This window comes from Labrus bergylta, chromosome 21 (assembly GCF_963930695.1).
Source record: "Labrus bergylta chromosome 21, fLabBer1.1, whole genome shotgun sequence".
NCBI lineage: Eukaryota > Metazoa > Chordata > Actinopteri > Labriformes > Labridae > Labrus > Labrus bergylta.
This window is the reverse complement of record NC_089215.1, coordinates 5086721-5152745: the sequence shown is the minus strand read 5'-3', so window position 1 is coordinate 5152745 and position 66025 is coordinate 5086721. Positions and strand designations below refer to the sequence as shown.

The window sequence follows — 66025 nt, the reverse complement described above, 5'->3', positions numbered from 1 at the left end:
TAAAATCTGTAAATTGAAAGTTGATTTTAGTTGTGGAAGACATGATCTTACTTATATTGGATTTTTATTTTAAGCCTTGATCAATTCAAAAAAGATAAAGCACATGAAGATCTTGCAGCAAGTTTGCAGACCCCCTCAGACTGTCCCTTGTTTTTTATGATGTACGTAACAAAACATAGGCTAATGACATCATCAACAAACACATTCTCAAACACACACAAAAGACAGCAGCTTTGGCTTTCCATAGAAATACATTATTTAGGTGTTTGCTCGTAGATTTAACTGAAGATCCATTTAAACAGGATTATGAAAACTATGATTTTAAAAGGGTGAACATGGGTGGTCCAATTTCATAGGATTAAACAGAATTCCACCAAGCTTTTAAATACCATGCAAAAAAACAAATTGACAAAGGCCCCACTGTGGCTCCTGCCTCAGTTCTCACACTATCCCATCAGAGACTGAGAAGGTCAGTGTTGAAACAAAAAGTTAAAACATCGCCAGGCTTTCATGTTGACACATCAGAAAAATGTTTGGTAGGATATTAATGCCAAAGAGGAACAACTGCCTTGGTTTTAATTGTGTTTAACCAGGTCTCTCATAGACAACAGTGTGTTTGGGAGGCTGTTAATCATGTGTCAGAAGCAGCTACCAGCAGCCCCCGTCCCAGTTCCAACCCTTGTTCCCATGCTACCAATGTCCAGCTGTGCAGTCTCCCATCACGACCGACAGTCCCCTCTTTGTACGAGAGGACATGGACTACAAGTGGCTATTAAAAGGGTACTGAGAGAGCTGCGGCAAATGGAACATTTAACAAGTGATTAAAGGGAATGGTGGGGGAGGAACATGCGAAGGGGATAAGAAACTGTAGAGAAATTAAACAACAGACACTGACTTCCTCCTTATCCTCCCTTTCTTCATTTAACTCTTCAGCTCTGTTGCTCAATGCAGTGTGCACATCAGCTGGCCGCATGTTAAGCATAAATTAGCTCACACCCTGACGCCTGAGTGACACCAACATGAGGAATTCAAGGTCCTTTCCACATGATTAAAGCTCCAGATATCCCTCTGACAATTACTTGCATGATTATGAGTCACTGTTCAACCATCTGAGGTTTATATCATTCATGTTTCCTTCCTGTCATGCCTAGATGACAAGCACAAGCTACATTTTCCCTAATTTGGGGTGTAGGTCTGCGTGTGACAGCGCACACATACACACGCCCAGGGTGAATAATTCAACTCCTGAGTCAGCATGGAAACATTAGACCTCTCGCCTCTTTATAAACTTTTGGCTGAAAATAGCTAGAATTACAAGCACCAGGCCAGTTGTAACCTCAAAGCATGTGCGTAACTACATTTACAGATACTTGGACAACTTTACAAACCATGTATTGCTCAAAACAACGCATTAGGACCTTCCAAGGCTTTTGAGAGACAAATACATTGACATATCTAACACGGAGAGGGCAAGCACTCCAAAGGATGTGGTAATGGAAAGCAATTATTTTGCATTCAGTTACCTTGTTGCCAGAAGGATTTCTGTCAGAAGCAAGGGCTTTCGCCAATCCCTGATGACTCATGCCTTCCAACACTAGTAGGAAGAAATCATGACTTCATAAAGTGAAGTTCCCACTGAGTTTTGCGGTAGTGTGCTACCCAGCAGATGTAGTGTAACACCCGGGACTGCCCGCCAGAGGTGCTCTACACACTGAAAAAACATCTCAAGGTGTTTCAAGCGAGAAACTTGGGCTTTGTCTTTAGTTTGAGCTGATGTGGTTGGAATTACACGACAAGCTACGGCATTGAAAAATGAAGCAAATTCAGAAGTGCAAAAAGATTGCAGATGAATTCCTATTAGAATTCCATATTACGATGCTAAATGTACAGCAGAAAGCATCTGTTTTGTTTATATCAAGGCTAACAGTTATACATACACTTACATAGTTAGGGGCGTGTCTAAGTTGATTGGTGGTTGGGTGCATTGTGCATTTAAGACCCACCTCAGCTCATTCCTTTTGCCTGTTTCTACATTGAATGAAACTTTGTTGGGTAGCATTTCCAATATGGCCACCACCATCGCTGTGCTTAATAATGCTTCTTCAGAAACCAATGGACCTAACTTAGCTTATGTCCATGTCTCATACAGGCTGTAGTTGGAATAGATGGAAAAAATGTACCATGTACAGTATACAACACACATCAGCTAAGATCTTTCTCTACAATAATGCATGTTGCACCAAACCCGTGCATCTTTGGTATAATCTTGCTTTGGGTGACAGTTTAACTGGCAGAGATTCTGGTCACTGTTGCCCCTCCTGTCCTGCCCTGGTCTGCCCTCTCCTCCGCTCTGCTGCCCGCCACACAGTGACTCCAGTGGAATGTGATGACCATGGACTGGACAAAGCCCTGCATTCATAGCCCCTCGTCCCACTCTGGAAGTTTGCGACTGGGAGCCTTGATCACAGAGTGGGGGGGGGGTGGTGACGGCCAGAGTCCATCCACCCCTTGCTTGTCCTGTCAGACATCCTGCCATCCATCATTGCCCACCCCTGCGCCACCACTACATGACCGCCATATCATCCGCACACCTCTGTCTGCCGCATTTCGTTTGTGTTTCTCCTGCAATATAAATGCACTTAACATGTAACAAAATGATAAAAACAATGCTGTCATTGAATTTTTATTTTATCTTTCTATGAGTCTCAATTAAAAGCAACGCCATGTGTTTCCTGTGTCTGTGGATGATCTGAAAATGAAATGCATTTGGTGCGATGTCACTGGACGAAAGAGAATAATGTTATCTGAGCTTTGAAAATAAAACAGGAGGTGGGAGCTGCATCTCTTAACCACTAGCACCGTCCATTTGGCATCATAGCGTGAGAGATTTCAAACAAGGGCTAAGTAGAGGTTGATTGCTGTAGTTGAAGAACCACATTAAGGAATGCAAGATCTGCTTCAAGAAAGCTTCAACTGCATTGCTGGTTCATAGATGACACTTAAGACCAGAACAAGAACTAACATAAACAAAGCCATACACAACCATTATCATGCTGCCTGCATGATGGTCTGTCTGTCTCCACTTTCTGTCTAAGTACCACATACAGGATCCATTTTCTTCCTTTGTGTAGGTTATATAATAGAGCCCATACAGTACTCAGGGCCTCTGAGGCTTTTCCACTAAACATCGAAACATCAAACTGAAAAGCACAGCAGTTACTATGCAACCAAACACAAACATGCACAAGGCCTGCAAACATTTTAATGGGCTCTTATTGCTATGCAACATGTTTATCTTTGACAGACATAAGTGACAACTGTACACAGTGTATGTAGAGACATGTTTACAAAGATGTCATCTAAGCCCTTGGAAAGACCTTTTAACAACTATAACCGGTGTATCTAAAGCCCTATTCTTCTGTACCACTGGGCGCCAATGTTTTCCAACACCATTGTTTTGGTGAAAAGTTCCTTTAATTACCCTAATCATCTGTTTTTTGTATTCGAGCTGTTAACACCTACTCCACATTCGGTATAAGTCACATGTGCTTGAAACAAGATTGCTGAATAGGTCAATTTTAGTTGGCATTGTATTTTTTATTTTTTGTGTTAATATAAATCAACAGTCTATAGAACTGATCTGGAAGTGAAACCATTTTACATATACTCACTGTTTGTTGTTTTTATGGGATTTCCACTGAAGTTACCAAAAACAATTCAAATGTCACTCCCCTCACCCCTCAAAAAGTAATTATTTAATTGAAATAAATGGCGGAAACCAAGAAACCACAAATTTCAAGTAAACCCTGAGAGATTAATTAAGCCATTGGTTACCAATCAACACAAAAGTTCCCCTTTTTACTTAAGAAGTTCTGAATCTTAATATTAGCTTCTGTTATAGAGTCCTAATGGAGTCTACCTAACTCTGGAACAAAATTCAATTGTCTTAAAAAGGGAATTGCTGTGTGTATCAAAGGACAGAACCCGCCTATGCCTTCACAATTGTTGTATTGCTTCTGCATTTTTGCTCCACCTCTGCAAGTAATTGCTTAGATTTTATCATGTGCCCATTTAGTCAAGTTTGGTCAGGACCACACTTCCTTTTCTTTGAAAATAAGACAGTTTCATTGAAACTGCAGACTTCCAGTCAGCTGCGTTTCCAGAGGGGTGGCGAGGGTTGGCGGCGTAGGTGCTATGTCCCTTGACAGAGGATGGTCTTGTGTGAAACTCAGATATATGGGTGTGCTGCAACATGTTGCTAGTAGTTTGAAAATGCATCTCTTTTCATTCCTTGAAGTATCAAGCAAATAAAATGTCTCCTCTATGTTGTGAAAAGTTAAAAAGTCATACAAAGTTAAATATCAGCACCCCGGGGCACTGGTGGGACTGTGGTATCATGTATGAAGGATATAGTCCTCCAGGCGGGAGGGCTACCCGGTTTGAGTCCCACCTGTGGTTCCTTTCCCAAATGTAGTTCCCCATTCTCACTCTCCCTTATTTCCCACTCCGTCCACTGTCCTGTCTCTCCAATTAAGGCACAAAAAAGCCTGCCAAAAAAATCCAAAAATATATATATATATCAGCACCCCAGTTGCCTACCACCTCCCATCCCCAGAGTCTAAAAAGTGTGGACACGCCCCTGCTTACATCATATAAAGGATACTATGCATGATGGGGAGAAGGGCATCATGGCTTCAGGAGTACACAGTCAGACCACACACAAGGCCCCTCTTAATGACCTGACAAGAGCCCAGGAGGCTCCTGTGATTTTCCCATCTGGATGCATCATTACCTCGGTGGGGGATCTCTAATACTGTCATCAGATTTAATGGCTGATTTCCTCTTCTGTGTTCCTCTTCAGGTGTGGCCACCCTCCTCACAGCCTGCGCCATCCACTATTCATGAGAGGAAACTGATGCCTTGATAATGACCCCTCTGCACGGACAAAGAGAGAAGGGGTCTGGTTTGCACATTGAACTGTACAGTTAGAGAGCAAGCAAAGCTCTGAGCCACTTCTGATAGCAGGGCTTTAAAAAAAAAAGAGGAAGCTGTGGTGTGACCAGAAAGCTGGATCAAGCAGGAAGCTTGCCAGGTTGACATAGAAAGGAGGGGGTGGGAGTTGGGCTGGTGGGGGGGTTTGAAGAAGTGAAAACATCGGTGGCCGGAGAGGGAACAGACAAGGACTTGTTTTCACTGGGTGTGACTGTTTTGAAAACACTCCGACCTCCTCTGCTTGTCTATTCTTAAACCTGATAAACTGAAGGTCATCGGTGAAAAGTGAAGGCCGTGTCAAGACCCAAAAGGAACTCTTCCCTGTGTGTCTCGCTTTAGAGCTACAGCAAGAAATGACAGAACTGTTGTCATTGTAGTGAGGATAACATGGTTATAATCTCCCTGAAGAGACAGATAACCTTAGGTTGTGATGACTTAACTTATGTCAACAGACAAGATGAAGATGCTGAATGTTTGAACAGGCGAGTCCTTGTTTTGCTGCTGGGTTGCATTTTTGACCAACATTTTTTCAGAGCAGTTCATATCTTTAGGTTGCACGGCATCAGTCGACCGTTTTTTTTGCTTCCTGGAGGCTTAGTTATGGCTGCAGACAGCTTGTGTTTATTCTCCAAAGTCAGTGGAAGGTCTGGATATTGATAAGAGTTTGCATGTGAAATATTTGCAAAGGTAAAAGCCTGAACTCCGTACTTAGTGTATGTAGTCACTTGCAGTCGCCTTATTAGAGGACAGCACTGCTACTTGGTCAAAATATATTTGTTTTGGAGTGATGAAATATTTAAATGCCAGTTTGTGTAAGTATTCATTTTGGAAATAAAAGGCATATGATCCAAATGTGAAACATTTAAAGTAATTTGTCTTACTTTCTCCTCAATAAATCCATGACAGCAGCTACAGTGCATCATTTATTTCTTCTCTTCTGTCCAAATGTGAGCGCCTTCCACAACTGTAACTGCGCTGAACACCTCTGCCAAACCACATGACATAAATTACAGACTCTGTGATACTTTTCGCTTCCTGCTTGGGTTACTTTTCATCCCTTAAACTATGTAATTTAACTGCTAAGTGGCTACAAAACTGAATAATTTCTTGGATTTTCTGCATTTTAGGAACTAAAAAGTTCTTATTTATTGTGTTTTCATTCCTACGAGCATTACAGCCTTCACTTCAATGTCACTGTGCTCTAAGTGGAGTGGACAGCATGCTTGCTCCTTCAGACATTTCCACTATGCAGTAATTCACAACATACTCCCATGAGCCACAAGGCAGGAGTATATTTAGGCCCCATCTTACATTTCCCTCACGTTCTGGGGGCCAGAGGGGAGATGGACCGAGGGGAGCGTCTCCAGCAGACGCTCTCAGCTCAATCCATGAGATGAGTTTCATACGAGGGTTGGCTTTTCATGCTTTTTTTTGGGGGGTGGGGGTGGGGGTGCGTATTTATAGCGGCTGAGGTCAGGGAGGCAGAGGCATGCGGGGTGGCCTTCTTCAACCGAGCCATGTTAAGTGATGCTGAGGCTGCAGGGGTGGAGCAATGGCATGTCATTCCATTCTAAATCTAAACCTCCATGTTCATGACAATAACAGTCCGACCATGAGCGGTGAAAAAGTGCGCAGAGCCGACCTTTTGAAGTCTCTGCCAGACGGTGCTCTTGTGAAAAGTGGATACAGAGCCTGTTTCAGGGCAAACATCATGAACCTGTGAGCCAATCATATGGCTGTCATTATTGACTTTTGGATATTATGGAAGAGAAGATTTGGCAAGTCTTTCATGGGCGCAACTCACATACTCAGCTCTGCAGCTTATCCCACAAATGCATGTTCCTGACAAATGTGGCACCATTTAAAAGTGAATAAACAGGATTCCCAACGGTATAAGATTTATTGCCAAGAAGCATTGTTACCACAAAGAAAGAATCTACCAAACACAAATTTCCTTACTTTTTGTGCAATGTTTATATGGTGTGGCCAAATGTTTGGTTCCTGCCTTTTAGTGTTATATCAAGAGATGCAGCACTTTCATTTATACTAATGTAAATTTAGTTCATTATTGGTCGATTCTTGTTCCTGTGTTAGCAAAGTCTGTAGGAACATTTCTTAAGTTTTCAGGGTGATAAGGATGATCCGACTAAAGAGATTGTTGCTGAATCATTGTGTAACACAGCCCTGACCACTTAAGCATGGACCTCACTCACACAAAGTGATACTTCAGTGGGAATTGAAGTATTATAGAGAGCTGGTCCGACTATAGCTCACTGGTGCGAAGTTTGATAAACAGCCAAAGAGGAAATTATTAGATGTTTATTAAGCTCTGCTCAGCTGTCATAATGACAAAAGACATAGCACTGTAACTGATGTAGCCACCAAACTGTTTAAATTCATAGGATTAACAGCAAGTAAACAGTGCAAGCAAGCTGCACAAGCAACAATTTGTGTATGTTTAGTTTACTCAGAACTATGTGATGGATACACACCAGCTGAGTAACCCTTGGCTACCGCTTGGCTTGTGTCCGTAGTGGAAACCAGGCTATCATCTGTCCAGCCCTACCCTCTCTCGGACAGATCAGTGTAAAGGATCCTCATTTAGAATGGTTGGTAACACAACACAGATTATTATTCTGTGCTGCAGGGGTTTGTGTGGACTCTTCCTGGGGCATGAATCATTAAACAGGTGAGTGTAATCCATACAGACACACACTTCTCAGGGTTAAGGGGAGCTACCTGATGCTGCCTCTGCTTTGAAGACAAAGCTCAGATTGCTCAACTTTCAACAAGGAATCTGAACTGAAGATGAACTTTTTTTTACTGACGTAATAATGTTCTCAAGTAACTTCCTAGTTTCCTTTTGAACTGTGATAGAGGAGTAAAGTAGAGAACAAGACAAATCTGCAGAGTTTACATTCCAGAAATATATAAAAAGTGAACATTACAAGGGAATGTCATGTGACCTGCATTAAAATGTTACCTAAACTCTAGTGACATTCTTTACTGTATTCATTTCTCACACAAAGTTGAAGCACCTGGTCACCGTTAATCTGAAATCCCAGTGGGTGTCTCAGTAACCCATGGCAACTGCTTCTGTGTCAACAGAAATCTTGGACTGGCCAGCTCCTGTGGTCTCGCTCTTTGTTCAGCCATTGGCTGGCTGAATGAATGACTTGCAAATGCATTATGCATGCTGGTTTACCTTTTGAGCATTCTTGAGCTCATTTCCAGGTAAGCACAGCTGAGAGGTTGCCTGCCTGCTTCGGTACTCTGGGCATCCAAAGAAAAGCTCTGAACATCTTGGTAAGGTTAGGACTAGAAAAGCAGCAAGGGGGAGTAAGATTTTAAAACAATGTATACAAACCTTTTCTAAGCTTTGCAGCTTCTGTTATCGTTGTTATTATGTTTGGTTAATAGACTGTTTTCTAAAGTTATTTCATGCATTGTCCAGGGACACCCTGACTGGAATCAAAATGGAGCTGATCGGATCTACTTTGACAGCTACATATGCTCGTCCGAAAACCAGCCACTTCCTCCCGGCCATCTCCACCATGGCATCCAGCTATCGCAACACCCAGCCTGCCTTGGCCATGAACCCCAGTGCCAACCTGTGGAGGACCAGCGGCTATTACAAGAACAGCAACACGATCCAATCTCCGTCTTCTTCCATGCAGCGAGAGAATTTAGATTTGGTTCGAGCCAAGACCATGTTCTACCCTTCCAACAGGACAGTGCTTTCAACTCGCTACACTCCGGACGACTGGTACAGGTCCAACCAGAGCAACTACAGGGAGTCCGAGTCATCCAGGAATAGCGCGGAAAGACTACGTAGAGACACAATCAGGCTGATGCAGGATAAGGAGCAGCAGACCAGACGGACTCAGGAGAGTACCAGCAAAAACATTGGGGAGCGGCTCAATGACATTGTCTTCTGGAAGTCGGAGCTGAGTCATGAGATTGACAACATGGTGACAGAGATAGCAGCCCTTGCCGAGGTCAAGAGGAGGCTGGAGAGAGCTTTGGCAGAGACACAGGGGCCCCTACAGGTAAGGAAAAAGGAATATGTTTAAATTAGTATGTGCTAACTTGAAGTTTTCCCTCTCTGGTTATATGAATTCAAAATCATGTTAACGGACCAATCAGCAGGAAATATTTACTATTCTCCAAGGACAAGCTGCCTTGAAATCTGAACACCCTTGTCAAGCCTTTGTTCAGTGCACTCACATTATCATTCATGCATATCGTGTCTCAGAGTGCATCAGTATCTGTGGTGAAACAATTTTGACGAATGTCAGTTTGGTTATAGCAACAGTATCCATCTATTAATTAGGTCACATCAGTGTCTTGTTAAAGTGCCACTGATCGTTTGTGTCACCTAGAAAGAGTCAACTTGATATGGCTTGAGATCTGATGACTCCTTGTTAGGCTAAGATCATGTGGCAACAGGTTTCTCAGAGACTCCTAAAGGTAACTGAAACTGGAGAACGCAGCGATACATTACTGTGACCATACAGGAACCCTTTTACCTAGGCACTGTACTTACAAAACTGTGTGTGGACTATACTCAGAGAAGTTAAATGTGTGAACGCTAAAATCAACTGACCTAAACCAGTGACTGTATTTAATTATGGATTAAATACCATCGTACAACATTAAATCCAAGATACCCCACTGACAGGCATTGATATATTGCGCTGGAGACATCATTTTGAGCCAAGACATAGGCCCATATTCAGAGGCGGTCAGCGGAATTGAGGCCCCGCTCCCTTTGCTGACAAAAGCACACATATGACTTACCAATAAACCATCAAAGACCCCTCAGGGCGGTACATTCCACAGCAGAATAGATTATTTTTTCTAAAGTTATTTCTTGGACAATTTTGCCTTCAGTGGACAGGACAGATGAAGAGAGGGGGAAATGTTTGGAGGAGGGAATGGGGGATGACATGCAGAATAGGGCTACAGATTTGAACCCCCCATAATGTATGAACACTTTGACATAAATCAGCACTATAAGAACCAACTATGATGACAGAAAAAATATTTATAACAAATGTATTTTACATGTATTTCAATTTAAAGATTTGCCCCATGTCCCATCTGTTAACATGGAAGAGGCAGGTTATGACCTATACTGCAGCCAGTCAGCAGGGAGGGCTCTAAATCTTTTGGCTTCACACCTCAGGGGCTATTGTGCTGTCCATTCTCTATACAGTTTATGACACCTGTCCTTTAGCCTGCAAGTCCCCTAATACAAAGTCAGTTCAATGTACAAATGTGCCAGTGTGTTATGCATTAGGTCATTTTACAGATCTTTTAAAACCATCAGGTGGATGGTGGCACCTCTGTAGTAGCCATAGTACTGTTGATGTTGATGTTACCAAAGTGTCTGTAACAGACTATATCTCGCTGTGTGTTTCATTTGCGAAAGGCCAAGTCCTGACAATGTGAAATGTGAAAAACTGCTCCAAATACTGTACCACAAGCATTTGAATGCCATGTTGAAGTAATGCAGAAATGAAAATGTTTCAGGTAACCTCAATGATGCTCATGATAGACTCGCCTTTAACTTGTTCTAATGTTGATCCTACTGTCAACAGGTGTCTCAAGAGTGTTTGTACCACAGAGAGAAGCGGATGTCCATCGATCTGGTGCATGACGATGTGGAGAAGGACCTCATAAAGGTAATATAAAAGCAGCGGTGACAGCATATGCAAAAGTGACTTCCAGGGAAAAATAAATGATCCCACTGTATCTCTATTTACACATGCTGCAACAAGGAAGTGGAAGTCATCAAGTCCTGTCAGGAGAGGATGAGACGGCACCTGGACAGAGCCATCGCTCAGCTGGCGTGAGTCAGAAAAGCAATCAATAAAATATTCCTTAAGAGGTATTCTATAACTTGATTACTTCTTAAGTGGTGTCTATTGGATAAATTGCCTTTTGGCATTGCTTTGTTGGGTTATGCAGGTCAAACCGAGCTGCCCAGCATGAATTGGAAAGAGACATAAGCGACAAAGTGACAGCTCAGAGGATTGATGGCAGGTGCCACCATCTGAGGAACACATCAGACGGAATCGGCTACTACAGAGGGATTGAAAGACTTGACCCTTCGTGAGTTCAATTTCTCACTGCTCTGTCTCACACCATCGTACAGCTGTTAACAATTTCTCCCATGTGTTTGAACCGCTTGGTATACACGACTGGGATGTTCAGTGTAATTGTCAGACTTTCAATAGTCTTTGAGTGTCAACATGGCTACCTGCTGCCCTACTTTGACCCTAAACTAGGTCTTAACATATCAAATTAGTTGGCTGCCATGCGAACATCGCTGATAGATCCAATAGAAAAATACCATTAAAGGTATTACAATTCATCTTGAAAGGGGACATGAGTTTCTGTACTAAATGTTGTAGCCTCTAGTTAAATAGATGTTTAGACATTTTCCCTCAGAACAACAAATGTGAACCCTTGCATGAAGCTAGAGGTATGTCAGGGGATTGCCAAAGTCATTCGGGTTCATCCTCGGGGAGCCATGAATGCTCCATGGGAATCCCTTCAAGAAATGTCAATTTTATTTTAAACATGTCCCTTTGGAACAAAATGGACCAACTGATAGAATTGATAGACTGACACTACCTCCCAAAGAGGCTGCTAGAATGGTAAGAAGCTATTGGTGCCACAATGGGGGTCATGCCCTCTTAAGATAGTTGTAGTTGTACAGAAAATAACTTATCCCAGTGCATGTAAGCTAGTGATAACAACAATAAAACAGCCCAGACTTGATTGAAGATAATGCCAACCAATAGTTTAACCCATATCAGCACCAATGATAAAAAGCAATTTTTTGTGTCTGCCATACAGCTTGTAGAAACACCGATGTAGAATCTACTTCCAAAAACCTCAAGTTTCTGCAATCCATCATACCAACTGCTGTTCTTGTCCCCTTTGTCAGACTCTCTCTGCCAGACTCGTGGTCCAAATTCACTGATGACAACATCCTGCACTCCCAGAGCGAGCGAGCCTCCTCCCACAAGCTCAGGGACGAGATAGAAATCCTCCTGAACACCACGTCCAACGAAATGTGGAACCAGTTCAACAACGTCAACGTGGCCTTCACAAACCGCATGTCAGAAACTGCAGATGCTAAGAACAGCCTGCAGACACACCTCGCAAAGGTCATTCATTGCCAATTAATACTTTTGACTCATTTCACAAGTCTCATAAGTAATGAATGTTCACTGTCTTCCATCAAATTGCTACTAAACCTTCTATTAGAGAGAAACCAGTTCAAACGGCTCTCGCCTTTTATACAAACAGTACAAATGTGCAATTTTTCAACACAATCTGACAACATTGTTAGGAATGTAGGGTAAGATAAATCTTTATTGTCTACCAAAGGGTCTGTAGGGGACATTTGAGTTGTCCATTGTGGATTATGTGCATATTAACTGTACAACATTCCTGTCAAAAGAAAAGAATAGTAATAGATTCCTCCTTTATTGCTTGTGCCATATTCTACACTGGATCCCATTGTTCTTGGGTTAACTGTAAGGGGGTTAGACTCTGGATTCACATCAGCTGTTGGATAGGTTTGAACACTGACAGCAGCTGTGATAAAAGGCACACAGTCCTTAATAAACCACAGGCGCTGTCCATTTCAAGGGGTCTTGATTCGCAGGAATTAAATTACATCAAATGAGTTTGGACAGAGCACGCCACTGTGCTGCACAGTCTTCATTTGATTCCAAGCTTGAAATGTGCATTTTTTTTTTTACATTTTCTGCACTTCTTTCTTTAAGAGCCCAATGGTTTATCCCCCTCTCTTGTCATTTGTCTCTCTCACCTTTATTTCCTCCATGGTAGCTAAGCTGCTGAAACACTCAGCTTGTACTTCAATGAGTTGACAACATGAGTTGTTTTTGTTCTGTACCCATCTCCTCACCCAGACCCTGCAGGAGATCTTCCAGACTGAGATGTTGATTGAGACCCTGAAGAAGGCCCTAAGAGACAAAGAGTGTCCATTGAAAGTGGCCCAAACCAGGCTTGAGGAGAGGACCCGCAGGCCCAATGTGGAGCTCTGCAGAGACAACCCTCACCACAGGTACTAAAGCTTGTCAACAAGTGTTACCGTTGGACAATTCATACATCAATAACTGTCCTTTACAAAATGATTCAGTTAAATAGATTACGTCTTAATGGTCACTGTGCAAGATAACGAATCAGCCACTCATCTCCTAGAAGCATCTCCTCCACATTTGGACTATTACTCGACAGTTTTCCATTTCACTGATTTATGCTTAAAAAAGCTGACTTGTGGAAAGAGAAATTTTTTACAGTGTTTTAGTTTAAGGTGGCTTGAAGTACAACAATATTTCCCCAAATATAACCCGTATCCTTCTATGTTTAGACTTGTGAGTGAGGTGAGAGAGATCGAGGATACCATCCAGAAGCTCCAGGAGAGGCTGATGGAGGCTGAAAACACTCTGCAGAATCTGGTCAAAACCAAAGTCACCCTGGAGCATGACCTGTCCATCAAGGCCAACTCGCTCTTCTTAGACCAGGAGAAGTGCATGAGCACGCGCAAGAGCTTTCCTAGCATGCCCCGTCTGGTTGGCTACACGTAAAAGAGTCTTCACCAAGGGAGCCTTGGAGAACCGAAATGGACATTTTGACTTTTTTTCATGTATTTGAAGTGATGAAGCGGGTGATGTGGGTTATTTGAATGTGTGGAAAATAACATGACTTTGCAGGCAATGATAACAGAGTCTGACAATAAATGGTGCATTATTCCAATACTGAGAATTGTGCCTTTGGTGCGTCCAGTTCCTTGAAAAATAAATAGAATTTGCCATGGATCAAACTTTTCGCCTTTATTGGACAGGACAGCTGAGAAGAGACAGGGCATGCATCATGACCTCTGCATATAGGCCCAACTGGGTCCAAAAAGTGCCAGATATAACTTAATTTTGACATGTTCCAGGAACCCGACTATACATCTAACGATTGTATGCGAATGTTTTAGGAAACTTGTGTAAACATGCTTGACAGAAATATTTTAAAAGTCTTAATTATCATCAAATGTATTACTGCATAAATAAACCTCAGGGCCAACTGTGATATACGGGGGGGGGGGGGGGGGGGGTATTGCTATACAAATAAACAATGACTTATATATGACAGCATTTACGGAAATGAAAATATACCACATATTTTCACCCTTTCAAACAGTGTGTTGGGACTCAGTAAGTAAATCCTTGTTTTTGCACTACACTGGCAAAATCCCCTTTAGCTCATGTGACTGTAATCACCAAACAAACAGCCGGCATAAGCCGGTTCTCTACAGGCTCAAGAAGAGGACAAACACATAATTTCTTAATAGGTTTATCAGAATGGTCAATGAAGCTGACCTGAATGTTTCACACAATGAGCACACCTTTCTAGGGTGTCTAGATTCAAGACTACGGTCACCAACCCGACTGCACAAAACACAAACCTTACAGTATTTCAGACATGCTCTGTAATCCAATCACATTGTTCCACATCATCTAAAACAGACCGCAAGAGAGTCAACTGCACTTTTCTCACAGTGAGACTAAAAGACAAAGAAGCATAATACGTGTCAAAATATGATAGACAAGATTAAAATGGCTTTACTTGGATTTTTTTTCCAAACCATTTGTCCACTGGAATATGCATTGTATCTGAATGTGACCAGTAGGCAAATATTGGAAAGAGGAGATGAAAATTGTTTGATTTACTCTGACCGATTTTGCTTCTAATGATGCATCAGCAGATAATGTATCTAATTTCTCTTTGCACATGATGTTTTCTGGAGATAATTCCATTTAAACAGTATGTTGATTATTATTATTATCATTAATTCAAACAAAACAAGAAAAGAAAGTAGGCTTTTAACAACTATGTACAATCAATTTTAGCAGTAGAGCATTTCTCACGTTTGGATTACTTTTTTCACAACTTCTATTTTTTCATTGCTCCTGATTTAGGAAAGTGTTTAGAAGAGGAGTTCACTAAAAGAATGATTTTGTGTTGGGAAAATAATAGGGGGGTTCGAATCCCAGTCAGACAGGAGCCTCTCTGTGTGGAGTTTGCATGCTCTCCCTGTACATGGTTTGGTTCTCTCCGGGTACTCCGGCGTCCTCCCCCAGTCCAAAGACAAGCTTGATAGGTCAACTGGCGACTCTAAAAAGATTGCCGGTTGGTGTGAATTTGAGTGTGGCTGGTTGTCTGTCTCTATAAGTCAGCCCTGTGATTGACTGCCGTACAGTCCAGGGTGTACCCAGCCTCTTGCCAAATGACAGCTGGGATCGGCTCCAGCCCCCAAATGGGTACAGCGGTATAGATAATGGATGAATGGAACATAAAAAGCCTCAGAACAGAGTAGCAGACACAACAGAATCGAGGGATTGTGATATGAAAGTTGGCAGTAGTCAGATACATTTAGTGCACACAGAAATATGGATCGTAAAGGAATTTTTGTGGCCCATCACTCATCACCTCACCCATAGGAGGAGCTGGGTAAACAACGTCTAAGTTATGTATAAAGCCCTCACACTGCTCTCCATACTACTCCCTCTATCAGCCTCTTCAACTCTGCCCCTCTGTCTATTGATGCCTTCACGCTCGAGTTCAGGAAAAGTCGGCACCTCAAGAGTTAACATCCAGCTTGATCCAGCCGATGTAAAGAAGTGGAGAGTGGGTCAGTTTCATTCCATTTTGTTTATTCAGAACCTGAGCCAACTTTGAATGCACACTAACACTGGGACACTGTTTTGAACCCAACTCTGTACTACTGCACTTCCTGTGTGACCTTTGGCTGCTCGGAGGAATGTAAACACAACACCTGTAGAAAAACACGCCTCAGAAATGTTTGAGTTCAAAGTCGCCTCTGCAGAAGTCCACACGACTCCCGGAGTTAAACTGATCACAGTTATCACGCAGATAGGGGATTAGATCACACAGTAAAATAAATAAAAATGACTGACTTTAACTTCATCTCCTGTAGCTAAACTTTGCTTCATATCTCTGCTGTCTTATAATAGAAGGAGGAGGAGGTTACATATTCAAATAAAAGAACGGAGATAGATGGTGCAACCTTATACCGCCCTCTTTTATGTTTGAAAAAAACATTTTAGGTCATTTTTTTAAAGTACAGATGTGTATATTTTCCATCATCCATATCTGTTGGGGTCGGCAGTAGCACAGTCTGCAGGGACTTGAGTTGGGAACCGGAGGGTCGCCGGCTCAAGTCCCTGGTCTGGTAGCTGGAGAGGTGCCAGTTCACTTCCTGAGCACTGCCGAGGTACCCTTGAGCAAGGCACCGAACTCCCCCTACCACCAGCTGCAGGAGTGCTCGCTGTGGGCAGCCCCCTCACTCTGACATCTCTCCATTAGTGCATGTCCACAGGATCCTGTTTGTGCATGTGTGTGTATTTTAAACAATCCTTTTAATTTAAATTTTACATTACCACAGTGTTTCCGAGCTCATTAAACCCATGAATAAGCCCATAACTCATGTTTTTTTGTTTTAGTCTTAGCCACATTTTAGCGAAAGAAAAAATCTGCAGTGGTCGCCAAAATCGACACAAAGTCAGGTTCCTCACAGGAGCTTCATTTCAATCAGGAGAGACTTAATTGAGAATGAACAATTATTTATTTACAATAAATGTGCAACAATTTAATTTTGAATGTGCAAAGTCTTGGGAGGATTAGACTCCATCGTGACGGTAATGAAGCCGACAGCAGGTTAGGAGACCACCCCCCCCATGGAGTCTAGACACTGGTGGTGGTGAAGAGGAATGGAGGATATGATGAGCCTGAATCTGGACTCTGCTGAGCTGGAATGGAGTTGACTGGGGCGGTGGTGGATTGCAGCGGTTGCCCTGAAATGACAGAATGACTGTGGAAGAGAGAGAACTGTTTTAGCATTTTGCCGCAGCAGGATGATTGGTACATTATCAGCTGATCACCAGAGAAGGGAGACAGAGGAAGTAGTAGGGGGAGTGGTTTAGGTTGAAGTGAAAGGATGAATGAATGAGTGGAAGAATATAACCAGTCTTCCTGTCTGAACTTACGCTGAGCTCCGTAACACCAACTTAAAAAGGATGTGTGGTACACACAATGAAACTCCCATATTCACAGGTCACGTGGAACCTCACCTTTCATAGAAACCCAGCCCTCTGAAGAAAAGTAATTTAATGCGTCTGTTGTGAGGTTGTGAAATCCTGTAAATCCTTTTAATTGGCCGAAGCATTAAAGTAAAAGCAGGACAACATCTCTTTTATAAATACAGAGTAGTTTCACTATGCAGACTCCTAACAGGAGGGAGGGAACGACCATAAAGATAAACCCACTCTGTGTGTGTGTGTGTGTGTGTGTGTGTGTGTGTGTGTGTGTGTGTGTGTGTGTGTGTGACTTGCACTTTGATTTCAGTGTAATGTTTTACGACTGCATTCTGTGTTACAGTGAGCTGATGAGCCCTCTCTTTGTGTTTAACTGAAACCCTCAGGAGCAAGTCAATAGCAGGCGTTTCTGCCATGGTTTCCCGATACATGTAGTGTGTGCTTAACGTGTTTGTGTATGTGTGGGCCCTTGTAGACCCGCTCCTCTGGCCCGGGCACATTCCTGAGCCCTAGTGTTGCAAAGAAAGGCCTCCTGTTGTCCAGCTAACATCAAACGACTCGCCTGTTCTCATCACTTTGTAATTAAACATAGTGACTGATAGCAAAGATTCCTGTCCCCATTGCTTTCCCCTTCCAACTCCTTCTTTAACGACTCTGGAATACATAATTCACCTTCTTTATGTTCCCCTGAAACTCAGGGTGGGAAACCGTAATGCTGCAGTATAAATGCAGGTATCTGACAATCATCTTCTCACAAAATGAGCCAATGAAAAGAAATAAAAATGTGGAGGGACATCAGGCCATATTTAAAGTAAGACAATGGCTCTGTCTGAAACCCAAAACGCATGTCAGCACTCAAACTATCCAGTGGTGGAGCTTGCTAGCCATCCAGCCATCCAACTGGCAACATGTACCAACAAAAGAAACCTGTTTCATGTTTTACATGTTTTCAAATGATGCATATATATATATTAAAGATTTATTTTGGGGCTTCTTGTGCCTTTACTGTAGAGGCAGGACAATGGATAGAGTCGGAAATCAGGGAGCGAAAGAGTGGGGAGTGACATGCGGGAAAGGAGCCACAGGATGGATCGCGGGCTGCTCTAAGTTAAAGAAATATAGCATGGCCTGTTTCTCTGCCTCTCGTGCTTATTTAGAGTTTATGGGTCCCCTGATGGAGAGGACACAAATAGGCCATCCTATTTGACCTCCTCTAACACCCCTGCACATGGGGAATGTACTCTGGAATTCTCCCCGCAGTCCGAACATATTGGCAGTTTATTTTTAACAGCAGCTCTTGTTATAGATGCCCCTTTGCCCCATGTTATTTTATGGTTCGTACATACCATCATGCCATACTAAGGAGCTGATCGTGGATCACTTCAGGCTGGTGTCAGTCACTGAGGGGTTTTCACTCCTGTGCTGTAATTACAGACATGGACTGAGTGTGCATCAGTGCTGGATGCCGTTTTCTTTCTGCTCGAAGTTTGCGCAAACCGTTTAGTTGGTTTCTTGATTGTTTAAGTGCTGAATTTAACAGTTATGAACATTTTATAGCTCATGTGTTAGCAACAGAGTAATCTTAAAAATCCAGTAAAATCCAGACAAAGTTAACTTCCTACTAAAGTTGTGTTTCCAGACAAGTTCGAGCACTGCCAAGGTCTCTACAAACCTGAACGCAAGCTGGCTGCCTACTCCAACTTTCACTGAGCAGGTGATTCCCAGAGGGTATCTTTGTAAAAAAAAAAAAATGCATTTAAAAATAGTCTTGGAATAGCTAGGGTTTCTACGGTGGCCGTCAAAGGCAACCATCCTGCAATTTCCCTAACGATGTTCATTAAGAAAAATGTGAAGAAAATTCAAAAATGATATTAAAAGCAAATGCTAAAGACCAGTACACATGCATGATTGAAACTTACTACACCTTCAAGAAACAAGCTGCAAAAAGCCCAAAAGAATGCATAAACTTCAAAGGCGCTGCAAATACAAAATTGATACATGAACAAAAAGGAAATGTATAAAACTCTATAACCGACCTGGGACATTGATCGATTGGATTTTTAAGTAGTCAGGCCCGGAGCATGGCAACCTCCGTATATAAGGGCAGTCATTGCATTTGTTTTTGAATTAATATAGGTTCTGAATTTGCTGCCCCTTAATCCTAATGTACGTTGTTTTGGCTGTTGCAGGTCGGTAGCCCTTGTTGGCCACCGTAGTTTTCAGAGAGCTAAATTTCAACCATCAACAAATAAAAACACAAGGCTAAAAAGCTTTGTTAACAGGCAACGTGAAACATAAGTATTGACTGATCATAAAGAATGAACTATCCCATCACATGAGGTTGTATGATCCAATATTAACATATAAATGTAACAACTGTTGGGTTATCTTGAAGTCATACTACTGCTGTGTTAAAATCCTTCAAAACCCATCTATTAAAGCCATTTTACTCTGCTGCTCTAAGTTATTCTTTCCTTATAAGAAGATACTATTTCAGGCTAATGCTCTGCACAGATGATTGATCAAGTTTGTGCTAATTAAATTTTTTGGCCCTTAGTCTAAAAGCCTGGCACAGTTACTATAGCAACCAATAAGTGATAAATCGAATCGTCTTCAAAGCAAAGTGGACCATCTTTCACTTTGGGAATCCCCTAATCTGTGTTCAACTGGAAAGACAATGCAACATTAACTTAGTACATATCAAATAATACAGTTGTTTTAATGTAAATACAAGAAGAATATATTTTATTACATGGAAATATCCATTTAAAATGGGATCTCAATGGAAATGGAATGGGAATGAAAAAAATTTACGGAAGCTCTTGTGTCTCAATCATAGACTTACATTGTAAGCGGTGGGAAAATAAATGTGAACAACATGTAAGATACTATATGTAAGAAACAAATTAATCGTGAAAAAATGTGTCTTTGTCATATCTGTTGGGAAAATGTCCACATAACCTTAAAAAATGTCAGCAGATCGTGACTTTTACAGGAATATCTACTTCAAATCCTACACACTCATATGGAACACTTCACAGTTAGTTTATCAAATTGCAGCAGATCTTTAACTTTCATGGGAACCAGTTCTTCCTGCAGCTTCTGGATCGGATCCAGAACCCTGAGTTTTCTCAAGAGGCTTTTTTGGCCCCCCCATCGTTGGGCTTTTCCAGTGTGTCTATTATTGTAAGCTAGGGTAATGGAGAAAAGAAACTGAGCGGGAATCCGTTGAGTAATCGGTCTCGTAACTGTTATGAGCTACAGAAAGGAAAGCAGGAGACCAGCTGATAAGACACAACATATTCTGTGGTTTTCCATCGCAACTGCCAACCTCGCATAATGTGACCCTGCGATTGTGTGTGACTGTCTGCTGATTGTTGCTCAAATGAGAAATCTTTGTCTCCCTTTACTTTTTAGTCAATACCCTTTAAGTCACCAATATATTCTGTGATAAGCCAGATAAAGCTACCAGCGGACCAAAGTTCGGAGGTCAACCACAGAAAAGGCAGCTTCATCCACTACAATGCAGAGATGACACAAGTCTTGTGGGTCATCCGTGTGATCGAGTGGAATTCTGGCACAATCCATAAAATTGATCCGTGGGTCCAAATTCTTCTCATTCCTGATACAAAGACGGGTGGGCGGATAATGGAGCGACACAGAGGTCAAGATACAGTACTGCAGTCTTTCCTGCTGAATCATAGTGGGCCGAGGATGACTGGGAGTTATGCACTGGAGTCTGAAATGAAGACACTTTTATTAGATTTCTTTGTCTGGAGCCAAGGAGACAAGAAAAAGAACGTCTCAGTCCAACACAAGCTACAGCTGAATAAAGAAAGTGGTCAGGAGAGCAATTTTTCTTCTCACTACTGGCACATTTTCATGGTTATACTCTACATCAGACACATAAAACAAATCCAATGACACAGGATAAAAAGGAAATCACAGACATGTGATTTTAGAAATAATTTGGATTTTTCAAGGTTACATTTTACGTCCAAATGGTTTTATTTTTGGAATGATCAATGACATAATGCAATTGAAAACATTTTCACACATGTTAGGATCAGAATTAAGTGTGTAATTCTTTGATGTGGGTGTTTAATTTTTATAGCCGGGACATAATTTAATGACATGGTGTGGATATGATGGTTAAGGGAGCTTTGTTTTTAATGTGCTGTTCGTTCCAGATTTATGGGAAAACTACAAGCCTCATTTTCATGAAATTTGGTGGAAGGGTGTAGGATTGGCCAAGGAAGAACCCATTTAATTATGGAGCAGATCCAGATAAAAACCCAACAACTGGAAATGAAAGCAGATCTGACTCATTTACGAGCAATAATATTGATCAAATTTATCTCGTTTCTTAAATAAGGACAGACACATAAAGTGGCTGAACTTGCAGCTCTGCAACATTTTGTCAGTATGTTGTTAATCTGACCTTTATTTGAACCTGGACCAGGATTAGAATTACACTTACCTAACTCCTTCAATAGCATAGATTTAATTTGTCTTTTAAAGTAATGAAGCACTTAAGCATCCTTGGGCACATCGGCCAACTCTTAGAAGCTTTTTTGTTTGACCGTCTGCAGATTTACAGAAATAATTGCCCACGTTTCATGAAACTTGGTGGATTGGTGTAGCTTGGACCAAGGAAGAACCAGATACATTTTGGATTTGATCCAGGTCCAACTCGCAAACAAGCAATAAAAAGCACATCAGACTCACGTCCAAGCAATAATATTGGACCAATTCAATTTGAACAGTTTGGTAAATGTATCAGGATATTTCTGAGGTTTGACCTTTTAGACTATTCAGAGTTATACTACATTTTCCACTGGCTACTTCTCATCATAATGTTGTTCATTTAATCCATCCTGTCAAAAAAAGGTTTGCGAAGGTTTACATTTATCAAAGGAGGTTGGAAATTTGGCCAGTAGCTTAAGAGTGAATCCCTTTACTTTTCTCTGTTATCATATCATTATCATATTGTTAATTTGAGCTTTCATTTTAACCTGACCCTTTGACATGGCCCTATATACACTCATTACAGGAAATCAGTTGTGTATTGAACATATTTAAAGGGACAGAGCTCAGTGAACCCCTCTGCTGTCATCACTTTGTATCTCGTCTGATTAAATAGTGATGACAAGACAAGGGTTGTGAGTATCTTATCAACTCAAACAAAACCCATTGAGTTAACCTCTCATCTCTCTAAGCCTTGTTGTCTCCCTTATGAGCTCAACATTCTGTGTGCTCCAAATGTCCCCATCTCCATCCAAAATGTCTGTTTACTTTTACTCTTTACTATTAGATTCAAACCCTGAATAAAGATTACAAACAATATTATTACTTCTATGTCCATCAGGACTGTGTACTGCAGGTCCACCTAGGTTAATAATCATAAATACTTCTAAGAAAATCACATAATGCTCTATCATGTAACAATTTGTGGTTATATATATATATATATATATATATATATATATATATATATATATATATATATATATATATATATATGTACACATATATATATACACATATACATATATATATATATATATATATATATATATATATATACATATACATATATATATCATATTGAAGAGACATTTTTCACATCCTACATTATCTGTTATTCTAAATCTGAATGCACATAGGTCGACTCTGATGTAACATGTATCTCCCACCAGAGGGTCAAAGCTGAACATTTTGGTGATAAATGTGAGTTTCATTGAACATTATTGGCTGTGCTTGTCTATAGATTGTCTTGTCTTGTAGATTGTGTGAAGGGGCGATTAAGGTATGACATGATGTGGTATGATGCGATGCGGTATGATACGATACAATGCTGTATGATACGATACAATGCGGTATGATACGATACAATGCGGTATGATACGATACAATGCTGTATGATACGATACAATGCCGTATGATACGATACAATGCCGTATGATACGATACAATGCGGTATGATACGATACAATGCCGTATGATACGATACAATGCCGTATGATACGATACAATGCTGTATGATACGATACAATGCCGTATGATACGATACAATGCCGTATGATACGATACAATGCCGTATGATACGATACAATGCGGTATGATACGATACAATGCCGTATGATACGATACAATGCCGTATGATACGATACAATGCTGTATGATGCGGTACAATACTATACAATACTATACAATACAATAAAGTATGGAGTGGTATGATATAGTGAAGTTCAGAGATATATGATATTATATGATACAGTACAGCACGGTATGGTTCAGGACAGGACAGGTCAGAGGTTAGTCTGAGGTCAGAAGAATCCAGGTGAGCAGAACACGGGGGGGGGGGGGCGTCTGACTCTGGCGGTGCTGCAGTAAGGAGGGGGAGCTTTTAAACTACTGGCACTCAGCTGACCAGCAGACAGCACCACTTCACATGCTGATGACAGGACACAAGGGCTGAGCCACCTTTGACCGACAGCTGCCACAACCTGACACACAAAGCAGAGGGCCCAGTGAACTCACAGTCAAACAGGGACGCCGACTTAGGCCTTCGATCTGACCTGCAAGGAGCATCAGTATCATAAAATATATCTGCTGTGAGTATGAGGTTTTTGTTTATTACAGTTAATGGATAGTGGTTTGAGCCAAGATAAGTGAACGTGAAAGAAGGCTGTCACATTGTTTTAAAATCAACGGGAATGGAATCTAATTGCATCAAGGACGAGACTCTCTTTTCTTACTTCCCTGCATTATCTCTATTGCCTTTTTTATTTTAAAGATCTCTTCTTCGAGTGGAGAAATCACCACGTATGATCGGCTCATCTGTTTTTACACTCGTCTGTGTTGGTATGTGGATGGAGTTACTGTAACTCAATCACGTCTACTCTCCAGATTCATTCCCCCCCCACTGGCTCGAGTCCTATCTGGGGTTTTGGTATGCACTCTCACTGTCTGCCGAACTATCGTGGAGATAAGTCGTACGGTTTTAACGACCGAGGTGAAATGTTAGACGCTGCTCCAGATGTAACATAATTCTGTATCGGGGGTGGGGTGGGGGGGCTGAATGTTTGTTATGTGTCTCTTTCCCCGGAGAGTTTGGCTTCAGACCTGCAGCTTCACAAATGCAGTAAACGTAACACTCACATGTCCACTCAGCCCGCTGATTGTCAGGCTTTTACAAACATTGACATATAAGGGATGGGAATGGGGAGCGCCTGCACAGCCCTTATTGTAAACCTTAACTGACTTCTTCTCTGCTCATATAATCACAATAAAACAACTGTGGCCAAACCGCACACCATCTATGCTGTCGTAGAAGAGCGGATAGTTGTTTTAAAAAGACTATGGTGAAAGTAGAAGTACGGACTCAGCTTTTTCTAGTGCTAAGCTAACTAAAACACATCTGACCTGAAATCATTTAAGTTCAACATTAAAAACATACATTTGTATAAAAATAAGAGTCATAAAATATGTTGCAATGTGCAAATTCTTTGGATGGTGAATATTTTGGGCTGCTGGCCTGGTAGTTGGAGAGGTGCAAGGTCACTTCCTAAGTACTCCCGAGGTGTCCTTGAGCAAGGCACCGAACCCCCAACAGTAAAGTAACAGAAGAGTCATATCTGACAAAGAGGCACTTCTGCAGGTCAGGTTAAGCACGCCTTAAAGTGATACTTTGAAGCCCTCTGTAAGATCAGCACTTTACTGGCTGTGATCTGAACATGTAACTGCCCCCTCTCCTGTGTGTGTGTGTGTGTGTGTGTGTGTGTGTGTGTGTGTGTGTGTGTGGACATGAGGGCAGTGGAAACACCTCTGTTTTTCATGTGAGTGTGAGAAACACACACAAAAACATCCAGGAAGTGTGAGCTAAGTGGTGAAGAGAATAGAGAGTGGATGTTGACAGGGGTTATCCGAGGTCGGGCGGTTCCTAAAGCTCCTCATGCCGCAGCCGGCTAATGTGGAGAAAGTGTGTGTTTCCCAGTAGCCGATAACATTCAGCGTGCAGGACGTCAAATCAATTTTTGACGATTTTCAGAAATGAAGGAGTAAAGGTTAGAAGAGTTTTCAAAGTGAATATATTCAGTGTTATCAGGGAGATCTTACTGTGTTTGGGAAATTACATTTGAAAGATGAGTTGCTTATGGAATGATCTTTCAAATGATCACTGACAGGAGGTCAATCTGTGTGCAGTAGACGTTCCAGAGGGAGTTCGACATAAAAAAAAAGGCAATTCATGCACATGCTCAAAAGTATTTCCAGTTCAAACCGCTCCCGAAACTGCCTCCATATCTCTCCTGGAATTCCATTCATTGCAACACCCACATTTATGAGAAAAAAAACCCCTCTGTACATCCTTTAACATTGACAACATGGGCTGTGGTCCCTGTTCAGAGTGGAGCTCAGACCCCACTCCCACTGGAAATGAGTCATGTCAAACAGAGGAGAGCCCCCCCTTCCCCCCTCCTCTCCCCCCTCCATGCTCTCTCTCTTTCACTGGTGGTGCACCGGGGCATACCCATCCACACGTTCACACATACTGTGAGTCACGTGGCTGACTACATGACGACCAGAGGGGAACCAACCCACGCCGCACCACAATACGATAATGTTTGTGTTTGCAATCGCCATGGCAACCACAACTTGAGTTTAAAGGGAAGTATGCTATTTTGGGGGGAAAAAAAGTCAAAAAATACCTTACCGTAGTGTAAAAGAAACCCAAAGGTCATCAGTTTATAAAGATAATTAAAGCCTGATTTAGATTGTTTGATTGGTCATTACAGAAAATTAGCTAATATTAGCAAAGAGCTAAGGCAGTATATAACATGAACAAGCTGTATTCTGTCATTTTATCAAATATTCTGCTCAAATTTTTCCATTTTTGATTTCCATATTTACCAGAAAATGAAAAATGCATGATACGTACATTTGCTGACAAATTCCTTCAATTCCTTATATTATCTAAAAAAGCAGCTTTAAAAAATCAAAAAGCAAACCAAAAAGGAGTAAAGTAAAACTGTATGAAATAAATCATAACAGCAAAATAAAAAGATAGAAACATATAGTCAGAGAGAAGAAAGACATCCTCGAAAGCAGATATCTGCTTTTAGTTACCACGACAGCCAAACAATGCTGATCCAGGTCTCCTCAAACACTCCAGAAAGTTAGTAACTAAGGCAACCCGTGCGCTATTACGCATGAACCATCTATATTGAGAAGCCTGGCGCTGGACCAGAGGGTCACTCCATGACGTAGCGACGCACGCAGGGCGTTGTTCTTCCATAATGAGACACTTTATAACAGAACGTCAGCCCCCTGGTATCAATCTAGTCTGAGCGCGACTTTTGGGACTGACGGACTACCGCTGTTTGAATCTCTCTGGGAAACTTGATATTTTGCTTCTTTCAAGCCTGAAACCCCTTTTGTCTTGTGGAAATAACAAGCGCTACGTAAGTAATTGGACTTTGGTTTTTCCTTCTAAACTTCATTCTATCCAGCTGCCTTCCTAGCGGATTAAAGAAGGAAACGCGGTTTGCGCTGGGATACCCGCTGCTCCATTACGCACGCAGATCCAAAGAGCGAGGCGTCATCGCAGAAACATCTGTCAATACGCTTATTTGGTAGTTTAAGAAAAGTCATTTTGTCCGACAAAAAAAAACACCAAAAGTGGTTGGAATTTCAGGTTACTTCTGTCTGAGAAATGTTTAAATCTTTTAAATGTCCGGTAAACATCAACGTCAGGGAATTCAATTATTTCCATTTTGTAGATGATAGAAACCGGATAATTAAAAAACATTTTAAAGGGATCCGAATGAGAGAAGGGATATTCTTAAAGGGAGTATTCACACTTCACGTTTTAAGGTGGAATCGTGTCTAAGACGTGGTGTTTAACGCTCATGAAAGGCGTCTGAAAACAATAGCATAACAACTTCACCTAAGGTTAGATGTACGTGGAAGCTTTATGAACGTAGTCCAGATTTAGATTTTGTAAAAGGCTGTCCATGCTGAACGTGCTGCAGCGACACACCCATGTCCCACCACTCTGACATCTACACACACACACACACACACACACACACACACACACACACACAGACAGTCACACTCACACTCTGACTGACAGAGACTCTCTCCTCTTCTCATTGCTGCTCAGATCGTCAGAAAAGATGCTGCTCCTACTACTTGGAATCGTCCTCCTGCACGTTGCTTCTCTGGTTCTCCTGTTTGTGTCAACGATAGTCAGCGTGAGTAAAACTATTCTTATGTTTTGTCTTTCTTTATCCTCTTTCTGAGGCACAATTCGAGGATGAAATATTCTTGTAAATCAACCAAAAACTCAGTAATGAAGCTTGCAGGCATATTATACCTGCAGTGGGAGATATCATGCTTTTTATGTCTTCATTATTCTAAATATAGTCCTGTTCACATGGAATTAATAGTTTTAACTTGAGAAAAAACGTTCTGATGAATTTGGTGCTACTTTTCACATGTTACTGACAGTCTTGAATTTTGTTGACACCAGGTATGGACGTCAACCGAATTCAGCACCTCAGACCTCTGGTACAACTGCACTACTAGCAATGGAGGATACCACTGTGACTACGCATCATCTGGAGGTCAGACACCTGCTTTATTAACACCCTTTACCTTTAAAACAACAGTAACTGTATATTTAATGTGTATTTTTGTGTTATACATGTAAATCTTAGTCATCGCTATGCTGTTAGGCTCTGATGCATTCTCAGGGTTATTTAGGCTCATTTTCCGCTCTGCTTTGGGAAAGACAGTTTCCATACAAAATATTTGCATTGAAACCATTGTAAATCATGATATAAATGGGGGCATTGGGTTGTTTTTAAATGACTTGCTGAGATCCAGCATTTAACATGTTGATGATGTGGGTGTGTCACGGCTCCTCTGGGACTCTGGTGCCATCTAGGGCAGAGAATGTGGGAGTGCTGTCTTGAGGCGAGAGCTGATAGGCTGCCGCCGTATAAATAGTCGTGGTGTGATGTCCATATTCAGGTCTCATGCTGGGGAGTCCATAGTGACAGGAGTTGTGGAAGTTCTGGGGTGGGGCTGCAGAGAGTATTTAAAGTTTTTTGATCTATATGTGTGTGTGTGTGTGTGTGTGTGTGTGTGTGTGTGTGTGTGTGTGTGTGTGTGTGTGTGGGACAGAGTGTTTGAAAGCAGGGAGACCTTGGACTACCTCATGCAGAACATAGCATGCTGCTGCTGGGTCACGCCCAGTGTCAGATCAGAGTGTCCTGTGTTAGTTTGCAGGGATCATTAGGACAATTTAAGGCAGCAGCTGCAGCCTTAAACAGATTTATTTAGACAGAGTCAGCCACCTCTACATGTTTGAATTAGATCAGAAAACAGGGAGAATAGATAAATATTTCACTGTTTATAATTAAGACCCATACCACATTTCCATTGCTCAAGGACAAATAACTTATAAACAAAATGTGTGATGAATTGCAGTATGTTTTGTTCCTTAAGCTGCGGTCACAGAGTTGCAGGAGCTGCCGGCCGCAGCCGGGGTGATGTCATTTGTCTAGAATGAGCCGTGCTCAGCCAGTGTGTTTTGTCAGGCCAGCAGCGCCTGCATACTCTGCCAGGTAGTTTGATGGCGCAGCCAGTTTGTTTGACTAGCTTTCATTAGCGCACTGACGCACAGTGTTTATTTAAGAAGGCGCGTGTTGCTCTGCGCTTTGGCTTTGGGAGATGGAAGATAGAGGTCTGCTCTCACATGGACGTCAAGCCTGTGTTCCAACAGGGGCTTTTCTGTATCTCCGCTGAGCAATCGAGTTCCTTCTCCAGTGAATCATAATCATTGTAATCAGGGGTTATTTTTAGGAGCTTCCTTGGTTACCAAAACATTGCCTGTGAGTTTGATGATGCCAAAGTGAGAAATATTCATGTCATAATTTATCACAGGCCAAACTTGAGTTAAGCGTCACGTCCTTACAACCAGGAAACTTCCCAGAATTCAATCGCTCTAAATTTAGCTTCTGTAAAAGAATGTTCTTCCCCCGCACAGATATTCAGCGTCTAAATAGTGAAGTAGCAGCTCAGTGCAACCTCAGGATAGAAGTTATTTACTGTTATTTTCCTGTTTTGAGTTACAGAAGAATCCTTGTGTATTTCTGTATGAAAATACCACAATCATAAGATAAGATAAACTTTATTGATCCCCCATGGGGGAATTTTTTTCATTACAACAGCTCAAGAAAACAGGAAACAGGAAATTAATTATTAAAAATAACAAGAAGATAAAAATCAAACATATTTACATCAGTTAAATAAAGGGAGAAAAAATACAATAATAGAATAATAGAAGGTATAAACCACAGTGTTACAAAATGTACATTTTAGACTATGAGTCATACATGCTTATCAGGGATATTCTGAGCCTTATGCGCCTTATGCGCCTCATGCCATAGGAAATGCCCGCTTGTTGCTGTTTCCTACTACTGGTCAGAGGAGGAAGGAAGGGGGACAAGATGTGTGTTTATCAGAAAGCAGTGATGTATTGTCATATTTATAGGGGGGGCACTATTCATAGGACAGGGATGGAACATTTCACCCATTTCTCATCGCATTATCACCATATTATGTAACATCTGAAGACAGGATCATTACAGTAGAATCTAATTGTTGGTCTGGTGCGGTATTGTGCATGGAGATTTGCAGCGTGTCATGTTTCCTTCCATATCTCATCCTGGAGCCAATGATCACGAGGGCATACTGTAGTGCTGTTATTATGGGTAACCTGACCCCCAGACTGTGCCAGCAGTCAGGATGCTAGTTCCCTTCAAATCTGAAAGAGATATTCCAGTGTTGTTCCAGGAAAATGGTGGCAATTCTTTGATCACAGAAAGAAGGAATAAATTACAGGGCTATGACGCCGTTTTCATTTGTGTCCCAAGGTTAAATGTGGCCACTCAAAATCATCAGATCACACAAAGCAGGCCGTTTCATTTTCCCAAATATACTTTCTGTTTTACGAGGGCTAATAAATTATGAATACTACCTTTTTTCTGTTCTTTAAGTGCCCCCCATTAAACCACAACATTTGATTTGCATAATGCAAGAATCAATATTCCAAAGATGCTTGAGGAAGTTGAAAGGAGCACTTCAGACATTTGAATGCCAAAGTTTAGAAGCGGCAAGCATACAAATGGAGCCACAATAAAATCACATTTTTATAGGCTTTACTGGAATATTTGCTGTTTTATGATAGGACAGGAGCACATGGACAGACTTGTAAAATCTCTGGTGACATACAGACAAATCAAGGATGTCCTTTGCGGTCTACACCTTGGGAAGAACCAGCATTTTATGGCAGGGACATGACTATAACAACAGTAACAGAAGGCACTGCTTAAAGAAGTGTTGGCTGGATACAGAGATGGAATGAGTGTGTTCTCAGGTAACCTGAGAGGACAGGCAGGCGGCTTGGTAACCCCTAGACAAGAAATAGACCCTGCTTGAAAGTCCAAGGATTCTTGGCATTGTGGAACGAATGAAGCACAGATACAACCACACTCAGATAGATAGCAAGGATAGACTCTAGTCTCCTTTGTCAATACAGTACAGGTATCTAATGGGTTAATGGTTTCGAGCAGCAAGGCCTTGGAGGACTAACAAACAATCAATGTGATACATTTAGTCGTAGTACCTTCTCTGAGGGGCTTACCAAGCTTTTAGGAACAAGATACCTAGGTTCCATTGTGGAGGATCCATTACAAATTCCCAGAAGTAAACATAGACACAGCAAGCTCATTATGTTCTCTTTGGCATTGTTTTTTTGTTATTGGCATTTGTTTCCTCTTCTTCTTAACTCATGAAGACAGTTGTGTGCTTTTGCATAATGTCGATTGTAGTTCCTGTTATTGACAACACTCTCCTTCTTCCCTTTGCAGAGTGGATCCAGGCGGTCCAGGCCCTCATGATCCTATCCATCATCTTCAGCTGCCTGTCTCTCTTCCTGTTCTTCTGCCAGCTCTTTACTTTGCAGAAGGGCGGACGCTTCTTCCTCACTGGAACCTTCCAGATCCTTGCAAGTGAGTTGGATCAACCTCAACACATCCAAAACAAATCCATTGACAACATAACTGATAGCAGATAGACATTAAACAGAACATTTTTCTGATTCATGAATTGACCCTACTTTTTTGTTAACTTGTCCATATCCCACATTCCAAGGTGACATCTTTAAATTGCATGTTTTGTTCAACTAGTAATCGAAAAGAAGTTGGTAATCTAATGGCAGTTTTTTTTGGCTAACCATTACTTGATTATCAACCAAATTACTAATCTTTTGAGCCCAACTCTTTGGTCAGTCAATAAATGAAAGCTTGCGTCGACAGGAAGACAATCATATAACAGATGCTCAAACTGGCTCTTCTGTTGCTATGAATTGAATCAAGAGAGTCTGAGCCAGTCACTAATGGTTTAATGCCCCACTTGTCCATTGTACTTCATGCCCTTTTGCCAGAGAGTGGCTCCACTGCCCGTCCATTGTTTCCTCTCTTGGCAGCCCTTTCCAACATCCCAGGTTTTTGTTCTCTGCATTGACTGGTACCCAGGTGCCCACTCAGCCAAACAGGAATGACACTAAGCCAACTGCCAGCCGCGCAAGTTGAAATGTCAGGAAGGCTGGCAGTGCGGGGGTCTGACAAACTGATCATGCCTTGTCTGAAAAGGGAGGTGGGAGAGCTTGGAATACAAAACTGGATTGGGCTCAGTAAGCATGAATAACCTTGAGTGGGGATTCCCTTTGGGTTGAGCTGGTGTTGTGCCAGACTAATAATGTTCCTTTTTAATTAGCAGTCATTGTAATAGGTTTTTTGTTCAAAGGCTGAACGTAGCAATGGTTACTCTGTACTAAAGAACAGTTGGCCAATAGTGTTATTGGCTTGCTAGCTAACCAATTAAATTGCGAACAATTAATGAAATGGCCTGGTACCATTGCATACAATTTCTTTATGCAATTGACAGCAATTTCAAGAAGCTCTGTACTTGAACTTGAGCGCATCTGGACACTTCTGCTGACTACTTGAACATAACTACACTTAAAGGCACATTTTACAATGCCAGTGGTGCATCCTCCCACATTTGTGTAGATTGCTCATGGGATGTTACTTTCATGACTTAAGTTACACTCAGAGCTTTTTCAATAAAAGCTTAGTCTATTAAGTCTCACTGGGCAGTTGTACTTCTGGGAAACACTGACCTGCTGGCTTCCACTGCCAAGCAAAGACAGAGAGCAGGATATTGAAGTGAAACATGATCTTATAATTGATCAGGAAGATGGAGAGCATTATTCAGTATTCACTTTTTCCTCCTCTGCAGGTTTGTTTGTGATGAGTGGCGCCATCATCTACACGGTGATGAGTCACGAGTGGGCGCCGGTGGCGGCCGCATTCGGCTATTCCTACATCCTGGCGTGGGTTGCCTTCCCTTTGGCGCTGATCAGCGGACTCATCTATGTCATCTTGAGGAAGCGAGAATGAGGCCATCAATCCATCCCAGTGTTCCCAGTAACCCCCTGCCCACTTGCAAATGTCAGACCCCCTCTGAAGTTTAAGTTCTGATGCCTGAGTACCAATGGCCAATGGAGCCACCAGGCCAATACACCCAGATCACATGGATGAGGGATAATACCAAAAATTCAAAGTGCAAACCAACACAAAACAAACATTACTGTCTCAGTTAAATGATGTATATAGTATCTATGGTTTAAAACCTATTTATAACACTTTTTACATATATGTACATAGTTTTTGTGTTGCTCGTCAACAGATACTCGTATGAGCTTTGTTTCAGCTGATTAAGTGCCTTGTGTTTGTTTGTAATGATGGAATAATTAGATGCTATTTTGTTGTTGTTTTTTTTTGTTTTAATTGCCAAAGAATTAGCAAAAAACTTTCTTGAAGTAAATTAACCAAAATGCATGTATAGAAATAGAAGGCATAGAATATTTTATTGACAGGCTTGCTTTACAAAAAGAGTGGAAACATCCATGTTGTAGCAGAGCCATGAAAGTAGATCTGGTCCTTTTTTCTATTTGTGAATTTGTGTTTTTTTGTTTTCAGTGTTTTTCTATTTCTTATTTTCAACAAAAGATGGTGCTATGTATTTATCATTCCTCTTACTGATAGCAGTCATTTACAACAGAATTACTTTTTAGTCAAACGGCTTGCCATTAATTACAGCGAGTATCCAACAGAGGTGCCTGACTGCTTCTTTAGGGAACACTAGCCTAGTTCACACTGAAGTGTCTGATTTTTTTTTTCTCCATCAGCTACTGTAAAATATTGATATTTGAGTTTGGGGTGGTATATTGATTAAGTAAACAGTCATTTTGAATGTCAGTATTATTCTGCCAGTTTGTGAAAAGTTTGATCACAGCAAATTTACTTCATATAAGCTTTATTTTTGCTCCATTTGCCTTCATTTCCCCACATTTTGATGTTTGTGTTATGCTTACGACTGTTAGTCTCAAGAAGCCAAATTCCCACCTTAGGGGAAATCCTAACAATTACAGCCTAAGAAGAAAGTGTCAGTTATTATTACTAGAAACCCATACCACAGAGTTAAAGCCATAAAAGAAAAAATACAAGATGATAGGAAAAAAAACATATTTAGTATTAATTTTGTATGTTAGAAGAGGACAGAGATTTTTGCAGTGACAATACAAATGTCTGTTTCACATACTTGAAGTCTGACATGCTGCAGTCTCTGCCCACTGATGTCTAGATGTTTGTTCCTTTACTGTATCAACCACGGTGTAAATGTTGTGCATAACAGATGGTGATGACAAGTTAGCATTAAAACATTCACTTACTCAATAAAACAACTCTCACATTATCTAATACCGTGTATTCCACTGTTACAAGGGACTGGATTTATGCTGAAAGTGATGCATGAGGAAGCAGAAAGGACCTCATGCAGGATAACAAGTCATTTTCTAGGCGGTTGTGCTTTCTGAAACATGCATCTGGCTACAAGTGTCATAATAACAGCCAGAAAATGAGATAAGAACTGACAGTGACAGCAAATTCTGAACCACTAGTGATGAAATGTTGCAGTCAATAGTTGCTTGAAGTTCATATGCTATGCTATCAAAGTTGTCAGCCACTGAAATGTAAATTCCTGTGTACAGTCTAGCAAAACAAGTCTATTTTACAGTATGCAATCTTACTCTGGTAGATCAAATAATCTGCCTTGTGCATGTGTTTGCAAATGCTGTATGTGACTAGTGTTACCGTGCACTAGAGCGAAGGCATGGTCTGCACCCAATGCCAGTTATTCAAAACATGCAGCTACTGTTTCAGTGTCAACAGAGTCTCTCACATAGCATCAGAAATAAGAAGACTTGGATGTGGCAGGTCTTTCCTCTACGTGACATCTCGGGTGAGACCCTGCAGCGTTCCATCACAGCTACAGTATGATGTGGTATTTGATTCAGTGCTTACGCTAGCTGCTAGTCTGCTGTGTCTTTTAGCATGATGCTCATTACTGGGTTCAGTTAGAAGAGACTGACTCTAATGACAACTGCCCTACAACAATTTTGTGTAAGACAATAAAAGACTATGCCATGTTTACACCTAAACTTCAAAATGCTCTCTTGATAATACCAAAGCAACTTTGAGTTTAATCATTAAAGGATGTTTCTTACCACCACTACGGAGCATGTCGTGTCTTTCAATATCACCAAAGCCATGGGAAGATGTTACAAGTAGGGGATGCTGTGGGGATGAAGCAAGATTTGCAAGTTGGGGGGTGCTCAACAGCCATTTGACACCCACATAGGTTCTTCTATTAATTAATCAAGGCCCTAAAACACAGTTAGGTATAGTCTGTGATTGCTCTACAGTTTTAATTCTCAAAATTATCAAAGTACATGTCACACATTCACAGAACATGGGCCCCGATTGAATCACTGCACAAGGCAAATTGTCTTGAAGAACTTCAACAAAGTGTAGCTGCCTCTTGATATAAACTCTGTATTACAATGACCTGGAACCTTTACAAAGGCTGCACACATTTAACAGTAACTAGCCCACTACACGATGATGTTAGCACTATCATTCTCCTCTCAACTAATGTTAGCTTAATTTATGCTAGCCCCCTGCCTTGTCACTTTCAAAGAAGTTGCAGAGGCACCATGGTAAGTGCTTGAGATGCTGCTGTCATCTAATTTATCTGATAAACTGCTGTGTTTTCATCCCTTTTGCGGAATTTTTTAAGAAATATGAAATTAGCTAACGTATTCTTCCTCTCTTCAGTGCGTTGTGATGTTATATCTCTAGCATCCTCTTCACCACCTATGCTAGCTTAATTCATGACAACTCCCAGGTTTCTAACTAGTTTAACGTTGCTGAGGCACCATGGTAGTGTTCATTAGGTGCTGTTGTCATTAGATTCAGCAACTGATAAACCACTGTGTTTTAGTCCCTTTTGATGGACTGCATGGATGAAATCTGAAATTTGGTTTAGCTATCTTTTAGCTGTTTGCGCACCTTTTGGCAACAAGTGCGAGTTAACAGCAATTTCCGACCGGGCTGAAAATGAGTTCCTTAACCATCAACCAAATTAAAAGATGATTAAAGGTGGAAGATTATATAGGTTATTTCTTAAGTCAAGCACCCACCACACCCCTGTAACCCACAACCTGAAGTTTCACACATAATGAACATATCTAGTCCATTTTTGGAGAGGCTAGCCTTCCTGTTTCAATGATAGAAGACTAAACCTGCGCTAACAGATTCTGATAGATGGTTTGTGATGGTATCTATTCCTTTTTGAGACAACAGTAAGTCCTCAACCAGCACTTCTGGACTGCAGCTGATGACAGGAATCTAAATCTCCAGCTATGAAAGAGTACTCTCAGAAGCAGGATTCTTGTTGCAGGCCTTAGAGGTCACAGCCTCCCACAGCCTCCCCCTCTGACATACTTAGACTGGGTGAAATGGGGACACTGACATTCTAGTCTACATGTTTGTGTGTTAACGTATGCTTTGAGTGTCTAAGGAAGTCTGTGAGTTTTAACTTTTTCCTTGCGTCACAGTTTCCTTTATTTTATTGGTACTAAAGTATGTTTCCATTCATAAAATCTTTATAGTTTAGGGTTGGACATGGAGTTTATTACCTCCTGTGTAATATCGCCATCTGGTGGATGCATTGGTTACAAGCAACTTCATTCCTTAATCACATCAGATTGCCAAACACTGCCTCTATGTGGTACAAAACGAGCACTACAGTTCTAACCATTATATCCAAATGGGAGTGGATGGAAGCAGTCAATGTCTCTCTTGGGTTTAGCAGATTGCTCTCTCTTATTAAAATCTGTTAAACCTCATTAATTCTGTATATGATCATTAAGTCTTCTCTGGAACTCGGCTTATTTGTGAGGGCGGGTATCTTCTTTCATTAGTATGCAGGCATGTGATAGTGAGAAGTGATTTCTCTCACTTGTCTACTCTATATTACCTTTCAGTCAATTTAATGAATGCTCCTCCTCCAGATCCATTATGAAGGTTTTAATGTCACAACACATCATTAGAGGAGAAGGCAGAAGACAAAGAGCTCTGACATTTGATGAAGTATTCGATAAAATCCAGAGAAAACATGATGAGGTCACTTTGTCAGGACATAGAATATGCCAAAAGGGGCACAAACTGGAATATCTGGTGGATTAAAACATGTCCAAAGTCTTATAGGTGTTTTATGTATAAACCTATGACTTCAAAGTTAACACCCTGTTTTTCACTTTCACCGAAACACATCCAGATGTTTGAGATGGAAGCTCACTTTCTGGCACATAAGCAGCTCCAGAGGACAAATAAATGGTGTTTACATGCCAACACGTACCCTGGGTATAGGTTGGGTTTAAAAGAATCCTGTTTATGTGTTTGCATGAAAACACACATCTCTGGTAACTGTTAAGCTTTTACCAAGATTTTAGAAAACCTGGATATGCTATATGGAGCGCTCTGATAGTTTTTGTTTGTTTCAGGACATATGGGCCAAGATGATAAGAAATCAAGACGCAACTGAATCCAGATGGTTATGAGTTGAGGTTGAGTTTTTTTAAATTATGAAATGCTTGTGCAATTTAACATAGTTTCAAGGTTTCAAAGAGGTTTATTGTCATTCCAGAGCATGTAGGTACGCAAGGAGAATGGACTCTTAGTATACTCTGGTCCCAGATTAAGAAGAGATTTGCCTTCATATCAATGCTATGTGTAGTCCAACATAATCACACTATCAGCAAAAGTGCGGAAAACAACATACTGACGATCAGAAAACGTAATGCAGCCGTTTAATTATGTGCACAAAGATCGCAGTGGTAGCATGCATACACTCTATGCACTGTGCAGCAGTCGCAGTATATGAACGTTACTCCCCTCTCTCATTGGCTCGAGGTCATATGGATAATATCCTGCTGTGTTCTCACATCAGCTCACTTGGACTAGCTGCGGAAAAAATAGTAGGGGTCTAGCAGGAGATACTCCGGATGAAGTCTGAACAAAAAATGATGCTGTTTGCGTTCACTTTTAAAGCTCCTCTGGCAAATATAAGGAGTTTCTCAGGAGTTTTTTTGCCAGCGTGAAAGCCCTATATGTTACAAACTCAGTGTTTCTGGAAGTCCTCAACATGAGATATAATAGTTTCCAAACCAGATAAAGGAGTGACCACCGTCGATTCACTAAATACTTTGTTAAAAGCTAGCAAAAACGCTCCTGTTGGTTTTATATCATTTTCATACATCAAACTATCCAGTGACCTATTATACCTGCCTTCAATGTGATTCTCCACTCATTTATTTTCGCAGGATTCTTCTTTAATTTGTACAATGCATGGCAGCATGTTTTTGTAGTAACTGACCTATAGAATATAATGACTTCACACTGATCATGCTCACACACTTACCATGCATCCACATGCACACAAACACAATGACCATAAATGAGTGTTGGAACAAAGCAGACAGACACCCAGACATATTCGTCATGTCACCTAGAACCAAAACACCAGTCTGGAAAGAAATGTCCTGTTCCTGTCACATTAACTACAGTGATGATGACAGATCAACAACCAATTTGTGTGAACCACCACCTGGTTTTTGGTACTTCAATGAACATTGTATATAGCCCTTCCTTCAGACTTTAATTCCCCCAATACATTTTGCTCATGATGGTTCTGATGTACAAGTAGAAAAACAGCTAAATAAAAATGTCCTAAAAAGAAGGAAGAACTAAATCAGTGCATGGTGTCCATTGAGTATTGACTGATACGCATTATTACCTTCATACTTAATAGGTGTCTGGGGGTTCCATGCATCATTGCTTTCCATCATGGGGTCAAACACAAGCTTTTAAAACAATCACTTTTCCCATTAATGTCTTAAAAACTCCTCCTGTCTTGTCCTATCCCATCCCGTCCAATGTCACTATCACCTCCTGCTCCCCCCTTTTTTCCCCGTTCTTCTTCGAGCCCGCTGGGAGATAATATTTTCTAATTTCTGAAACACAATGAGGGGGATGCAAGCAGAAGGTCCACCTTAATCTATCACAGCTCCTTCTAGGGGTGCAGGGGTGCACAGTGACAGGCACAAAATCGCAGAGCCGGTGGGGAGGAGGGCAACAGAAGCAATTAAGGCTCATGAAATGCAAATGGTGCTTTATATAGGGGGGAGTCGGGGGGCTTGGTTTCCACTTCTTGCTGCTGCCATCTGCTTGCTATCACCCAACATTGGAAGAACCTCTGGGTCTCTGTAATTTGTAGCTTCAATAATTTTCTCCCTCAGCTGGGGAAGTAAGAAAAAGATGGGGCTGAAGGGGGCCGAGGACGTGCAGCTGGCCAAGATTAGATTTAGATTAGCTGGCTGGATCACATGGAGAGCTGACCTCTTACATTTTAGCATGGGCATAAACACGCTTGCATGTTCACACGCAGGCATGCATCACATGTGCAGCTTTCAGACTTCCTTCCACCTCTACACAATACTTGCTTATGCCCCATCAAAGTTGACCCTGATCCAAGGTGGACGTCTAGCCCAGTGGGTCCATAAACCCCTGAGGACATCTTGAGGTTATTTAGGAACATGATCTCTGGTCGCTGAGGGCAGAGCTGTAACCTAAAGAGCAGATTCTGGACCTAACTTACCCTGGAGCACTGTTTAAAGAGGTCAAAGTGGACACAGTGTGTTTTTTTCCCATTTTCTCCCCAATGACACAGCCAGTCATTTGTCATGTGGCAAAGAAGGACCACATTGAACCTACAAACCAGAACACCTTCTAACACCAACAATACCAACCTATTCCCAAGGTCAAGAATGGGCCAAGGTCAGCAACATTCCCACCTGACCCCTGACCCTGGGAGTCCATCATGGTAAGGAAATAAAGCAGAGATTGGCAGCTGATGCAGTCAAGGAGTAAATCAACTTAAGCTTCAGCCATACATCAAAATCACTTCCACCGACATGCACTGACACTTAAGTCCTAATCGTTTAAGCAACAATAAGGTGAAATCTGTGGCCCAATCAGATGGATAGGAGTTGCTTATGGGAGATGTAGAGCAGGCACTTATGCATAAATGTGCATTCAGGAATCGAATGTAGGAAAATCTCTTGAAATCTGACTTGAAAGAGTCAAAATCTGAAATTATATCAAGTTGAAATTTACAGGCATCCACAAAAGTTAAAATAAAGCTTCAAATAAGACAAGTCAAGTCAAATAGTCTTGGACAGCACATTAAAAACAGCCTGAGCGTTTAGAATAAAAAGAATGGCTAGATAAAAGGCAAGATTGCTGTTTGGACCATTTATCAAGACTGCATGGGCTAATTTTAATTGACATCTGTCTTTCACATCTGCACAGCAGCATACAGCGATACATTCATTGTAGGTATTTGAGACATGAGTCAGAATCAGGGGAGGAAGCAAAAACCCGGCTAGTGAATGCACCATTAGCAGGTGTGCAACATCATCAACAATGACTTGCCAACTTAACTCTGAAACCAAAGTGGCCACTGAAACAATTACTTCGACCCCCAAAGTCGAGCCACACACACATTTGGGTCCAACAATGTCCTTAAAGATCAATGACTTTTAAGTTGAAAAGCCTTTGACAGACAATCCCCCCCAATATGGATCAAAAAGTGTCATAGCGTAAATGGCCGCGAGTCATGCATGACCCGCATGATGGCCACATGCCACACAAGATAGTCAAAGCATGTGCCTTGCTCTGGATTTTCATTTCAATGCAGCCCGCTCTGAAAGGGTCGCGATAGGAATCTCTCAGCTCTATATGGAGCAGGCAATGTGTCATTGTAATTATAGCATTTAGCACTCACACCGAACACACAAAGGCGTTAAAAAACTGCAAGACAAAAAAGAGCAGCCAGAGAGTTGTAGGCTTGGCATTGAGTAGAGAGAACAAGGCTGCTTTTACTCTCTGCAGACAGACAGAAAACTCTCAAGAGGTCCAGTAAAGCTTCATACTGGTCAGATGGACGGCAGTAAAAAGATCTCTGAATGGTGTCGATGAAGCCTCATAAATTCCCCGGGCAATAACGGGGCCTCCCATTCGAATGGGATACTCAGCAACTAAGTTATTTGGAGCCGTGCTGCATTTTAAACTCTGACAGCGTCATTCATTGGAGGTAACGTAGATACTTTTACGATCCATCCGTTTCAATTCACAAAGGCGCACACAAGACGCTAACAAGCACTTGTACACTACCCACATATACATGCAGACACATGCATGCAGCAGAGACTGAAAGATACGGGCAATAACATTGAGCGACCGCAAAATTGAGCTTAACATCCAAGTGCGGCAAGTTCTCTGCCCATCATTTAAAACAGTATAGGCTCTAAATCATCCAGACGGAGCAGGGGCAGACAGCTATATGAGGCAGAGATAAAACTGGTGGGACAGTTGTTGGATGAAAATGAATTAGATCAAATTCCTTTCAGTGTGCATAATGCATAGGGAAGCATACACATGCCTCATAGCTGCTAAGTGTCGCCCTCAAGTCCAGTAAGCGTTGAGCAGCTACAGTGATGTGCTGTAGACAGTGGTGATTTTGGAGTCTGCTGGGGCCCCAAAGCAAAAAAAATATACAGTGGGCCCCTCAAACAACGTTCGTATTATAAATACCGTATTTTCCGCACTATAGGGCACACCGGATTATAAGGCGCATAGAATAGAACGTGTTTACAACTGAACAAGGCTGGGAGATATTGTGAATATATAAATATAAATACGTATAAAACTTGTGAATGCACTACGTTTTATACATAGTGCATTCACAATAACTCAACGTTGTTCAAACGTTAATGTGCATATTCACAATATCTCCCAGCCTTGTTCAGTTGTAAACACGTAAAAGAAACACAGTCTGATACCGCTAATTCAAACGTTAGTGCATAACTCAACATTGTTCAGTTACGTATAACACGTAAAGCTCACTTTTTCAGTTCATTCCCCGTCCACGAATCCCTCGAATTCTTCTTCTTCAGTGTCCGAATTGAACAGTTGGGTAACAGTACGGCATCCAACATGCCCGGCTCCCTCTCGTCATTATCCGAGTCAGTGTCGCTGAGCGCCGTGTACAACCAGTATGGATCAACCAATTAACCAATTGATCCATATATAAGGCGCTCCGGATTATAAGGCGCACTGTCGTTTTTTGAGAAAATTAAAGGCTTTTAAGTGCGCCTTATAGTGCGGAAAATACGGTAATCTGACACCAACCATTTTTTTTAGCGGTTCAGTTATCTTATCAAAGAGTCCCTCCCCCATATTTAGGGCCAGATAATCATCATTCCATTATTTACTATTACATGAGTGAGTACTGTAAGATGGGGCCACTTTAGGGAGGTCTCCTACTGTCAATGCAAACTTTGCACATTTTGAGCCACTGCTGTGGTTTAAAGTTTATAAGCCCTCGGGGGCCCCTGACTGACCTGGGGCCCCAAGCAGTTGCCTGTTGACAAGCAGCGCCTCTGTCATGAGCCTCACTGGGCTGCTTTTAGCCGCCTGATCTGTTTACTTAAACTTCTATTGATATTATTCATGTTAGAGTTGTGTCATTTTCTCCAAAATAGTAGCCTGAAGAGAAATAATTAAATAGTGGCTGCAACTGGCAACTTCTTTTAAAGCTACAGAGAAGAGCAGTGCTAAGCTAGCCGAGTGTAAGCTAACATAATGTAAGCTTGTTTGCTATTCAGCTTGTTTTTTCAGTTTGTGATTTCTTCAGTTTTCTGAATGAAGAAAAATGATTGATTACATTTAGTTTATGCTAAACACATCAGTATTGGGTGGCCTCTTATATTAGCCAATGTACAATATGTCATAGTCTGTGTAACTAGTAAACAATGGAATCGGGACATTTCTTATAAATGTAACTGAATATACTTTGACAGAAAAATCACAAAATATAGTTCTTTAAAATTTAATTAAGGCACACGCTAAATAACAATAACAGTGATGGATTTGAGCTTTGTTGGCATTATCAGGATCATTTCATAGAGCTTTTAGTATTTTCTTTTCTTTTGCAGTGACAAATCTGTCTCTCCGCCCACACAACGCATGTCCTCGACCTCTTAAAGGACACCCTGCGATGAATACTCAAATGATTTATTTACAGCTCTGAAAGACGCATACACAACTGCCGATTATGACATCACTCCGCTTTTGAATAATTGAGCTGAACTTAAAGACAAAAGCACATCATTAGAAACATAGCGTCCGGCCCGAGGAGCTAATGCTACTATGATTAGTAAACCTAATTAGTCCGCTTCTTTCCCTGCTTCTGCATGTCCTGTATCACTATTCATGTATACATGGAATAAAGACAGGGTGATTAGAAGAACAAAGAGGGATTCTGTAATCTGCTCTCAATGGAGTGTCTGCCACGGCCCATCAGGAGATAGTGAGCCCGGGCTGATAGCGAAGGAGACCGTCGGGCTGAAAGTGTTCATGTAGCAGAGGGGGAAGAAAGTGGAATCCAGCGGGGACAAAAGGAGGAGCCGAGGGAAGATAAGACGTTACAGACTGGAATGAATATCCATCGCAAGGGCTGTGCTGCATTATGCATGCATGGCAACAGAACAAAGAAACATATAGAGTGTTGTATATGCATGCAGTACACAAGCTTCAAACAATCACATTTAAATGAATATCTATAAAGTCAGATATGATACAACTTCAGCACAACCTCCTTCTGATGTTTTCTGTGCAGCAAAAAGCTGTTCACCACCAATCTAAGGAAAACTATTTTCTACCTGCCATGAGCAAAAAATGCTTCTTGTGCATTATCTAAATCAGGGGTCCCTAAAGTTTGTTCTTTGAAGGCCACATAACTTGGCCTTTCTCTGATGAGGGGGGCCAGGGTCTGTGGGTAAAAGAAAAATAACATCGAAGATCACGTCAAATGTCACATTCTGTGCGAAATGCCAGATTTTAAAACCTTCCTTTTCCTCCTCCACCTCCTCTCGTATATTTTTTCTAATACTTCGCACTGAGCTCCATTCTTCCACCGAGACCTCCTCATAATCAGAAAAATGTGAAAACCCCAAAGTTCAAGTTTAACGTTATCTGTTTCAAAAGTTTAATTTTACTTCAAAATAAAGTTACAGTCGACCATTCGTCAAACAGACATATTGATGGACTACAGAGAGAGATATATGTGTGTGTGTGTGTGTGTGTGTGTGTGTAAAGTGTGCACAGGACTGCAGTTTGTGTAGCCCCCTGTTGGCCTGACCCTCAGAACCTGCATGAAACCCCTCACCCTCGAAACACTGTTGTACTGGAGGTTCGGCGCTGTAAATCACACTCACACACACACACACACACACACACGCACACACACTCACACGCACACACAGAAAGTCTGGATAATGTTCACACTGCCACCACTCACACAGGCTTTACCGTAGCCCCTCTCAGCATTGTGAATTTTTTGGACGACCCCCCCCCCCCCCCCCCCCCTCTCTCTCACACCGCTCGGCCTCTTTGTGCTCTCTTGCTCTCTCCTTCCATTTCTCCCCCTCACAATCAAAGGCCATATGGCAAACATATTCCTACGCTTCATTGGCTTTTATGGCTGTTGTTTAAAGAACGGGCCCCGGCGCGGTTGAGGGGTGTTCCGGTGGGGCCGGTTTGAAGGGCAGAATAATATAGTCTGCCCCTCAGTCCATTAGAGAGCCTTTACTTCTATTAGTCCAGTCAGCGGGCTCTTTCGGGACCGTTGGAACGCCCCTGGTTAATTAAGAAAGAAAAACATGAGCACATTAAGCGTTTTTAAAGCAAAGCAGACTGACACTGCCGCTGATTTCTTCGCACTCGCCTCTCGCTTCATTTGATCCTCCTGCAGCTGATCACGCCTCGCCGCGGGATTCAGCAGTCACATCAACTCGATGGCCAAACAAAAAAAGTGATTACATTTTGCTTGAAGTGTCTTAATCAAACATGAAAGTGACTTTGCATAAAGGTAATTTACGCTACATCAAAACTTAATGGTGCAAAGTATTTGGCCAGAGTGCCACCGCAGCCGCTGGAGGTGTTAACATGAGCATATTCGCTGCAGTGTTTTTTCCCCCTCACCGGCAGGGAGCAATAATTCAGCAACATTTAGAAACCATAACCTGCTGCTAAATGCTTTCCACTGATCCAGAACAGAACCTCTGCTGACGACTGATGTGTCAACTTTCTCGCAAACGAGCTGCCACAACATTAGAGGAAAGCTAAACGCAATAATAAAGAGCTAGATCTTCAAGGCGTTTCATGCCTGTTTGGCTCTTAATGCAAGCTGGAGTTTAGAGTTCACCCCTCTCTCCTTACTTTCTTTCTTTCTTTCCTCTGTGGCTTTTTTTTAATTTATTTTTTTACAGCATGCTGTAAGTCACTCGGACAGCGGCCTGCACCCCACCGTTGACCTGCATCTGGACAGCATGTGGGGGTCACCGGAGTAACCCCGGACAAGTGCTAAACCATCTGGAAACTTCCTCCTTCACCTTGAGGGGTCACTGTGAGGAGGGTTGATGAAGAGGAATGATACAATGGGTGTGCATTAAAGGAAAGGGCAGAAAGTGATAAGAAGAAGTAAATAAGTTTTGGAGAGCTGATTTGAACTGCCAACCCTTAATGATTAAAATACAGCTGATTCAGCAGTATATGGATCTGAATCTAAATAACACAACATTTTATATCTTGCTACTTCAATGGCCACAGTGGTATTACTTTTCATACAGAGGCTGCAACTGCTTGGGGCCCCTGGCCAGTAGGGGGCCACGCGAGGACTGACAAACTCAACAAACGATAGCAGTGGCTCAGAAAGTGCAAATAATACAATGATAGTAGAAAACCTCCCCAAGAGGGCCCCATCTGACAGTACTCGATGTTGCTGCGCTGCTACGCCTTCCAATACTCCAGTGGAAAAAATAACAGGAATCTCTGAGACTGTCAGGGAATCCCCACTCTGCTGTCTGTCAACTTTCTGAGCCAACCAGCTATCCAAGGTCTTCTGCTAGCTGCTAATGTTGCTAGCCTCTACACCTCCACCAGCAACGTTACAGCATGTAACAACAGCTCAAATGGGCAATAAGACCATAACAGAAAATGACAGGAAAATATACTAAACTGAAGGAAAGCAATATTTGTTATAGTAAGCAAAATCATGGTGCATATGGTTAAAAATGTAATTTCTGAAATAAAATTACAATATACAATACAATTACAAAAATACAATCTCTTTCTATTTATTTTTAGGGGGCTATATTCCTGTTTTTTCTCTCTTATGCAACATACATCCATTGTCTATTCTGCTTTTCCAGTTTGGGGGGGGAGGTGGGGCTGGAGCCAATCCCTGCTGTCATTGGACAAGAGGCTGGGTACACCCTGAATATACGCTGATTGATGACAACAGGGATGCATATTTTCAGAAACAGAAGCAAAATCTGAAATGACTAAAAAAGAATTATGGACGTTGTAACTGATAGTTTGGTAAAACATCGTCTTGAAATACAAATTACACGCTTTAAGAAATAGTCAGGGTCCCACATGGGTTATATTTCAATTCAATTGTTTTGCAAATTTCAGAACTGCCATTCAGACGGCCTTGGTAGTTCCTGTTTGAAATACTCCTTCACAAGCCTCTTATCAACCAGCTCTTCAAAAATGAGAGGCCCTCTTGTTGAGAAATCCTCCACTGCTCTGTTCTACTACTGCAAACTGGAAATGATTAGATGTTAATAGGTACGACTCCCAAGGGGCAAGCATTCCAAAAACATCCTCCTCTTCCTCTTGAATTCCTCCCGTTTGGTCTGCCTCTCAGGAGCATGTTGAAAGGGTCTTTCTGTCTTCAGATATTCAAACAGCTTCTAGTGAAGGGTGAAGAGTCAAGAGAAACATTCCTCACCAAAGAGAAAACAAGTGTCCTTGAAGGAACATGATACCGTCTTCGCTGGCTAGTGCAGTGCCCGATGTGAAAAGAGAAGAGGAGGATAACATCGCATAGACAAAAGAAGGAGAAAGGGGAAGAGGGAGCTCTGGAACCGGGACTACTTGAAACACTTAAAGGAGTTCTCAGAGGAGCCCTGGGGTGCACTCGGCACTCGGGATGCTACAACAGGAAGTAAACAAGTCTGTGTGAAAACAGCGTGAAATGTTTAAGACATAAAGGATGGATTGAAGAAAAAAGGGGGGATGTAACCAAGGGGGAGGGGGTTTCAGGAAGTTTGGCAGTGTAAGGTCAGGGAGGATGGGAGGCAACGGGCAGGCAGGGATGAGAGAGATGACGGAGTGATGATAGATAACAGATCACTGAGTCGTTAGTCTCAGGTGCAGCTTGCAGGACACACCAGCATGTTGTATCCACCAGCTAATTGCACCACGGGAAGTGGAGTCACTGGAGGCTATTGTTCCATGGCAGAGGTAATTAAAGAAATCATTAAGGTCCAGACGGACAAAAAGATGGCAGCAAATATTAACTCATTGCTCAAAGTCAGAGAGGACGATAACAATATGGAAATGGAAAACGGAACATTTGACTTTTATAACCTTGAATTCAATGTGATGAAAATGAAATTCTCTGAATGGATAACTCTAATAGAGCAGTGTTGTGCTATTTTATGAACAGAATAATACACATAAAATAAGAGTTTTATTAGGGTTGAAATAGACTCTATGCTGAAGGGAGTGTGTTCGCATTTCCGCTAACAAGTTTTCCATTTTGTTTATATGTGATTATGAGATTAGACACCTCCCTTCAGCCCATAGATTTTACATACTTTATCAATCCCTAAAGGGAAATTCTGGTTTTACACTCTTGCTATTTAGAGTCATGCTTCTCACACACACACATATGCCTGTATCACACACATGCACACACCTTCTACACAACACAACATTGAGTCAGGCCCACAGAAGCACACAGAAAATATTCAGAATGGAAAGCACTACTCCAGGTTGGTCAATCTCTGGGCCTTCACCGCTAACAGAGAGGGAAACTGAATCAACATGGAGCGATCATTCCTTCTCAAGAAATCAGACGGAGAGACAGGCAGATCCAAGTTGTACCATACTTGATGTAGTGCATGCTTCTGGCAACACGTATGTTATTGCCTGCTTGGATCACAACGTTGTAGCTGTCTCAAAAGAGGTAAGGGAGAATCTTATGAATTTAACTATTATTGATAAGCCCTCGATACAATCAGAGGAAGTCATTACTGACAGAATGTTCTCATGTTCTTCAGTCGTATGGAATCAATAGCAGCTCTTGGTTCATCCACTATTGAGCGAATGCTAAATGCGATGGGACTGTGGGAAGTGCTTCTCATTAACAGAAACTAGCTTTTAATGATGTCCAGTCTCATTAAGACTGATGATAAGAATTGATCCATCTGCCGCCCATTGACTGCCTACTGGTTGACCTTTTGGACTCGGAGTTCCTGTGGTTAAACTGTAAGCCTGCCAGAGAGGTTTTTATGGAGGGTCTGACGCTCTGCATCTGTCAGTGCGAGCCCACACAGGAGGACGGTGAAGGTGGAAAATGAGGTGGGAAGAATGATAATAAACGAGAATGTGAAAACTGGGCGATGACGGGGGTGGAATGGGATTTTGCTGATGTTGCACTCTTCGCCCTCGTTCCACCCTCGGGCACTGTCTCCTAGCTGAGCCCACGTGTGCTGTCTATACCGTACTAGACGCTTATTCCCTCCTCCCTGGTGACCCATCATAGCCTGCAGGCAGTAGTGACAAATGAGTGACAGAGCTAGAACCTTGTCGCCCGTGTTCAGGGACCCCGTAAAGGTGCTCTGTGGTCATTATAAAAGACCATGGGGCACTGCAAGGGAGAAACCCCAAATGACCTCGCCTCTGTGCCCTCAGCTCACCTCTTTATATGCTAATGATGCGATGAAACTGTCTGATGTGCTAATTTGTAACAGCTTGGCCAATCAGTTGGGAGCTCTTTGGTTGCCATGGTGCCACTCGGCAGGAGAGCTCTGGTACCAGGGTGAGTTTTAAAGGTGGCAGGTGGACAGCAGGATCCTGTCCTGTCAACTCAGCTCCATCAGCTGGTTGTGAGCACCAGCTGTGTCCAACTTCCAGATGTCATGACCCCAAGATGACCACCACAGAGAGGACACTTTACCTCGTTTAGATCTGCATTATTCCCCACTTTGGTGTAAAATGACCATTGTCTGATGTCAAATAAAGACAAATTTGTAGAACAAGGTAGAACTTAATTATCAACAGACAGCACAGCAGGCCCTCCAATGACTTATTTAGAAGCTAATTGTCATTAAGCTTGATTAGTAACTGCATTTAAAACTGACCACGGCTTACGTAATGCAATTCATTAGTATTGGTCTTTACAGACATGTCTACTGAGACTTCAGAGTCATAAAGACATATAACCATTTTGATACCAACAAATATTCTTGAGTACACACCAGAGAACTGGGTGAAATATTTTTGTACATCCACACATTTGTAGATACAAACAGGTCTTTCAGAGTTACTCTAAATGTGCCATGAAATGGAGATACTACTATGTTTTTCCAAGATCAGGATTTTAGATCTACTTTGTCGTAATATTTATAGAATATAGAACTTTAAGGGTAACCAACTTTAAAATGTATGAGGAGGGAAGATGCTGGGGACATTTTGGGATAAGGACTTCAACAATAAAAACAGATATGTTAGTTATGGCTTTAATTAACTTATTTTCCTTGGGATAATTAATTCTGCATAAAAAGGTATCATTTCCCATACAGACAATGATATGAATTTCACATGTGCAGTTTCATGACCTTTACCCTGAACGTTGCGCCTTTACCTAATTCAACTCGTATGATCACATGCTAAATGTTTGGAACACATTTGTTTGTACAAGTTTGGTTTTGGATCACTTCATTTTTTCACGTGGAAAAAAATTAGGATTTCCTTTTTCATTTTTTATGGAGAGGGATGTTACAGTCTGGAATCTTGAGATCAAAATCATCTGCACAAATATAAATGATGTCAAAAATAAAGTATAGATGAATAGAATGAGAAAGCCAGGTCAAGTTTTAATGGGAAGCAAATTTTTGAGGCTAGGATCACACGTTTTTATATACATTTTCACCCAAATGCAATCTTCTGAGTCATCATATAATTTAAGCACATATAATATTTTGTTTACTCAGCATTTAAATACATAATGTGTCTATGTCCCATGTATCCAAGAGGAGCATCATACAGCTGTTTTTGAGTTTAGAGTGACATACCGTAAGTGAAATGCTAATTACAGTTATGGAGAACTCCAGTAAATCACTTGGGGCCATTTGGGCCATTTAGATGATAATGTGAGTAGGCAGAATGAAGAGGCTATCCCCCCACACTGAAAGACCACAAGTGCCCTAATCCACAACAATCACCTCAAAATGAACCAACTTTCCACTGGAGACAGTGGCTTGACAATGGGACCCGGCTTCCTTTCAAGGTACCGTCAAATCATTCATGCTGTCATTAATGAGCTGCTGTAAAAACACATTGTCTTTGCCAGTGGGAATGAGGAGGAGCAGGGGGGTGGAGGGGAAGGGAGATTTTCATTCACAGGAAACTTTCACTGTAAAGAAGCCTCTTCACAACAGATTCCTCCCCACTCCGCCTCCTCTTCAGCTCCATGCTTCCACCTAAGCCTGGGTTCCAATTAGGCCATGCAAGTCAGTAAGAAGGGAGAGAATTGGGCTTTTTGGCTATTAAAGGATGAGAAAGTGGACCTTAAAAGGGGCAAAGAGACAATGGCATTAGTCATCCCCTCACACTAAGGCCTATGCAGACCTTTGCAATCTAAATTGCCACTAAAAAAAGGATAATGGCAGATTGATTAGGAAAAAATTACTGGTTCTTTAACCAATGTTTAACTTTTTTTTTTTTACTTTTCACCTTGTTTTCTGCACTCCTTGAGCAAAGATGAGAAAGGGCCTCCAGACTTTGCGAGCAATTCACAAAACCCCTTTGTATGTTAAGAATATTGGCACTTCACCAGCAATTACACATAAAAGTGAGTGTTTCTCGTTGATTGCCGTTCAAGTGAAAGCTACATAAATTCAAGCGAACATAAAAAAGGCGTGTTTGATAGGTGATAGATTGTGTTTGCCTGTCATTTTTACCCCAACCCCAAAGCAGACTAACATTAAGGGACCTTGCTTGTTGAATGGGACTAGAGCCCCATCAATCTTTGCTTTGGCTTCCAAAGAAACAGTCTGTCAAAATACTCCAAACTTGGCACGGCCAACGAACAGCACAAACAGTCTGCACTTATCAGGAATTAAAGGGCATAGCTGTCGACGTCATGGAATGTCAGTGCCCTACGGTTGATGGGGGCAGGAAAAGCTAAATGAGGATCATTAACTGGAAATAAAAGTCCTGCAAGTAGGTGCATGCCTTACAAAGGGGCATTTCAACGGGCCTGTTTGTGTGGTATGTTAGTTTAAGTTTCAGGATAGATGATAACAGCTCAAAAAAAAGTGCTTGGCTGATGTGTTATGAGAGAACTACCAAAAGACCCTCAATTATTAATTCCTAACCTTACCCAGAAATGTCCAACAATCCCAACTACCTCATGTCATTCACGATGTATATTTGCCAAATTAGGGCCCAATTAGAAGTAATGGGCCTTGCAGTGTAAAATTTATCACCATGAGGATTTGATTAAGTGCAGTGAAGGCTGCAGACTGATTGTTATTTCTGAGGTGTAATGCTTCAATACCACTCAGTGTTTTAAATCATTACAGAAGCACTTAACAATTGGCTTTATGCTTAGGCTATTTGGGAAAATCCCAACTATTACAGGTCTAAAGAGGGAAAGAACAACCCCACAAAACTCCCACAGAGTAGTGGACTCCGTGCTACTAAAACACAACTTCTAATCTGGAGAAGAACCAGACATGAGTTTGCTTGAGTTTCCTGGCTATTAACACTGACCAAGTACTTGCTCATAGTTGGATTAGTGCTGGGTCTCTAAATTTTATTTTATAGAGTACAATTTAGGGTCGTCACAATACCAGAATTTAAAACTACAAATCAAATAATAGATCACCTCGCCAAACCTCGATCAATACTACTGCAACCAATACGTCCTATGCGTCCAATATTAAGTCATTTATTGTTTCTGATGACTGATTGCAAGCAGAAACTTACACACTGTCTAAAATGTACAATTTGATTGAAACTTGGAAAGGCACTTCATGACAAATCGCCTTAATTTTTACTTCAAAACAAGTTACAGTAAGTAACTTTTATGCCAGTCTTTCCAGGAAAGCATATCCAGGACTATAATGGGACTAATCCAATGGGTTTGCTGATATTTGTTAACTACCCTGTTTTGAACCTTTCTGGAGGCGGGAAGAGTGGTGTGATTTACTACCAGAGTTCAGCTGTGTTTGCTGTCCACAGTTCACAGGTTAAAAATTGGTGTCCACCCCAATCCCCATCTCCTCCCACTCGCACACTCACTTTTTCTTCCTTTTGTCCCCACAACCCAAAGCAGAATCAAAGAGTGCATTGACTAGACCTGGAGCGCCAGCACACCTCATTGCACATGAAAAACTGATAGGTTTTTTTTGAGCCTTCAGAGGTAAGCCTCCAAACTTTGGGTTTCTCATTGTCCCGGTGCACTTTGACACAAGGCAACAATGGAAGCCCTATCTCCAGCTATAACACAAGCTCAGAAGAAGGGGCTGGAAACCATTCAACCTGTCATTAACCCTTCTAGAAACCAGAGAATGGGGTAGTTCCACCAAAACACCCTGCCCCATACACCTCATATGCAAACCCTTTCGAAAACACCAACCACCCTCCAGCGGTTCAGCCCCCCTTTTGTCCTATTGTGCCATGAGTGATGGATTCTGGCGGATGGGATGAAAATGAGGGCCGCAGAGAGTTTCGTCGGCTTGATTGGCAACTTTGGATGCCCAAACTGTCAAGAGAGAAGACAGGAATAACTATAGTACACCTAAATGGGCTGGTCCCAAAAGGAGAAAGGGCAAGGGGCATAGTGCTGACACAAAATCATAATGATAAAGAAAGAAGTCCCTGTAGAGAAACCCTCATGTGCAGCCTGGCCTTTTCTCTTGTGGGTTAACTTGATCTCTTGTGAATGCTGATGGAGGATCATGCAGATATTTTGTGGGCGTAGAGAGGGCTGACAGTGTTTTACAGAGGCCCTCCTGTGAAGCACAGGGGCATTATAAATGCTAAATACCAAGCCGGGCCCAGATGATCACCATAGCCTGCGGCAATCAATAAGTGAATGGAGACCAGGTGGTGATGGTGCCATTCAGAAAGAAAGGAGGAGGACCCAGGGTTTTACCAAGTTGGACAAGAGTGAATACACAATGGAGGTTCAGACTGGGAGATCATAAAAGTGATTGGACAATCTTGCACACATCGCCGGCAAAGCTTTGATTAAGCACAAGCAGGAATGGAGGAGGATCAATACATGTGCGTTGGATCTCAACGCCTTGGGGCTGGACATAAGTACAGGCGTGACGGAACCAACCTTGACGAATGTTGTCGGTATTGCTCTAAGATCCTTGAATCTACCAACGGTTTTAAGCTTTTTATAAACTAACTAAAAGGCAAAAGCATTCTCCTTGTCCCTTTCTTTTCCCATATTCAGAGAGCTCTTGGTATCTGATCTATCACATCGTTTCCAAACAGTGGCCAGATTCGAAATATATTCACATAACGCACTTGTACATGGAAGAAGTCATCAGTTTGACTCATATTTCAACAAGTTTCTGACATTTCTTAACCAACAACAATCATGGACCACCTGTACTCAATCTGTTTTTTGTTCTTTTAACGACCCTCTTATTCCACCTGTTCTTTGGAAGAGCTAATGCATTAATGACTCTGCTTTGCACTCTCTGATCCCAGCTGCTTTGCCACGTCTAATGTGATCCAGGTACGGGTTTAGCCTTCACTTAGCTCTAATCCTTGCGCACTTGATACTTTCTTATGTGTGACTGTAATGCAAACATGGTGCCGAGGCTCGCAGAGCTGCTTAATGTGATTGCAAAGAAAGAGGGGGAGGCAAACATAAAACGATAAGCTTTGCCTGTAAAAACCATTGCCCATTAATATGGATCAGGTGGAATCCCTTTTCGTCTCACTCAAGGGATCTGCATCCCATGAAAAAGGGGAATGTAAGAGGATTTAAGTTCTATGCTGATCGAACAACAATATGAAACAATAAACCCAAGTGTTTCTTATTCACCGTTTTTGGTTTTAATGTGTTTTTACGTATGGTGGTGCATGTAAAGCGCTGCCATATGTTAGGCCGCCTTGTTCTAGTAAATCAAATGATAAATCACCAATCCAGAACAGCTGCTATGCGCTATGGCAACAACTCATATAGATTGATTTAGGAAAAGAAGTGCTATGATAGGCAAAAAGAAAAAGAAACACAGCGACAGAATGTAATAAGCACAAACTAAAACACAAACACAAGACATCCTCATGTGCAACTATTTCATCTAATTAAACATCTTTAATCAAGTGACTTAAATGTACAATATGTAGATTTGTACAACAATGTTTACATTAAAATATGTAAATTAAGAAAAAAGGACTAAACCCATGTTATATATTTTTTCTCTATTGAGTACTTACATAACCTCAAATATTTCCAACAGTTTTCAAAGTCAAAGAAATCCATAATTTTAAAGTTTTAACGTAACTTGTCACAGTGACCGCCATGACAGACAGAATGTGTATCGTTGTCGTGGAAACACTGGATGTCACAGCAAAGACCGCTAAATAAGGTCGCTTCTCTTCCTCAGGTCTGTTTCGCCCTATCAAGTATTCAGTTATAATTTAGGACATTTGCACATTTCATTTGCATTTGCAATATTACCCCATATTGATATTCCCTTTGGATTACATGGGTTTTAATGAACTCTACATTGAATAATCACATTCATTTTCGTCTACTGACTGTTAATCATATTTTGCTGCTTTGGCTTTAATTGCCGTGTTGTGAGCCAGTGTTCACTAGTCAATGTGATTAATCACCGTTTTATTCAAAAATGACTTGGACTCTCACAGCGGGGGGTTAAGAGAGTCGCAGTAGCGACACAAATGTAACAGAATAATTGTACTGATTGTGTGCTAATAACCAAGAAAGAGTTTTTTTTGAGGCAGTGAGAGTCTCAAATCAAATCTTTTTCTGTGTGTCTTGATTAATGGTTTAATGGTTACTGCTTTTACATACATGACCCTTTGCAATGATAGAAATTTTAACAATTTGAAAGGAACCCAGTTGAATTTTACCTCAGGCAGAGGCTGAAATGACGTTTTACTGATGGCAGTGTAAGATAAATAATGGGGGGGGGGGGGTTTAACTGCAAATCCTGCAAATTTTCACAGACTGACACCATGAAAGGTGAAAATGAGGACAACATGGGACCTTCAAAGTTGTGATAATAACAAGTCAAAAAAATAGTTGTAATTTTGGCTACCAGGCATTGACTACTAATTTCAGGAGCTGGAGTGGAACTTTACTCCAGTATAACATCCCATGAGGTTGAAAAATGATTATGAAAATCCAAATGCTGTTGTAAAATGTTTCTCTAAACTTTCTCAGAATGACTTTGCATTCCCCATGGAGAAAAGAAACTCTTTCAGCCGTGTGAAATCGACGGTGTGTTTTCTGCTCTTACTAACCTGGTCTGAGGATCATTTCACTCTGAACCTCAGAGCTGCGGGCGCTGATGAGCTGGAGCTCCCCTGCTGAGAGTGTAATTACAACGTTCTCACATTTCTAACCTCTTGTGTTTGAGTTACGAGCTGGATTTTATACAATCTATCACTTCCATACCTGGAGAGGGACGTGCTTTGAGCTCATTTGATATTGCAGAGCCTTTTCATCTCAGCTGATTTTAGGAGTATTAGTTATCCCCGAGCTCTCTTCTCTGAGAGGCTAATGTCACTGGCATGTGCTTGGATTAGTCTGATTTGCATTTCAGACCACACTACTTTCCTGCAATAAAGGAAACATACAGATATAGAGCGTACTGCTCACTCGAGGTGTATTCGCAGCAGATCAAAAGAGACATGCTGTACATGCTGTCCATTCTTTCCTCTGAAGATAAGTCACTATACTATCCCACAAGCCCGTGTAGACCCCGCCCGCCCCACTCTTCTTTTATTAGATATAGAGACAGTGATCACGTCACACATCAACATTAAAGGCTAAAACAGAATCAACTTAAAAGCTGAAAGTTGTCATGATTCCTACTTTTTTCAAAGGGGTTTGAAATTCTCACCTCCAAGTGACTCGACGGTTCTAAAGAAAGATTCAGCATTTAAATATAACGGTGTAATGTCCTGAGGGTTTTATTTTGAGTATATTTGATTATTCTTAAAGTAAAAACAGACGTAGACAGAGTGCATAATCAACACTGTCAGAAAGACTCGGGTTTGTCTCACAAAGCAGGAAGGTGGCACTTCACATCTCTAGAACTTGATGATGAGAGTTGGAAATGTTGTAAAATGAAAGAGAAATAATGTCAAAGATGCAAAACAAAAAACGTACTCACATGTAGCTGTTCTGTATGTAGAGTTGATTCAAATGGCGCTCTGTTTGACAAGTTTGTAATGTACAACATTATAATGTAGCTTTAAAATTATCGTATTTTACTTAAAACAATCGTACTTAAAAAAAAACAAAAAAAACAGAAGGGTCCTAAATACCACTCTCAATGGCAAACAAGACAAACAAATAAGACTTAATGAAAGAGCATTACCAAAATACAGATTCATTGACGTCAGCCAAAAATGGTGTTTAACATTTAGTTTCCATTCAGTGAAGATCTTTATAAATAGAATTTTTAAAAAGGTCAACAGCCAGACTGCAGTCATCTTTTATGAGCTCAATATCCATTAAAAAGGAACAAAAAAACCAAGATATGATGGTTATCAGAATTTAAATGCAGGTGACCTGAAATGCCTTCCCCGCCAGCAGCCGCAGCTCTAAAACCACAGGATGCTGTTATTCATACTAAAGCAAGCGTGCCACATGCAGCCAGTAACCGCTGTAGGTCCCGACAGATTTTTCAGAAAGGTTCAGGAATGTTTGAGTAAAACCCACAATACAGACATTTGTGCTATTTTTAAGGAACTGGAGAAGGATGGAAATGTTTTCGTCCTCCAGTTTTTGACCTGGTTTATATCCGTGTTACAAAGAAAATACTCAAGTGGAAACCCTCAATTGTATTTGGCACTTAAATTAGTCTGATTTGCACACATCTATGGTGGGAAATGTTTACGTTTGGCTTCTCAAATTGTGGCCGGAGTGTCACCCACAAGGACTTCTTTTTTTTTTTTTTACGTAAGTAAACAGAACAAAAAAATCAAATCGGTTTGACTGGAGTTGCATTTTACAGCAAAGTTTGAGTGGCAACTTTTACTCCTGCATTCTGAGGTTTAGACGCCAAGGAATCCATTCACACTCCATTCACACTTCATTCGTCCGTCCGTCCGTCCGCTGAGCCATGAGAGTCTTCTTCATTATCTGTTGAATGCTAGCTTCATTTGCCTGCTCAGCTCGGCCTTGTTTGAGGGGATTTGAGCGGCGAGATTGCTAATCCGAACTTTGAACATGAATCAGCGTCCAGGGGGAAGGCCTCCTGGATTCTCAGCCTCTTTCTTATGATAATGGTCCAATCAGTATGGCCGGAGTGATGAAAATGCCAGCCGGCTTATCTCAGTGGGACAGCTTGGCGATGTGGAGGGAGGCCTGTCATGAAGCAAAAACAAGAACCTGTTTTGAAGGAGGCTGCAGCTCATATTCCTGCTAGCTAGTTATAGCAGTATCCATTCCCTGTTTTGTGTGCGTGTGCACATTTTTGTGTGTGCATTTTTTTAGGTTAATCGGATGTAAACCATGCACCGGTATGGTTTTGCATGTTTATATTTGCATTTGCATGAATGCCAATGGGTTTGCAGGTTGTGTGCATGTGTAGGGATTAGCAGTGTTTATGCATGAATATGTCATTTGCTGAGCTGATGTATCTCTTTGAATGGGACAGGTGTGTTTTTGCCTCGTAAAACAGCAGGCATCATGCTCACATTTCTGAAACTGATAACTGCTGAGCAGGAGATAACCCGGTCCTTTTTACGAGAGCTCAGGGATTGCGTTTAAACATGCATTTGGAAAAGATGAATTTGCTTAGGATTGAAGCGATTTGTTTTCCAATATTCCTACATGGGAGTCTGAGAATTATTGAAATTAAAAATGTTTTTGTGGATTATATTCTGACCTGAAATTTTATGTCTTTTCCAAAAGCGTGACATCCTCCTGTTATGATCTATACTTGAACTGAATACATGATATGAGTGAACTTTATGTAATGTGTGTCACTGCCAATGCCAATCTTATGGATATGACAACAGGTGCCTGAAGTCATCGTCGGGGGGGGGGGGGGGGGGGGTGAAAGGGCTCAGTCACATTGCAGATATATATTATGGGAGGTATTACGGTATTTGGCATGAATGAAACGTGTTAACTGTCAGTAAGGTGGAGGTTCTTGCCAGCTGGGGGAAGAGCAGAGGATGGGAAACTTGCTGTGTGTCGACCACCACTGTACATGAGCGCTCCAGTTACAGTGAGGGCATTATGCCAGACTGTGGGGCTAAGCAGGGGGCACTGCCTGTCGGTCTTCCAGCTGGTACTTGGAGAGAGGGCTCAGGCTGGACTGGACACACAGCTGTTCTTGGCCGCTCTGCACCAGACTCTCAGGCGTCCAATAAAACTGCTGGAGTTTGTTTTTGTTTCTTTGGTAATATTGGTTTTGCTGGAGGAGGGCATATTCCTATTTCGGTCCATTTAGGAATATCTACTTGTAATATAAGCCAATATGGATCGTTGGGAAGTTGTGAACTTAACTTAAAGAGCCCATATTCTGCCCTTTTTGGGGTTCATATATTTAATTTATGTACCTACTTTTGTACGTTCACAATAGCTAAAGTCTGAAAAAAGTGTCTGTTTTCATGTACTGCTCCTCCTTGCTCCCTCTACGCTCTGAGTCCGTCAGCTACGCTTTGTTAAGCCCACACTGTTAGACCCCACGTGGGCCAAGTCTGCTCTGATTGGTCTGCCGAGCCGCTCTGTCTAGAACCGAGCGTTACATGCAGCTAATGCTACAGCTAACAGGAGGACGTAGGAGAAGCCGCGTTTCTTTTTTTTGTTGCACATAGATGTGCCGAAACATGCACAGGACACTTGGAAAACACACTAAAGAGCGTATAAAACCAGAAAAAGCAGAATATGAGACCTTCAAAGCAACCTTGATTCAATTACAGAATCTTTCCAGTGGTTCAACTACAAACACATTTTTGGGGGGAATCTGGGTTTAGCCAACTATAGCCAACAATTGAAGGTCAAAATTATGACTTAATATTTTAATCATTTACTGTCGATACCGCATCCCAACGTATCAAGAACAAAAAAAAGTGATACATGCGTTGTAATGGGAATGGGCCCCTCTCATTGCCCATTTCCCACTCGTGTGATGAGGGATTGCCTTTTTGTGATGTGGTGACTATAGAGCCAGTAACTTACCCAGAGTCTCCCCGGGGCTGCAGCTCTGTAATGAGAGGTCATTATCACCAGAGAGTACACTGCTCCGGAGATAAAGGAGGTCCAGCCTGCAGGCAACCCGCTCTGCTCACTGCCGCTATCCAGGAATAGCCGTATGACGCTCCTATCTCCAAATTAAATACTCTTCCTCTTTCCTTTCTCTCACTATCCATTACCTCAACTGTTCCTGGCCAGTCTTTATTTCCCCCCTTCCTGTTTCTTTCATTTTCAATCGAGGATTTAGCTTAAAATGCTCGTTCTCCCTCTCATATTGACTAAATTCACACAGTGGCCATTTTCCTCTGACATCATGCTCAAAATCTCAAATACTGTGATAATGTAGCTCTATGTATTCTAGGTTTTAATTTAACATTTCTCACAAAGATATGTTGATAAATACTGAAAAGTTATCATTAAACCAAATCAGCATTCAGTAATATAATGTTAGCTAATATAATGCTAGCATTCAGTCCATGTAGTGTTCGCTAGAAATGACATTGCTGGTCATTTCGAGCGAAGGCTACATTAGCTTTGCTTATGTTATCTACAGAATTATGCCCCTCGTATCATATAACATGTGATGTGTTAATATTAGCTTTCTGCCATTTCTTGAAGCTGATGCAAATGTTGATCTAAGACGCAGCTTAATGCTAACCCTAGCTGTTGTCTCGTCACCGCCAATGGTCAGACAACAACTACAACTGTATGCTAGGTTGGAAGTTGAATATATATATATATTATTTCACTGTGTTTTAATTAATGAGTGGTTGGGCTGTCTTCGTCTGTCTGTTGTTTGTGTTCTTTGTTTGTGGGTTAACATGCCTTGTTCTAATGAATATTTTAGTTTCAGGAGTTGATCAATCTGAAATCTACCTTCAACCTTGAAAACAGCAGGAACATTGTAACCTTTCAGCCTCCTCCCCTCATCATAATTTCAGAGGAAAATGGCTGCTTTGTGAATATGGTCAATGCCTCAGGATTGGCAGGGCCCAGTTGGGATTGTGCTCGTCAGTGGTCGCAGTGGGACAGGATAACGAGCGGGCAGAGGAGCATGGTGATTATGAGCCATCCTGCTCTCCCCATCAGAGGATAGGAATGGCATGTACAGTGTGCCAGCCGAGCTCCATCCCATGAGCTCATATGCTAAAAGAGTAAACACGGAGTAGACGGACACCATATCCGCGGACGAGTGCATGTGTGGTGTTTGTGACCTTTGGGCCTGTTCGAGTTACATTATGTGCGACATTTTAAAGTGACATCATGTACATAATCATTAGCACAAGGTTGCAACTTAATACGGATATAAAATGGAAATGCAAATTGTCAGAACATGTTCCTAGTGACCCCTTAAAGGTGACCATCCTTATAAAACCAAGTCTCAAATTAGGTAAGGAGACGTGGTAAGGAACTTGGGAGTCTTTGTTCCCTGCATTATGTATTTTAATTTGCTTTTTCTTCTCTTCAGCATCTTCTTTACTTTTACCTTCAAATGTTCCTCTTCTTTTATTGGCTGAGACAGAAGAGGATCTGCCACTGCTGACTTTCATTTGCCACGTTTGATGCATTTTAGTTTTACTACCAGCACACTTATATACCGACCAATGACAGCCATTCTGGAGAAGTTTAGTTGAGGAACTTTACAAAGTGCATTTGAAGGAGGGAAGCTGTTTACCCGTTTTAAGTGAGCTGAAGTCAAGCAAGAGCACGAGATGGACAATATTGCTTTAGCACATTTATACTGAGATGAATTGGTCTGATTCTGCTCCATATTGGGAAACATCTGGCTAATGAATGTCCACAGGGGTCCATGTGATGATTTGAGCCTGTTTGCCTTCATCTGGTCCTAAGTGAACATGAACGGCTGCCTCCCTGCCTCCTCATTACCCTGGATTTGAATGAATTGCATCAGCTGACATTTGACATCATCGGAAAAGGCAGGTGTCCCTCTGGCACGACTCTGCACGTTGTCTGTGTGACGGAGAAGAGGTCCACGGTGTTAATCTGCCGCCCTGCCACGCCTGTCCACATCCAGCTAACGGTTCATCCATCATGTGTGTCCATGATTTTTCACCTTACAGTGCCAGCGAGCTGCCCGGATGAGACTCACGCCACCCGTTGTTTTCAGAATCATCGCCTTCTTTGGCATTACGTGCCGCCTATCCAGCTAGAGGTACAGAAACCAAACTTCCCTGCAGCAGCAGTACATCTGCAATCATCCAAAACACTGAACCCCAAAGACCCTCCAACTGCGGGACACCTGGAGCTCACCGAGTCAGGGGGAGTATAAGGCCACAAAACAACCTCCTATAAACGCCAAACATGACACAGTGACAACTTGACGGTCGGCTCATCAATCATTGATGAGCTCACATTTTTTTATTGTGTCAGGTGGAAACAAAAACATTCAAACACTTTTGCTCCATTGCACCTCCCAAAACGTCCCTTTTCTTCCGCTCGCATTAAAAAGGTCAATTCTCCGCGGCGCCGCCCAGTTCCACCACGCTGCAGATGCACAGCTCGCAGGGAAGAAAGAAAAACTTTCCCGAGCTTCGAGAGCGGAAAGCAGGTGTGAAAACAAGCCCACGACGAAGCGGAGTGACAAAAAAAAAAAAAAAAGAAAAAAGAAAAGCAGGAGTAGGAGGATGAAGAGGTGAGGTATGCTATATGCTCCAGTTAAAGCTGCTGGGTTTAGTCTGTGGCTCCTTCATGTGGTAGAAGCACATTAATCATTCGTGCTCTCTGACAGGACCTCTGCAACACACACACTTACACCCACGCACACATGCTAGCATGCATGAGCAACCCGCTTGTCCGTGCGCCCCCCTCTCTCCCCGCCCCTGCTGCCACATAAACACAAGAGCAAGCCCTGATTTCCACCAAACATGCCCAACGCTCGTGATCCCCCCCTCCACATGTCCATCCCTTCAAACTATCAAGTCATCCATCTTACACGCCTGTCCTATCTCTCCATCTTCCTGCTTTGATAAACACAAGCGACTTATCATGATACACCGTCAAATCTGCCTTCTTTCTTTTCCCCTCTCTCTCTCTCTCTCTCTCTCTTTCTCTCTCTCCACTTGGCAGCAGCTGAAAGAGAACACAATCTCCACATCACAATCAAGACAAATAAACTGAGGGTGAAATGCTGCATAAACTGTGAAATGACGTCAAAGTGAGAAACAAAGAACCGGATCCTCTCAGTAAACGGAGCGCTGTTTCTCAAAGAGGCTTAAAATCCCCAAAAACCTGAAAAAAAAAACATCCTGAACCCGAGGGATGAAAGACGGTTTTATTGATAATATATCATCTGCTGCTTCATGCCTGAGCGCAGATCCCATTTTTTTTTTTAAACTTTGCATGCAACAATACAGTCAGCTGTTTAATATTAAACAGATCCTCAAATACATACAATTTGAGTACATCTTTCATGAATGACATTTGTACAACCCAAAGTCATGATACATGACTATTTGGAGGCTTTTGGCAGCTTGTAGAGACTTTTTTTTGTAAACTTCAAAAACTCTACAACAAAGTGACCTCCATTAAAAACATTCCATGTAAATGTACTTTAATGTGACATGAATTAAACATGCCTGGAAGTTAATATCTACACGTTCTGTGAGTCTACATGTCTGGATTGAATATGTTATCCTCATGTTTCTCCTTTTAACCATCTTGCACTTGTTTTCTTGAAATATTCTCCCTTCATGGAGACCCATATATCATTTTTTTCAACAGCGTGTCAGTACAGCAGAGAGTCAGAGAACAGAAAGCAATGTGAACATGTCATACCTGAAGCCGCCACTAGGGGCTATCTACTCCACAGGTTTCTCCTCTAGTGAGCAGAAAGTAACCCACAGCCACCTTCTTCTCATGACAAAAGGATGAAAGGCTTAGTGGATGAAGAAGTATTCTTAATCTGAAGCAGAACTGCTCAAGTTTTCATATAAATCCTGCAATCTGCTTCTTTCTCATTTCAACATAAGGAAAGTGTGTTTTCTTTTGTTTTCACAAAAGACGGTGATTACTCTGCAAAATCATCGCCTGAGATGAGACGGCACAAATTATACCCTTGAAGTTTGTCCACAATTGCTTTTTTAAAATGTTGACGAGTAAACATGTACTGTATGTGCTTTAACCCTTTTGGAAAACAAAGTGGTGTGAGATGTGCCCCAGTTAAGACGCTGAATGTGAACAATTGGGGTTATTGGAGTGAGAAAGAAAAAAGATGATAGAGATACGAATGAGAAGATGAGTTTCCTTTGTCGTTCTGTCAGCGAAGAATCGTAAAGGGATGAATGTAAGAAGAAACTCTGCTGCAGGAGTATACTGCTTAAGTTAGAGAGATGAATGTATGCAAATGCAGGGGCAGAGAGAAGCTGAAGGGAAGCTTAAGTTGCATGGAGATAACAGAAATGAGTAGATTAGAGCAGACAGTATGAAGAGAGGAGGAGGTAAGAAAAGAAGAGCGTCATTAAAGTGAGTCTAAAAACAAAAAGAAAAAGCTGAAGGCAAAAAAAAACAAAAAAAACGGTGTGGTGCCAAAAATAGAAGAAAGAAAACTGAAGAAAGTTTGCATTTGAAAGAAATAAAGACCACAGAGTAAGACCATTAAATTAAAACTTGTTCGAGCTTGAAATAGAGCCTGGATGGATGGAGAGAGAAAAATACAAACATAAACTGTGGATACACACACACACACACACACATATATATATATATATATATATATATATATATATATATATATATATATACAGTATATATTTGTCTGATTCTTCCTGCCATCTGACCTTTCAAAGGGATTTCATCTTTTTCGAGGGGAGCAAAGAAATTGCCCTGAAGGGAAGTCAGCGCTAATCGTTTCCTATTTAACCAAATCAAATAAGTGGCATCATCTTACATTGGGCTTTTTTCAAAATTGTGACAGATAAAATATGAAAGTGAGGTGATTAGACCGTCACAAGCACCCTGAGGGGTCATCCCACTCCTGGAAATGATCGGTCCTATAAGAATAACCAGATGTTTTGATGTATGGTGGTAAATTGATTTTTACTGGCTGGGGAAAAAAAAAAAGCAAGACATTTTTGATAAACATCTCATGGGGGGTAAAAGAACATCAACAACGGTCAGAAATGAGTCAAAGAATGATGTGGTGGTAATTAGGATGAAGTCGATATCATCACCAGCATCCCTGCCGCAGGGACTCGCTGATGTATTACTGTGAAAAATGGCGATGCTGACATGTATTAATGTAACATCTAATCAGGGCCTAAAATAGCTCTGGCTTTGACTCTGTTTTCATAAATATGATTATTACTGTGACAACAGGAAGAGAGAGAGAGAGGAACGAGCTCGGCTTAAAAGCAATCTCTCTTTTTGTCAGTGTTATTACATGTTCAAAAGTCACCATCAAACCGGATTAGGGGAATAGGATTGCAATGCTCGCCTTTGATCTGCACAGATTACAGTAAATCTGCCGCGGCGCAGAATGAAAAGTTAGTGAGAAAAGAAACAGAGATGGGGGAAGAGGAGGGGGAAGAGGAGGGGGAGGTGTCTGCATGGGGGGGGGGGGGGGGGGGGGGCACGCCGGTATCCACGCCGTCTCTCCCCCGGATAAGCTGAATTCTTCTCCCCCGCCGCCTCGCACCTCCAGGAGATTTGGTTACGGTTGCTCGGTGTCTGAGTCCGAGGAGGAGAGGACACGATCGCTGACATGTCAGGAAAGGAAAAGGGAGAGGCAGGAAAAAGAAAGGAGGAAAAGATGCCCTTCATTAATGATTCCTGTGTTTATTTTCATCCGCTCTCTCAGATCCAGTCGTGTAAATTTGAACGAGATCAAAAGTTTGTCTCTCAAATGAGATTAAAGCCGCATTTCAGACGACAGTCAACTAAACAGCACTCTCCTGAAACACTTTAATCTACCATGTGGGATGGGTGGTGGGTGCTACCATTTCTTACTCGTATATTAGATCTCCAGTCTGCGTCAGAGTGCGGTGAGATTAAAGATGTTGTCTGTTCATCTGTACGGATGAACAAGGTTTGATAATATGCTCAGCTAATTAACTCCAGACTGCACTGGAGGAGAGGAGAGCTGGCTGCCGGCTAATTGCAGAACAAATGTCCCACCCCACTTCCCCCTCTGTACATCACCACCACTCCCTCCTACTCTCTCAGCGTCTTCTTCTTCTTCTTCTTCTTCACTTTCTCATAATGATGTCTTTACCACCGAACAAAAACTCCCTCAGCTCCCTCTGTTCCCCGCCTTTCGGAAGCGCTAACGAGACCTTTAGCGACGACCATCTCGTCTGCTCCGCTGTCGAGAACCCTGAGCTCCCTTCAGCCGTCTCAATAATGAACCTCTCTACGGAGCCAGCCCGGGAATTAATCTCCCGAGCTGTGTGGGGGAACGATGGGAGCATAGAAGACAGGGAAGACAGACAGCGGAGGGGGAGAGAGAGAGAGAGAGAGCCAAGAGGAGGGTGTGAATGAGAGAACATGACATGTGAGAAAGAAGTGTTCAAGAGAGGCCAAAGACATCCGAGCACGGCCAAGCGAGTCCGTTTTTATAATTCCTCAGAAGTCCATGTCTTCATAAGCCTCAATTTCTTACTCGAGTCAGACGGCCCTATTAGGAGCCGCCTTTCTTCTGGCGTCACTCCGTTCTCTGCTAACGACCCCAGACGGGCCCTCTTTCAGTGATACTCAGGACA

General features: G+C 41.7%; 2 protein-coding genes across 3 annotated transcripts; both read left to right on the top strand.

The window, feature by feature from the left end:
• Window positions 1-6618: 6618 nt before the first annotated feature.
• tekt3 (tektin 3) lies at window positions 6619-13800 on the top strand. Of its 2 annotated transcripts, XM_065949720.1 has the most exons (9): window positions 6619-7681; window positions 8101-8226; window positions 8447-9041; window positions 10596-10679; window positions 10776-10846; window positions 10966-11109; window positions 11951-12173; window positions 12945-13099; window positions 13406-13800. In XM_065949720.1, exons 2-9 carry the CDS (start codon window positions 8186-8188, stop codon window positions 13620-13622), a joined length of 1530 nt encoding a protein of 509 aa, XP_065805792.1. In that variant the 5' UTR covers window positions 6619-7681; window positions 8101-8185; the 3' UTR covers window positions 13623-13800. The 2 variants fall into 2 exon arrangements, with proteins under 2 accessions (XP_065805792.1, XP_065805793.1); XM_065949721.1 differs by lacking the exon at window positions 6619-7681 and having other exon boundaries at window positions 7721-8298.
• Window positions 13801-26444: 12644 nt separating this feature from the next.
• pmp22b (peripheral myelin protein 22b) lies at window positions 26445-34850 on the top strand. Its single transcript, XM_020630850.3, has 5 exons — window positions 26445-26605; window positions 27310-27400; window positions 27679-27772; window positions 31085-31225; window positions 32517-34850. The coding sequence occupies exons 2-5, from the start codon at window positions 27323-27325 to the stop codon at window positions 32675-32677; spliced, it is 474 nt and encodes a 157-aa protein (XP_020486506.1). The 5' UTR covers window positions 26445-26605; window positions 27310-27322; the 3' UTR covers window positions 32678-34850.
• The last annotated feature ends 31175 nt before the right edge of the window (window positions 34851-66025 follow it).

Excerpts from the sequence above, each read along its gene's own strand:
- tekt3 (XM_065949720.1), top strand. The coding sequence starts at position 8,186 with ATGCTGGTTTACCTTTTGAGCATTCTTGAGCTCATTTCCAG. Across the intron at positions 12,174-12,944 it reads TGCAGACACACCTCGCAAAG|ACCCTGCAGGAGATCTTCCA; the intron begins GTCATTCATTGC and ends CTCCTCACCCAG. Across the intron at positions 13,100-13,405 it reads AGAGACAACCCTCACCACAG|ACTTGTGAGTGAGGTGAGAG; the intron begins GTACTAAAGCTT and ends TTCTATGTTTAG.
- pmp22b (XM_020630850.3), top strand. The coding sequence starts at position 27,323 with ATGCTGCTCCTACTACTTGGAATCGTCCTCCTGCACGTTGCTTCTCTG. Across the intron at positions 27,401-27,678 it reads TTGTGTCAACGATAGTCAGC|GTATGGACGTCAACCGAATT; the intron begins GTGAGTAAAACT and ends TGTTGACACCAG. Across the intron at positions 31,226-32,516 it reads AACCTTCCAGATCCTTGCAA|GTTTGTTTGTGATGAGTGGC; the intron begins GTGAGTTGGATC and ends CCTCCTCTGCAG.